The sequence below is a fragment of the Hemiscyllium ocellatum genome, chromosome 30, assembly GCF_020745735.1.
Source record: "Hemiscyllium ocellatum isolate sHemOce1 chromosome 30, sHemOce1.pat.X.cur, whole genome shotgun sequence".
Taxonomy (NCBI): domain Eukaryota; kingdom Metazoa; phylum Chordata; class Chondrichthyes; order Orectolobiformes; family Hemiscylliidae; genus Hemiscyllium; species Hemiscyllium ocellatum.
The window spans coordinates 16,909,418-16,981,506 of NC_083430.1; the positions used below are offsets into that span (position 1 = coordinate 16,909,418).

The window sequence follows — 72,089 nt, forward strand, 5'->3', positions numbered from 1 at the left end:
CTTCCATATCCTTTTCCACAGTAAATACTGATGCAAAATACTAGTTTAGTATCTCCCCCATTTTCAGCGGCTCCACACAAAGGCTGCCTTGCTGATCTTTGAGGGGCCCTATTCTCTCCCTAGTTACCCTTTTGTCCTTAATATATTTGTAAAAACCCTTTGGATTCTCCTTTATTCTATTTGCCAAAGCTATCTCATGTCCCCTTTTTGCCCTCCTGATTTCCCTCTTAAGTATACTCCTACTGCCTTTATACTCTTCTAAGGATTCACTTGATCTATCCAGTCCATACCCTACATATGTTTCTTTTTCTTTATCAAATCCTCAATTTCTTTAGTAATCCAGCATTCCCTGTACCTACTAGCCTTTCCTTTCACCCGAACAGGAATATACTTTCTCTGGATTCTCGTTATGTCATTTCTGAAGGCTTCCCATTTTCCAACCATCCCTTTAACTGCGAACATCTGCCCCCAATCAGCTTTTGAAGGTTCTTGCCTAATACCGTCAAAATTGGCCTTTCTCCAACTTAGAACTTCAACTTTTAGATCTTGACAATTTACAAGCAGCAATATGCTGTTTTTACAAATCATTCTCATTAGGTGTTGGCTGAGAGACAAGTCTGAGGCAGAGGTATTTTTAGCTTCACCTGCCACTTAAATTTGTATGATCACACCTCTTTAATTGGAACTCACAGCTATTTCACATCTAAATTACACATGTCAATGTTACTTGTTGTCCTTCTTCATACCTTGGTCTGTCTTGAGGACACCAGATCTAATGTGAGCTGTGAGTTTGCCAATACATAATTGTCTAGTGTTAATGTGGAAAGAAAAAACAGTAGTTCTTGGAAATGACCAGTACACGTCCAAACTGATCTCGTACTCCAGGTCACACCAATGTAGTCTCTCATACATTTGAGCAGTATCTTTTCTTATGGTTAACTTGGCATGGTTTTAACAAATGTAAAACCACAGTCCTCCTGCTTCAGAATTAAGCATGACGAACAAATGATACATCAGTTCCTGCACAGGAAGCTGTAAAAGGCACTTGAGTTACCAACTCTGGTTGGTTATTCCTAGAGACTTGATCCATCACATGACCTCCCATGGCTGTTGTATGAGATAATTTTCATGTTGTGTTGGCGCTACCATCACACCGTCTGTGAGTAGAGAAAGGGAGTTTGACTCTTTTGGATGGAGTTGATGTATCTATGGGTGTATCCAAAAGTCCCAGTTATAATGCCTGACCAAACATATTAGTACTTCTTGCTACAATGTCATAAACCTTCTTGTTACCTGAAAATAGTGCCTCTTCTTTAGATACTCTATGGTGGTGTGTATTCAAACAATAATCACTCAGTAGCCCCTAATAAAGCATAGGCAAAGGAGCATTGGTGGAATGATGCAAGACACATGGTCAATTTGAATGTGACTGAAGGAGCCAAAAGCTGAGTGAGTATGGGTGGGAATTTGGTTCAAAATTGGAATTCAGTGCAGAGGGGTCAGAGCTGCATTAACTAAGGATTACCTAAAGAAGTACACTCTCCAGAATAAGATCTAAGAGGAAGAAGATAAAAGTATGGATTGAGCAGTGAGACCACTGGAGGAGTGATGTTATGAACCATAGTATGTTATGATTGCAGAGAAAGAAGCTGTTTTCTTAAAATATAGATGGTCAAGTATAAGATTGATACTGGTCATTTTTTAGATAAAGAGCAGTGAATCTAGAGAAATTAATTTATAAGTTTTATCTATACAAAATAGTGATAACAGAATGCTTGATGTTTTGTTGCTGCAACATGTGGGAACTACTAGACACTAAGGTGAACCAGAGTGAACACATCCATATTAAGGGTTTGCAGCTCGAGGAACTTTGGATCAGAGTGAAGGAGCTGAAGTTCAATCTACAGACATTGCACCCCACCAGTGAAGGGAAAAGGTACTTGGATACATTGCTCCAGAGGGCAGGCACATCCCTCAGACTAGGGAATTCAAATCTGGTCTGTGATCTGGGACAGGAGGGTGTGACTGCAGGGAGGCAGGTTTGGAAATCCACAGGTTGCAGTTAAAGAGCCTTGCCCACTACAATTACCCAATACTTAGGAGGTTCCTACAAACATTGCAGATATGATTCTGCACTGCAGGGGAGATGAGCGAACTGACCATGACTGCTTTATACAGGGGGCCATTCAAGTTGAGGAAGATAATAGGAATGTAGCCATGGTAAAAAACAATATAATTCAGGGACTATCGATGCCCTACAGTGTGGAAGCAGGCCATTCAGTCCATTCAATTCACATCAATCCTTCAACGTGCATCCCAAACCATTCCACACAGCCCCTCCCCCCACCCACCCCTTCCAACCTATCCCTGTAATCCCACATTCCTCATGGCTAACCCACCTAGCCTGCAGTTCTCTAGACACTATACGCAATTTAGCATGGCCAATCCACCAAACGTGCACATCTTTGGCCTGTGAGTGGAAACTGAAGCACCCACAGGAAACAGCAGACACAGGGTGAACGTGCAAACTCCACACAGACAGTCACCCGAGACTGGAATCAAACTTGGGTTCCTGACGCTGTGAGGTAGCAGTGCAAACCACTGCACTTCCCTAAATATACACAGTTCTCTCAAGTTGTGAGTATAAATCTGGAGCTGTGTTGCCTGTCCAGTGTCAGTGTTAAAGACATTCTCGAGAGGCTAAAGAAAATCTTATCGTGAGAGTGGATGAATCCAGTTATTGTCGTTCATGTTGGTACCAACCACATTCATAAGATTTGAAAGGGAGTTCTGCTAAAAGTATGTGAACAGTTATAAGATGACGTATAAAGCAGACAGTCCAAGCTAATAATCCCTGGGTTTCTCCCTGAGTCACAAGCAAATTGCTGTAGGTAAAATAAAGTCATGGAGTTAAATGTGTGGCTTAAAGTTTGGTGTGAGTGGTATGGATTTCACTTAATGGAGGACTAACACCAGTACTGAAGAAGAAAGGAACTGTTCCAGTTGGAGGGTATCACTTGAATTCTTCTCGGAATAATACACTGTTCAACCAAATAACGAAGGCTGAACAGGGGCCTTTATTACCGCTCTTTTCTGTGTTTAATCACTCTGTTCCTTTCCACTCCACCCTGGGTATCATTACCCAAATGGCTGTCGTGAAGTACTGCCATATCATTTTGCTTTGTAAGACTACATTTCACCTGTCCCAAACCCTCCCCCCTAACAGCAGCTACACTGTAAGTCACAGAATAAACCAGGAGATAATAAGACGTGAAAAACACAGTACATTAATCATGTGCGCTTTAACCTTCATGGAGATTGGGAAAGTCAGATTGGCAGAGGTAGCCACGAGGAACAGTTCATGGTATCAAATTTCCAAGGAAAATGATGTTGTGGATCCAAACAGGGATCAGACTATTTTAGATTTGGCGATATGTAATGAGACAGGTTTAAGATCGCCTACAAAACTGTGACCATAAAATGACAAAGTTTCACAATCGATTTTAGAGGCAGAAATGTATTAGAAACAACTGTGCTAAACCTTAATGATGGGAATTACAAAGTAATGAAGGCAGAGCTAGCTGGAGTGGACTGGGAAAGGAGTTTACCAGCAAAGATGTTTATAAAAATCAGTAATTGCTCAAAGCAAAAATATATCACAGTTAGAAAGAAGGATTCATGGAAGGCAATAAGCCAACCATAGTTAGCATTATGCACCAGACTAAATCCCCTCAAAATATATTAAAAAGATAGTCTAGACCATTCATTTTTCTTATTTAAAAGTTAATCATAAGGCATTGTGTTCCAAATGCAATTCATTTGGTGAAACTACTCAACACAGTTTATTTTTACACTACAGTTAAAATACAGAACAAATAAAAATAAAAGAATTGGCTAATTGTAACTCTATCAAAATGCTTAACTATATATATATATTAACTACTACTAATTAACTGTTCCTAAGTAATAACATCCCATAAATACACCCTTGGCAAAGACAAATCCAATAAAATAAATTGTCTTACATGCAGTTCTTGCAGCAGGAAAAGGACCCCAGCTTTTAGCTTAACAGAGAGAGGATTAAGAGCTTCCACATCCAATTAAAGACCCTAACAACTGCGAGAAGCTAAAACTAAAAATACTGGTTCTGTAGAACGCATTTCGGCTGTTTCTATTGTTCCAACTAAAAAAAACCCAATGTGTCACAAGTTGTTTATTCACTGACTTTAACCAGACCACTTGATACCGCTGTCTCAATCTTTCTTCATTAAAAAAAGCACAAAATATACCTTAAAAAGCCATAGTATCATCACAGAAGTTAAGGGTAATATCAAATTGTGAAAGAAAAACCTTCAATGTCACAAAGAATAGTTGTGGCATAATCTGGTGTTGTGTGATTTTTAACAAAGAATAGTTGTAAGCCAGACGATCGGGAAGGTTTTACAGACCAACAAATGATGGAAAAAGGAATAATAAAGAGCAAGATAATAAATTTTGAGGTAATCTTGCGAGTAATATCAAGACGGACAGCTTCTTTAAATATACAGAGGGAGATGCCAAAGTGGAAATTCTTAAGAGAATGAAGCTGGGAAAATGATAATGAGGAACCAGGAAATGGCAGAGGAGCTGAATAAATACTTTGCATCAATCTTTCATAGTAGAAGACACTAACAGCACTCCAAAAATACTGAATAGTCAAGAGGCAAAAAAGGGGAGAGGAAATGAACACAATAACTTACACCACAGAAAATGTGTTGAGGGAATAATGTGGCTTAAGACCCAGCTTCCTGTTGAACAGATCGTATCCATCTTAAGATAGTAAAAGACATAGCTGCAGAGGTAATGAATGCAACTAATTATAGTCTACCAAGAATTCTCAGATCCTGTAAGAATGTGGAGGGGTTGGACAACTTCCTGTATAATACCTTTGTTCAAGTGAAGGAGACAAAAATATAGAAAATTTTAGACCAGTTAGCTTAACATCCTTTGAAGTAAAGGCAAACATTCCAATTGTCTTGAAGATAGTGAGGTCTGCTACTACCTGTTGAACTTGTGTGCCAGCTTTCTGAGATTCATGCACGAGGAATCACAAGTGTGCGACCTTCTGCAGTCTTTCTTCATTTAAGTAGTATTTAACTCTTTTGTTTTTCCCACGACATGCATGACTTCACATTTTGCAACACTGTATTCCATTTGACAAGTTTTTACCTACAACTTTCCTTAACTTATCCCTCTTCAGATTCGCTGTGTCATCCACACTAATATAAAACACTGAGCACTAGTGTTTATTGTATGAAGTAACTGTATATGCTGTACCTTATTAAACACATCTGGAAATCCAAATATATTACATCTGCTGGTACCTTTATCAACCTTGCTTGTTATTTCAAAGAATTCTAATAAATTTGTCAAGCATAAATTTCTCTTTGTGCAAACTCTGCTTGTTTCTATAATTTTTAAATGCTCTCATTATTTTCTTTATAATTAGATTTATTTATTTTGATTTGATTTATTACTGTCACATATACCAAGGTACAGTGAAATGTTTTGTTTTACGAATCTTACAGACATGTCATACTATACAGGAACATCATGGTAACAGAACAGAATGCAGGATATAGTGTTATGGCTGCTGAGAAGGTGTAGAGAGAGATCAATGTTAACATTAAAAAGATCCATTCAAAAGTCTAATAAGTGGGGAAGCAGCAGCTCTTGAATCTGTTCATACGTGTATGCAAACTTTTATATCATCTGCCCAAAGAAGAGGGTGAAATGGAAAATAATTGGGATGAGAGGGGTCTTTGACTATATTGTTTGCTTTCCCAATGTAGCACGAAGTATAGATAATGTCAATGGATGGGAGACTGATTTATGTGAGGGACTGGTCTGTTTACCACTCTGTACTTTTCTCAATAGAGTTCTTGAACATGGACCAGTCCACCAACTCTAAGTTGCCCTGTAGAAGTCCTTCCATTGCCTCAGATCAACACTGCACTAATTTCTGTGCTGGATACTCATGCTTCAATTTTTGCTTGTCAGCTGGATGGTGAAACACAGCGTTGTGAATTGATTTTCCAAAGTGTGGATAGGGGATTGAGTGGTAGGCATCATTGATGATTGTGTAGCAATGGTCAAGGATGTTCAGACCTCTGACTGGATAGGAGATGTTGTGATGGTATTTTGGTAGCACATTCTTGAGGTTGGCCTGGTGCATTCAATGGCTACAATGAACAAGGCCTTGAAGCATTCTGTCTAAAGACTGTTTGTAGTGTCGCATACTTCATCAAGTGCACTCTTCACTTCCTCATGTGGTGGAACGTAGACTGCTGCCAAGCTAGAGGAGATGGACTTAGTCAGCAGGCAGTATGGATGGCATTCACTGCTAAACATTCTACGTCATGGGAACAGTGACTTACCAGGGTAGCCACATCTGAGCACCAGGAGGAGTTGATTAGGAGGCAGACCCCACTGTCCTTCCCTTGCCTGAGGATGCTGAGGCATCTATTCAGGGAACTGAAAACTTGTTGTAAGGGACGATTGGGTGTAGCAGAAATGAGCCTTGTCTCGGTAAAACATAGCACACAGCAGTCTCTCAATTCTCTTTAGAAAGTGAAACTAGCTTCAAATTCATCCATTTTATCCTCAATGGTTTGGATGTCTGCCATGAATATACTAGGAAGGAGGGGTCTTGAAACCTTGGAGTTTCAGTCTCACCTGAAATCCAGTGCATCTCCCTAGACCCTAATATTTACCCACAAAATCAGCATTCAGAATTAAGGTTAGACTTTGACTTTGTTTTACCTGCATTTCAGGTGTGTTAAACATGGCATTCTCAAAATTGTAGCCGTAACAGAACTCTTATCCAGTATAAAACATAGAACATAGAACATTACAGCACAGTACAGACCCTTCAGCCCTCGATGTTGCGCTGAATTGTGGAACCAATCTGAAGCCTATCTATCCTACACTGCTCCATTTTCATCCATATGTTTGTCCAATGACATTTAAATGCCCTTAAAGTGGACAAGTCCACTATTGTTGCAGGCAGGGTGCTCCATCCCCTTACTACCCTCTGATTTTAGAAACTACCTCTGATTTCTGTCCTCTATCGATCACCCCTCAATTTAAAGCTATGTCCCTTCATGCTAGCCTTCACCATCCGAGGAAAAAGGCTCTTACTGTTCACCCTATCTAACCCTCTGATTATCTTATATGTCTCAATTAAATCACCTCTCAAGCTTCTTCTCTCTAATGAAAGCAGCCTCAAGTCCCTCAGCCTTTCCTCATAAGATCTTCCTTCCGTACCAGGCAACATCCTAGTAAATCTTCTCTTTTTAACCCTTTCCAAACCTTCCACATCTTTTTTATAATGCAGTGACCAGAACTGTATGCAATACTGCAAGTCCAGCTGCTCCAAAATTTTGTACAGCTGCAACATGACCTCATGGCTCTGAAACTCAATCCCTCCACCAATAAAAGCTAACACACTCTATGCCTCCTTAACAACCCTATCAAGCTGGGTGGCAATGTTCAGGGATCTACGTACATGGACACCAAGATCTCTCTGCTTATCTATACTGCCAGGAACCTTACCATTAGCTCAATACTCTTTATTCCTATTGTTCCTTCCAAAGTGAATCACCTCACACTTTTCCATATTAAACTCCATTTGCCACCTCTCAGCCCAGCTCTGCAATTTATCTATGTCCCTCTGTAACTGCAACATCCTTTGGCACTGTTCTCATCTCCACTGACCTTCGTTTCATCAGCAAATTTGCTAACCCATCCTTCGACACCCTCATCCAGGTCATTTATAAAAATGACAAATAGCAGTGGACTCAAAACATCTTTGCAGTACAGCACTAGTAACTGAACTCCAGGATGAATGTTTCCCATCAACCACCAACCTCTGTCTTCCTTCAGCTAGCCAGTTTCGGATTCTATTAAATTGGACAGATAGGAATACACTTAGACTTATGTTCCAATCAGTTTTTAACTTTTAAATTTATTCATATGTTATATATAAAATGTAAAAGTAAACTTAACAATAAATGTTTATTCTATTTTATTTCTGTTCTATACTTCGGAGGTATAACAGACATGTCTGCAAGAGGTGATATTTGCTGAGATGGGTGATAACCAGCCCCCCCATTATGTCTTATTTATATGTGTCTCCTGCATAAAGGTTCCAGATGCATGGGCTTCACAGTTGACTTTGCCCAGCAGTCACCAAATATATATTTGCAGTTTATCTTTCTACAATAATCCTCATTAAGAAAAATCACATTCTGAAATTTAAAGTTCAATAAATATTTTTAATATGAATTGTGCAGCACCTGTGTGAATCCTCTGCCCAATTACTCACATCAAACAATATCCGATTATGACATGAACCACAATTCCAAGAAGTTGACAGAGCTGGGAGCATTAGAAACCAGACAGGAAGCTCAATTGCCTAATATGGTATCAAAAACAGAAAGCACTCGAAATACTCAGCATGTCTAGCAGCATCAGAGATGAGTTAATGGCTTGAGTTGAATATAACTCTTTCTCAGAACTGAGACCTTCTTCAAAATTGAGGAGATGGTTGTCGGGGCAATAATGATGGCATGATATTGTCACTGGATTGGTAATCCAGAAGCTTAGGCTACAGTTCTGAGGATGCGGATTCAAAATTCAACTATGACAGCAGGTGGACTTTAAATTCAATTAATATATTGGAAATATGTAAACAGTCTCAGTGATAGTGACCATTGACTATTATTCATTTTTATAAAAACTCATTGAGTTCATTCATGTCTGTTAGGGACAAAAATCTGCCATTTTGACTTAAATATGTGAGTCGAGTGCATAGTGCTAGAAAAGCACAGCAGGTCAGGCAGCATCTGAAGAGCAGGAAAGTCGACGTTTCGAGTAAGAGCCTTTTATCAGGAATGAGGCTTGTGAACCGAGGGGGAGGAGAGATAAATGGGAGGGGGTGGGGCTGGGGGCAAGGTAGCTGAGAGTGCGTTAGGGAGATGGAGGTCAGGGTAATGGTGATAGGTTGGAGAGGAGGATGGAGCAGATAGGTGGGAAGGAAGATGGGCTGATAGGACAGGTTATGAGGGCTATGCCGAGTTCAGAGGTTGGATTTGGGATAAGGTGGGGGGGAGGGGAAATGAGGAAACTGATGATATCCATATTGATGCCGTGGGGTTGGAGGGTACCGAGGCAGAATATGAGGCGTTCTTCCTCTGAACGTCGGGTGGTTAGGGTGTGGTGATGGCCTGATGCCTGGAGGAAGCACGCCTCATCTTCCACATTGGGACCCTCCAATGCCATGGCATCAAATGTGGAATTCACCAGTTTCCTCATTTCCCCTCCCTCTACAATGCTCACTTTCCCCACTAGATATGTGACTCCAGACCTACAGCAATGGGGTCCTGGAATTAACTGCCCAGTGCAATGCTTGAACAGGGGCAATTAAGAATGGGCAATAAATGATGGTGTTGCCAATGGTGCCTACATTTCACGAATGAATAAAAAAAAGCACATTCAACCCAAAACATCTACTCTTGTTTCTTTCTGCACAGATGCTGCCTGGTTCCCTGAGTGTTTCTGCTCTTTCTGCAGATACGTAGTGAATTACTTAAAACTGTATAAGTAGTCTCAGCAAATTATGTGTGAAAAGTGCAGCAGGTCCGATCAGCCCCGGCAGATTTCCTAATCGCTTTCAGCTATTTGCACTGGTGAGAATCAGGAAGTACAAGCGCTTGGCGGGGAGAGGGGTGGATTCTGCATGTATTTAAGTTGTTTCCTGGCAACAAAACAATTTCATGACATCACAAGCGGAGAGATATAAGCTATGACTCCGGGCCAGCAATCAGTTGTACGCACAGACTTAGGTGTGATTGGAATGCACCTTTTGGGACTAGTAAATGGAGAACCGTGCAAACAGAGTCTGGTAAGTAGATTTCCCCTCTTGTTTTCCTCACATTCAAGGCTAGGTAACAGATCTAAAGTCCTTTGAAGGGTTCTTTCAATGCTCTGAGGAGCATTTTTGTGTATGGGAGAACGTTTTCAGAGTAAGACTGAACTTGCTGAGACTAACTCATCAGTAGCTGTTCGGCAGAATCCGGGAGTGTTCTGAACTGGACATTACTGTAAAAATGTCAATGCTTTTCTGGTGAGTATATCAGTGTGACGTTCAGATAGGAAATGATGAGACCATAATAATTCCTGGGGACGAGAAAGGGAATGTAAACTAGTTGATAATGTCACGAACATGTTTTTTGTTTGCCATGCTGTTTAAACTGTGGCAATGGTTAGAAATTAAAGAGAACGCGTGAGACATGTTAACTGAGCCGCTGATTTAAAATAAAGTTTGGTGACAACATCCCGGCTGAAAGGAAGTAAAGTTGATTTGTTTGTAGTTCCGTCTTCAGTTATACAAAGCTGTAGAGTGGCTCAGTGGCCTCTCGGTAATTGGTATGATCGTTAGCAGTGAAGCACATGCCGTGTCTTGTGCCCATAAGGGTGGGTGTTCATTCCAAGAAGAGTCAGAAATGATACAGGCGGCTTGTTGTTCTTGCACAACCGGTATGTGTAACCTTAAAAAATGAAAGAGAGCAGTGTTGGAACAAACGAATCTTCAAAATGTATCATGAGTACGGAAATGACAGAATCAAGGAAACCACCGTCCCACTAAACCCTCAAGTCGTCTCATGGTGTAGCTTTGAGAATTAATGTTCGTGTGTGTGTGTTTTCACGCCTTATTTTTATCTGCTTTTTAAAGCCAAAAGGGTGACGTACTCAATTATTTTTCTGTAGTAACCATTTTTTTGTAACATCTGGCGTGTTTGCGAATTTGACTCGGTGTCGTTATTGTGGCGAATTCATACATTGAGGGAAAAAGGAAAGGACATGGCTAGGATACAACAAGCATAAATACCAATACAGACTTTTTGGTTGAGTTTCTGCAATTGTGCTGTGGAATTCCATGATTCAGGTGATCACAAAACAGTTCTGAAGAATTTCGATGTTCTTTACCCATGGCAAAGTTTCTGGTAGCCCCTCCTGAAATAGAGGATTTAATGTGGAGGCTTGAATAAATTACTCAGAATTGAATCAAAAAAGATTTTTTTTCACGAGGATTTAATTAGTTTGAGTTGTCCCGATATATCGTAGAAATCGTTTCAGAAAATGATCAAGTTTTGCCGTGCTATCTAGTGAAGAAACTCCGACCAGCAATATCTCCCTTATCCCCACCTTCCACATTTCTTTTAGAGGAAAAATGAATGAGAATAGAAGGAGTTGGGAACCCTACAATTCAATGTGTTTTGTGAGGTCACATTAACATTCCGTGTCTAGAAACACTACAAAAATTCAGTTCAAATGTATAGGGAAGATTTTAAATATTCATCACAGCATATAGACACCCTAGGACATTCTACTATGTTAAACACTCTTTAAATGTCAGCTGTCTTCATTCATCTGACAAACCTTTGAACTGTATGTTCCAGAAAATGTAAATTTTGAGAGAAAAAATAGATTGGATGAAACAGACTCATTTTTCTCGGTTATAACCATTAGTTTCTATTAAATGGAATTCCTAATCGTTAAAGGTCGACATTAAGAACTGTGTTTTTACTTCAGGCTCTTGCATTAATTTTAAAAAATTGTCTCTAAATTTAATGGAGGACTTAACTGAAGCAGGGAATTGAAATGTTATTGACAAATAATCAGTCTTGGATCCAGGACAGAGTCAGAGATGCACCAGAAGCCCATAATAAACTAACATTATGAGATATGGATGACACTGGCAAGGCCAGCATTTGTTACCAATTCCCAACTGCCATTAAAGAGAAGAAAGGCTACATTTATGAAGTATAGGTAGACCCATAATGCTACCACGGATGGAATTTCAGGATTTAGATCCAGTGACCGTGAAGGAATAGAGATACAGTTCCAAGTGAAAATGATACGTAACTTGGAGGGGAACTGACAGTTCATTGTGTATTCATGAAGAACACTTTGCACCTCAAGGCTGTAGCCTGAGGAAGATGTTGATGAATTAACCTTGACAAACTACAGACACTGGGAGAATGTGCAAACTCCACACAGACAGTCGCCTGAAGTTGGAATCAAACCTGGGTCCCTGGTACTGTGAGGCAGCAATGCTAACCACTGAGCCACCATGCTGCCCCTAGCACAGTGATTTACCAATTGATGATTATAGTATGGCAGTCTTCTGTTTATGAATGAGACATACTGATGGGAGAGCTCCCATCTCCTGTCATCCCCTATCTCACCTTCTTTTCAATGATTGTGGGTAGGCCTCAGGCAGTCTGCAATTGAAATGATGGTGAGTTCATGATCCGAGCCAATAACTGGAAAGTAGATTTCATCGCCGTGTTGAATGGCTTTGTTTTCTCCTCTTTCTGGGAAACCGTTTACGTCCAATCTTCACATCACCATAAGGACATAAGTTAAACTGACATAAATTAAATTTCCTCGATGGTGATGGCTAGCACGAGGGGACATGGCTTTAAATTGAGGGATGATAGATATAGAACAGATTGTTAGAGGTAGGTGTTCTTTACTCAGAGAATGGTAAAGGCATGGAATGCCCTGCCTGCAACAGTCGTAGACTCGCCAACTCTTAAGGGCATTTAAATGGTTATTGGATAAACATATGGATGATAATTGCTTAGATGGGCTTAAGATTGTTTTCACAGTTTGGCACAACATTGAGGGCTGAAGGGCCTGTACTGCTCTGTAATGTTCTATGTTCTACAACCATTTCAACAGAGGGCTTTGGCTTCTAAACAATGTGAATATTTTTAAAATTTTCAGCAAGTTTGTCTCCTGTTCAAGTCTTTTTATAATTATATATTGATCCATACAGCATCAGAAATACAGCCTGACTGCCCTGTATCTTTTTTGCTGTTGTACAGGCTGCCACATTTGGCTTAGCAACAGTCACTGCACTGAAAGAAAGGACTTTGAGACATTTCAACATGTTACACAGGCGTTTATCATGCAGCACTGGGCAAAGATTGCTTTTGTAAACATGTTTTGCAGCTTGGAATAATAGGGAAGATAAGAGCACAGGGCAATCACATGGTCGATTAATGGTGAGAGAAGGTACGAAGTTTAAATCACTCAAAAGGGCAATTCCGTGAATCAGTTACAGTCATGATTAAGTTATAAATAAGATATACAGATCCATTTAAATCATACAGATATGGTCAGAGGGCCCTATTTGCATGGTCTATTAAACCACAGTTTGACAAGGGACAGATAAATTGGCATGAGTTATTAGATTAGACTTACAGTGCGGAAACAGGCCCCTCGGCCCAACAAGTCCACACCGACCCGCCGAAGCGCAACCCACCCACACCCCCACATCCACCCCTTACCTAACACTACGGGCAATTTAGCTTGGCCAATTCACCTGACCCGCACATCCTTGTGACTGTGGGAGGAAACCGGAGCACCCGGAGGAAACCCACGCAGACACGGGGAGAATGTGCAAACTCCACACAGTCAGTCGCCTGAGTCGGGAATTGAACCCGGGTCTCTGGTGCTGTGAGGCAGCAGTGCTAACCACTGTCTTTGCAATAAAAAATTATTGCAAAGAAAAGCCACTAAATCTTTTGAAAAGAATGTTGGCTAGATAGCTGCAATTATGATTATGAAAATGTTGACTATAACATGTTGATTCCTGGCTGTAGACCATAATTTAGAAATATACATGAGGTTACATCATTAGGAGCAACAAGATTTGTTTTCGCATGTTGAAAACTATAAGGAACGTTTGCATCTGTGATCCCGATGAATTGATGTTTGTAAAAATTATGGATACACCACAGATGATGAAAACTGTCAATGAGATTTAGAAGCAGATCTGAGTGCATTGTATCCAGTTATTATTTATTATTTTACGATATCCAATATAATATAAGAAAACCTTTTCAATGTAAGGTTTAATTGGAAGCACACTAGCTTTCAGAGCGACGCTCCTTCATCAGGTGATAGTGGAGGACTCGATCAAGCCCTCCACTATCACCTGATGAAGGAGCGTTGCTCCGAAAGCTAGTGTGCTTCCAATTAAACCTGTTGGACTACAACCTGGTGTTGCGTGATTTTTAACTTTGTACACCCCAGTTCAACAGTGGCATCTCCAAATTTTGCAATGTAAAATGTCTTTCAGAATCACAGGACACCCCAAACTGCTTAAGACAAAGAAGCCCCTAGAAGTGCAGTTTGGTGTAATATAGGAAATTTAATAACTAAATTACACACATCAAGGTTCCATACTATCTGAACCAGCTACATATGCAGTACATCTGTGTTATTACAGAGTTAGTAAATGCCCTCAAGTAAATGTCCGGTCACGAGTGGTGTGCCCACAAGGATCTGTTTGTTATTTTTATTAATGACTTGGATACAGGCATAAGTGGATGGGTTAGTAAGTTTGCAGATGATACTAAAGTCAGTGGAGTGATCTACAGTGTGGAAGAATGTTGCGGGTTGCAGGGGGACTTGGATAAACTGCAGAACTGGGCTGAAAGGTGGGCAAATGGAGTTCATTGCAGATAAATGTGAGGTGATTCACTTTGGGAAGAATAACAGGAAGGCAGAGTACTGGATCAATGGAAAGATTCTTGATAATATGGATGTGCAGAAGGATCTTGGTCTCTATGTAAATAGATCCCTGGAAGTTGTCACCCAGGTTGATTGTGCTTTTAAGAAGGCATTCAGTGTGTTAGGTTTTATTGGTAGAGGGATTGAGTTCTGGAACCATGATGTCATGCCGACCATGATGTCATGCCGCACCTGTATAAAACACTAATGCGACCCCACTTGGAATATTGTGTACAGTTCTGGTCGCCCCATTACAGGAAGGCTGTGGAAGCATTGGAAAAGGTGCAGAGGAGATTTACCAGGATGTTGCTTGTTTTGGAGAGAAGGACTTATGATGAAAGGCTGAAGAACTTGGGTAGGTTCTCATTGGAAAGAGGACGGTTAAGAGGCAATTTAATAGAGACATACAAGATGATCAGAGGATTACCTAGGGTGGACAATGAAAGTCTTTTTCCTAGGATAATGGCATTTGCTTGTACGAGGGGGCATAGCTGCAAATTGAGTGGTGATAAATTTAAGACAGATGTTTGAGGCAGGTTCTTTACTCAGAGAGTGGTAAGGGCGTGGAATGCCCTGCCTGCCAGTGTAGTTAACTCAGCCACATTAGGGGCATTTAAACAGTCCTTGGATAAGCATATGGATGATGATGGGAAAATCTAAGGTGATGGGCTTAGATTAGTTCACACTGCAAGATAACCTCCACAGCAAATGGACTGAAGACTGCCATTAAGGGACAAAGGGCCTATTCTGTGCTGTATTGTTCTATGTACTTCTATGCAGAGCTTACTGAAAAAAAAGTGCACATTGTGATGAAATGTCATCAGATATTATCAGCAAACCTATTATGTGCCCCCATTTTGGTTTGTTCTCCTTTCAATGATGTTGTCAAGTCCAAAAGATATGAGTAAAATGGCTGAAGTTATTCCAGCTACCCCCAACATTTGTCATTTATTTGTACTGGCTTTTGTCAGCCATTAAGAGGGACAGTGGTGAGAACAAGAACCATATTTGTGTAAAGTACATAGGTCTGCATGTGCAGCCTTCAGTCCATTTGCTGTGGATGTTTTCTTGCAGAGTAGATGAATAGCTTATACAGGCAAATATAAATGGGTCAATTAAATAATTCATTTAAATCTCTAATTTAGTCTCAATTAGGAAAAACAGAAACTATTAAACTAAGAGAAAGTGCTGAAAATACTCAGAATGTCAATCAGTTACAGTGGAGAGAGAAGCACCTTTTCTCAGAATTCCAATCCTGTTCTCCATTCTAATCCAGCACAAACCTCTCCATCAGAAATTTGAACATGCCTGGTATTTACTGCTCCCATGCACCGAACAGGACATTCTCAGGGTCCCAACAGTTAACAAGAACTTAAGTTCAACATGTCATATTTCCTGATATCTGAAGATTTTGCAAATTAACTTTGTTTCTCCTTATACAGAAACTGTCATCGCTGGTTAACATTCCCAGCAGTTATGATGTTTAGATTTCCAGCATCTACAGCTTTTCTATTATGAGTAACTTCATCATTGCCAAACATCATTGTGACTAAACACTAAAGGGGTTCATTCACACAATGTAAATTAGCTTTTTGCATGCTTCTGACATAGACTGAGACAAATATTGAAAATTTATTCGCAGTCAATGTCTGTGTATTCTGTGTACTTGCAATTTTTGAATAGTTTTGGAACAGAACCTCAGTTTCATGTTAGAACAACAGGTTAAAATTTAACCTTAATTTGCAAAAGTTTCAGGAATTTGCTATTTTCTACAACAAAGCTGCGCTTGTAATTGAAAGGTTCATTTTATAAACTCAATGCCCTCTTCCTATTTCAATTTGGATGAAGTAAGACTTTGTGCTGTGAATAATAGTTGTGACTGCTTTTAAAACATCAAGTTTTCTTGATTAGTAATGCAAATGTACTACTATTTACCTCTTCCCAGGATTTAGATTTAAAAGAACGTGGGATCTCTCTGCAAGAGAATATGAGTTTGGCGGAACATGCACAATACAGCCATAAACCTTCCTTGTATTTCCCTAACTGGACAAAGAATTTCCTGGTTGATTCCTCCCATCCATCAAGGACTAATCCTACCAAGCAGAAACTGACTTTGAGTGAAGTCCAGTCAAATGATGAATGTAAAAGTAACACTTCAAAAGAATCCAGAACGGGTAATAAACTAGAGGCAGAGTTTGGGAGAAAGCAAGAGGTTGAGGAATCCCCAGCACAGAATTCCCCTGACTCCTCTGAATTGCAGATGAAAGTGGACTTCTTTCGTAAGTTGGGTTACTCAGCAGAGCAGATTCATACGGTTTTCCAAAAAGTGGACAGTAGCGCCGATACCAACACCATACTCGGAGAACTAGTGAAGGCACAAGGCGCGATGGAAAAGGAGCACGCACCAGAGGAAGTGCCTGTACCTATGCTGGTGTCTCGTGGAGGTCCTTCAGTCAAAGTCCCAGCTGGTGGACCAGTGACCGAAGAGCTGCAGGAGCAGAAAGTCAACTTGCGAGCAATTGTTATAGATGGCAGCAATGTTGCTATGAGGTATGTTATTGTTATTGGGTTTTTAGCCTTTTCGTGCTCAGAGTGTGCAGGAACATATTGTTAACCATCAACACTCTACTGCTGCAAGAGGAAATACAGGTACATTCCCCACTATCTTCTGATCTACTGTAAGTGTTTCAATTTCAATTCACTACAAGGTCAAGAATTGAAAAACAATAGGGGATTTTTTTTTAATAGAGGAAGTCTTGTGTCTCACCATCTTGTGTCTTAACCTACACCTTTAGCTAGTATGGCCATTCTGTAATCACATCCCATTGCTGTGATACATGGTTTTTAGCTCTGATGTAAGGAAGGGGAACTGGAAGTCTTCATGGGGCCTCACATGGAAAGTTATGGCCTTTCTGTTATTGTTTTGTGCCGGTCCTCCCCACCCTTCCCTGCCTCGCCCACACCTCTCTCAACAGAACCTCAGTCACCACATGTACCTGAGTAACCAGCTGTTGGCCACGCCTGGCCCAACTTCAACAAGACAAAGGTTGTAGCCCACTCACTTCCTACCTGTCCCATGTGAAGAGTTAAACGTTAGCATGTTAATGAGGCAAATTGTCATGGCCTCATTCACTGGTGGCAATTATAATCTTCAATTGGCTGTTATATTGATTCCACACAATACTCTCCTGCCTTCCCTGTTCCCAGGAGAGAGGTTCGTATATGTGGTCAATTGTGTATGTGTTAGGAGTCATAATAGTGTATATGCTCCTGTGTCAGGATCTCTAATATCTGAAATCCAAAGTCCTTACTATGATGAGGCTGAGAATGTGGAAAGGAATTACAATGGTTGTAAAATAATTCTGCCTATAAACTTTGCGCAAACTTCAAGCTAATGAGCCAATTCCTGGAACCATTTGACATTCTGGGAATCTAGTCCTTCTTTCCTGTATTGATTTTGTACCCTTGACCCTCTGCTGACTCACCAGCTGCACATGTTTTCATGTATAAATCTTTCATTAACTATATGCAAATTAGCTGCACTTCCTGCTGAGGGGAATTTTCGGCTTGGCATGGCTAGCAGAAGTGAACTTACTGTGTCTGTTACCAGGCTGTGAATTAAACAATGAAGGATTCCAGAGACAGTCACTGCCCATGCACTGAATTATTTACCATAGTGTCACAGGATGGTGGGATCGACACATCTATAGCCAGACAGACACAGAGAGAGAGGGTCCACTGGCAGATTAGCTTGCTAAATATGCAAAATCTGACCTCAACCTGTGACAGATATGCCTGTGTTTGAGGGGATTGACTCCAGTGACTAGTTGCAGATCTCTAATTATCAAATTTAAATATGGTTCCACTCGTTATATTTTGCTTGTTTAATATTATTTAACTATTCAATTGTCCCATGTCTCATGAAAGCATGCACTTAATGAAGGGTTCTTTTAGTAGCCTTGCTTTTGGGTCAGGAGCACAACGTCTTCACATCTGTCTCCTCAAACAAATTTTCTGCTGCCCGTTCTCCAGCACCTCGATCCCTAAAAGTTCTGAGTGGTTGTGGATTTGGGAGGCTTTTCCAACAGCACCTTATTATTACTATTTTGAATGCTATGACAGGGACATCAACCATTCCGTCAGATGAGCTGTAGTCAAAGCAGCTGCTTTTAAGCATTGTTCTAATGGGTGTTGCCGTGAAGAACAGAACAAATCTGGACAGGCTGGGATTTAACTCTTCGACAAGCAAGAGTATTTTCTGTTCTGTGAGATACCGACCTAAAACAGTGTAACTCTTGGAAGTTGAGCTCAGGTTTAAGGTGTCCAATTTTAACATTGAGAGTAATCCTCGTGCTTACTAAAGTTTCACAATAAGAGCTACAAGGTAAAATTCTAAATGAAAATAAACTCACCCTATCCTTTCTTGTTCATCAAAACTAATGATGATAATTGAATATTCACAGCTCAGAAACCAATTTTGGCAAGATTGGAAAACAAATACAGAGATTAAATTGTATCTTATCCTCAACTTATGTGTTTGAAATCTGAAGGACTAATGTAATCATGTTCATTTGATCCTTTATAGGATTTGTTTCCCATTGAACAATGTCCGCATTATCAACTTAATGTTTTTAATTTAGAAAATGCAAACTTGCAAATGAACATATATCCTTAAGTTTAATTGTGTTCCTATACACCATCTATGAAACAAAGTTGTGATCTTGTAAGAACAACCTCCCGAAACACCACTCCTTGAAGAAAAATATCATAATGAAGAAAAGTTTCACAAATCTTTCAGGAAACAAATGAAGCAATGGGGTTAATTAAACTAAAAGTACCGAATTACTTCTAACATAATTCATTTGCAATTACAATATAGACACACCTTCTTGAAGCAAGAAAATTATTTGCAAAACAATGAATAATGAAGGCAGCATTAAATAATTACAAAACTATGACAAGACATTTAACAATGTAGAGTGCACAATTCATTCCAATAAATATGCAGGAAGTAATCAAAGCCAGCACTTAAGATTAACAATGGTAATAAATAGCAACAAATTTAGATGCTGCATTTATTCAGTAATACTGCACAGTTATGGTTCTGAATATGTTTTCAAACCATTAACCTGTGGTCAGTTTTGGCTTGGCTGAGCATTTGTCAAACTCACATGGGCACACTGGTTTGATAGCTATACCATATTGATAACCCAAGTTCATTAGAATGTGCAGAGTGAATCTGCTGCCTGATACCAGTGAGCAGGAATGGGAATTGAGGATCCATGGGAAGGGTCCTTGTCAGTGAGACTTGGAGTGGAACAACCTGAGGTGACCATACAGGACGTTATGGGGATGGTAGCAGGAAACACAATGCATGAGAGGCCTTGATTTCCTATTGTGAGCTCGTTGCTACTCCTGATTCACAGGGAACACAGTAACATTTTATAGAAATTAACTTCCTGTCCCTAAGCTTCACTCGGTTCTGTTCCTTTTTTTTCAGCCTAGTGCCGGAATGTGATTGAACAGGAAGATTGGTTCTGAATCCTTTCTGGGTGATAAGATACAGTCTCAGTTTTAACCCTATTACCCCATTCTCATTAGACTGAGAAGGACAAGCTTTGCACCATTCTTGATTTTCATGAATGACACAATGGGTTGCGAAGGTCTCTCCCAGTGTCTGCAGATAAACTCAAAAGTATTTGCCAATTCATTGTAGGGGCTTTCCTTCAATTAGAAAAAAACTTATTCTTATCAATGATCTTGGTGATATCATAACTGTAATCAATTGGGAAACTCATTTAAACAAAAATAAAAAAAAAGGATTAGCTGTTTCCTTGTTACTCACCTATCTGTAAGTGCATAGCTTATCAGATATGTTGGCTGTTCTTGACTCCATCCAGGACATTTTAATATAATTGCATGGTGTTTCCCTGAGGAGACATGTTACCATTCTGACATCAAATCCATTTCAGGACTGGGTGATTTGAGTATCCTTAATTCAGGGACTGCACAGTAATTACAATAGTTGGAGTTCAGGAAATTATTATGCTCGGTAAACAAGTATAACTGATGGAAGCTATTTTGACTTCTAACATGGATACTGTTTCATGTGTCATAAAACATCAGAGGAAATTGTTTGGTATCACAGAGCATCAGGTTGTTTCAGCTGTGGCTTAATGGCTTGCATCTAATTCAGGAAGTCATGGCTTTAAGTCTGCTTTCACACATTGAATACGAAATCTAGGTTAACACTCCAGCTAACGTTGAGGGAGTGCTAGACCGTCAAAGTTCTTTGACTCAATCCTGTCCAAGACATTTTAATATACTTGCACGGTTTTTCCCCTGAGGAAACATGTTACCAATCTAACATCAAATCCATTTCAGAACATGGGATTTGAGTATCCTAAAGTTGCTCACTTAGAGATGCCGGTGCTGGACTGGGGTGTACAAAGTTAAAAATCACACAACACCAGGTTATAGTCCAACAGGTTTAATCGGAAGCACACTAGCTTTTGGAGCGACGCTCCAAATTAAACCTGTTGCTTCCAATTAAACCTGTTGGACTATATCCTGGTGTTGTGTGATTTTTAACTTTGCTCACTTATGGTTGAGATATTAAAATGAGGTCCTGCCTGCCACCTCAGGTGGAGGTAAAAGATCTCATTTGTACAATTATGAAAAAGGAGTTTAGGTAACATCAGTGTTCCAAAGTCACTCATCTGACAGAAAAAAGTAGATGATCTGAGAGAAAATTATTCTTTGTGGAATCTTGTGTGCATAATGTGGTCACTATGTTTCTTATATCACAAGAGCGTACCTCCAAGAAATGTTTCATTAGCTCGAAAGATGTCTCCAGTCACCATCATCTATAAACACAAAGCTTTTTAAAATTATGCTTGACCTTGAATTGTACAAAATAATCACTCCTTTCCATATATTACACGTTGATGCTTGCATTACTTTTGATATTTACACAAGCAACAATGCTTTTGAAGTTTTATTGTAAATTAGCATGTTGAAAATATTCCAAGAAGAGATCACAAATCATCCTAGCCCTCACGAGAATTTTGAAAATGTGGCAAACTTAAATATAAAAATGTCATAATATCTGAGTGATTTAGAATATTAATCCAATTAAGTTATTATTAGTCACCTTCTGAGACCAAGTTCATAGTAATTCTCGATCAGTCAGATCTCGGTGTGAAAACTGGCTTGACAGGAGATACATTTTAGTTTTGTAATTTGGTTTCCACAGTGGTCAGTCGCTGAAATTATTTACACAAGGTTTCCAGTTTTTAACAAAAAACACAAGTTACTGCACAAAATATAAAGATATTTATATATAATTTATAAAGTTCTTAGCATAAACAGCAAAAGGAAAAATTCAACTCTTTCCCAGACAGTCACCCCGAGTGGAGTTTCAATCCTATATGAAATGGCTTATTTAACTGATGAGGGAGCAAATATTTCCTTTCGGTGACTTTCTATACAATGACCAGATGTGATTCTCTTTCCATTGCTGTGTCTCCCTGAGTGACGCAGATGCCAGCAACTTCACTGACTTTTCCTTACAGAGTTCTAAAAAAAAACTACGTAAACTGTGCGAACAGTTTGAAGACTTCTTTTTAGCTATGAAACCCCAAACTACCACAAACCAAACCTCCTGCTGGTATGAAACTGTGCTTCTCAAATGAAACCTGGTTATGTACAGAAATCAGATTAGGGAACGACATTAAAGTTCACCCACACAACCATTTCATTAATTAAATCCTCGGGTAGTTTATTTAGGCATTTAACTTCAGATGCATATTTTCTTGGAAATAACGTTTGAACTCACTGTTCAGAAACTATTTTCTGATCATTATATTAAAGAAAAGCCACTTTTTCAGAATCAAAACTAAAATCTCTTTCCTTTCACTTTCCATTCAAATTCACAAATAATAAAAAATACTACAAACCTGCAACTCAAAATCTGTTCATCATTTGACATAAGGGCAAGAGTCCTTAATGTTTGACAGGACTTCGAGAAATAACAATGTTTTCTTTGTACTGTGCAGGTTACAAACTCTCTGAGCAGTTATTATTCTGTCTACAGCCATTTTACACAATAAGGATCATGACTTATATTTCTTCCACTCATCAAGTTGTCACTGGCTTGGTTATTTTAATAAATTAAACCTTCAAAAACACATGCCTTGCAGAAAATGTTGCTTTTGGGATCAAATTTCACCAGCCTTTTGTTACCCCAACTGGATTACAAGAAATTTCTTTCATTCTGAATTGAGTCAGGGATTAGTGCAATGTACTTTCCTTCTCTATTACAGTAAGCACCTCTAATGTCAGATTTGCAACATATCTCTATGATTATTTTATTTCCTCCTTCATATGATCGCACATTGATCTCAGGTGACTCATTCAGATTGAGGGAGATAAGGCATTGATTCTTGGCCAATTCATAATTTTGCAGTTATATGGCTCAAACTTATTAAATGGCTGTGACACACAACCAGTTGGGCGGCAGAGTGGCTCAGTAGTTAGCACTGCTGCCTCACAGCACCAGGGGCCCAGGTTCAATCTCTGCCTTGGGTGACTGTGTGGAGTTTGCACATTCTCCCTGTGTCTGCGTGGGTTTTCTTTGGATGCTCCAGTTTCCTCCCACAATCCAAAGATGTGAATTGGCCATGCTAAACTGCCCGTAGTGTTAGGTGCATCAGTCAGGCGGAAATGCGTCTGGGTTGGTTACTCTTCAGAGGGTCGGTATGGACTTGTTGGGCCGAATTGTCTGTTTCCACACTGTAGGGAATCTAATCTAAACATGCATATACATCAAAATATATGCATTATGAATATATCTATAAACAACCACACATACACAGAATCTTCTACTCCAAAGGGGGAGTGCTTGGAATTAGAAATGATACTCAATTAAACAGGGTGTTAACTTTCTAACCAAAGGCCGATTGAGTGTCTAAAGGGGTGAATTAAGGCTGCAATTAATACAGTTTGAGCAGGTCTGGAATCGTACAACAAACACATCAGGTAAACCAGTCAGGACAGTTTGGCTGCTGAAGGAAAGATAATGTTCCTGATCAAGGAATGGATGTGGGGAAAGGGAGTCTGCTCATTGCCTTTGCTTCTGATTTTTCCTGCCCTCTTCTGTGATGATCAACCCAAGAATCTCTTCCACCACAAAACATTTCCTGTAGCCCTGGGTCCACCAAAATGCCAGGACTTCAAGGACGTTCTTCCAGTATCAGTCACAGCCCCTTCGAATAGACCCCTGCCATCTCTACAAAATTCTGACCTCCTCATTTGGCCTTCTGAATGGTCCCTTTCCTTGTCATCTAACCGTGTGTTTCTTTCATGTGACCGAAAGACTAATATTGTGTGAGCTCATGTCCGATTTCAACAGATAAGGATGTCAAACAGGTAATAATGTCAGAAAAATAAGATATAGAAATTCAATAATTGCATTATTGAATTCAGAAAGAACTTCCTTGTCTAAAAAATGATACTAATGTGAACTTGCTACCACAGGGAGTGGTTGAGGCAAGTCATATCGAAGTACCAAGGGGAAACGAGACAAATATATCAGGGAGAAGAGAATAGATGAAAACAATGATAAATTTAGATGAGGACAAATGGGAGGAAGCTTGAATATAGCATGAAAAACAAGCATGGACTAGTTATGCTGAATTACCTGTTCCTATCCTGTATGCCCTATACAATGTATTACGTGATTGAATTGACGAACCAAATTGTAATATGATCTCCAAGTGGCACAATCATAAACTTCAGATATTCCTATTTTAATTTGTTATGTATAATGTATTGAGACTTCGAGTTGTCATTCTACATTAGGCACCCATTCTTCACAATAATGTTGTCACACATCCCCAATTACATAACACCAGTTATATAACCCAAATTTCTTTTGAAATTTGAAGCATTCCATACCTCTCAGGACTGAGCATTGTCCGCATTAAGTGGCTAAATAAAGCCGTGATTGTGCTGTTACTGAGCACTTCGGTGCCTTTACTGCTGAGGTTGCTAGAATTTAGATGCAGTTGCATATTTCTGGTTGTGTTACTCAGCAAATTGATACGTTGGCATTTAGAGCCATAGGCTTCATGGAGACAATTTCTCAATTGTCATTTCCTGCAAGGTAAGTTTCCAAACCTCAAACCAACTATCAGACTGAGGCAACTGATCAATCGAGAAGAAAGCTCAAGATTTCATGGGAAGAAGAGGGGGAGAAAAGCTGGGTGGGGGTGTGTCATTTTTACACTGAAATTGTAGTACAACAGAAGAGTCATCAGCAGCACTGTAATGCAGTGTTAGTTAGCAGTCTGCTCAGTTTACATGGTAGTTTTATTTTGCCTGCCTTTTACACTCACCTCATGCATTTGTAGCTGACCAATGTAAAATTCAGAGTGGATTGGTTTAATGCCTTCAATTATAAGTGCTGACAGAATTTTAAGATGCAGCATGCAGTGAACACTGTTTACCTGCTCTTTTGTTTCAGTCACGGGAATAAAGAGGTATTCTCCTGTCATGGCATTCAGCTGGCTGTGAACTGGTTTCTGGAAAGAGGTCACAAAGATATCACTGTATTTGTTCCATCTTGGAGGAAGGAGCAACCAAGGCCTGATGTGCCAATCACAGGTACACAAGCATTTCAATTGATTTGCCATTAATCCCATTGTACTGAAAACTCTATCTTTATTATCATTGTTCAGGACCATTGTGAAAAGAGCAAAGTAAAGCAATAACTTTTAAGGAAATGTTGGGCTCTCCACGTCAGTGCTTGCTGCATGCTGAGTCAATAATGTTTTAAACAAGACCCCACTAAGCTCGGTTTATTTGGGGGCAATTAACTGCAGTCTATCCATCTGCACCTTGAGCTTTCCCATTACTAAAATGAAACATGTGTTTCTTTAAATGGTAAATGAAATGCTTGTGACTGCAGAAATTCACCAACGATCCTTAGACTGCACCATCTAAACCCACAACCACTCCCATCTAGAAGGACAAGGGCAGCAGGTCCAGCCCATACTTTAGGGTGTGAAACTAAATCGATAAAATCTGATTGCTTCTTGGTTGCCTTGTGATTCGGCAGTAAGTAACATACAATGATCTCGGTAATTTCTGCAGCCCGTGTTCTTGTATGATCGAGGCATGTACCTTATTGCCATTTATAGGAGCAATATAGATGCTGCATTTCAAACATAACAACAGCTCATAAAATGCTTTGGCTGTGGAGCACTTTTAAATGTCCTGAGATTGAAAAAGATATTATATAAATTTTCATTTTTGCAATATTGTGGATAGCGTATAAGTGCATATTCTACTCCAAAAGTGTGCCACTTGTCATGTTGATAGAGTCCTCTAGGACATGTGTTTTGATTCAGTTGGGGATGTGAGCATTGTTGGCTGGCCCAGCATTTATTGCTTCTCCCTAGCTGCCCTTTAGAAGGTGATGGTGAGCTGCTTTCTGATTCGCTGCAGTCTGTGTGCTATAGGTTGACCACAAATGGCCTTAGGAGGGAATGTCATTATTTTGACCCAGGGACAGTGAAGGAACAGCAATATATTTCCAAGTCAGCATGGTAAGTGGCTTAAAGGGGAACTTGCAACTGGTGGTGTTCCAATGTAGCTGCTGCCCCCGTTTTTCGATGGGAGTAGTTGTGTGTTTGGAAGGTGCAGTCTAAGGATCATTGGTGAATTTCTGCAATGCATCTTCTAAGTAGTACACAAGGATGCTACTGAGTGTCAGTGATGAAGGGAGTGGATGCTTGTGGATGTTGTGCCAATTAATCAGGTTGTTTTGTCCTCGAAGGCTTCCTGCTTATTGAATGTTGGAGTTTCACCCAACAAGGCAGGAGGGGAATATTCCATCACACTCCTGACATGTTTGAAATGGTATGAGCACATGTGAAACAGGTGGTCTGTCGCATGTCTGTGTCCCCCTTTCCAAAAAATGTGAGCAACAATCTCATGCATTCTGCAGTCAGTATTCTGTGCTGCTTTGGAGTCAAATCAGCAGTTTTATTTCGTACAATTTAGCTTCCACTACCAACCATCAAGTACTTTCTTCTCACCATCTTTGTCAACCTCCCATCCTCTCCAAATTGTAACTCCACTGATCACCTTGGGTCAATGTCCAATCTGACCCTTCTTCCTTCTCATTCTCCCTGGTAACTCGACTAATTTTAATCTTAGCTTTCACTTCCAGGTGACAGTCCTGACAACTAATCCCAGCATTCTAATTAATCGCAGTCTTGGTTGAAATCAACTATCTTGGTACAAGCCTGAAATTGACATTCTCATTGACATGGGCATTCATCTTCATCAGAGAGAATTTAACAACAAACGTCGACCTAACTTCACATTGTCTTCTTTCTGAGAGTTTAAACATGCCGAGTGTTCATTATCTATTGATGTCCAATTAGCAGTCGCAAAATAATCTACACCCTGAGAATGAGTGAAACTCAAAATACACTTTTAACAAATCATAACCAAAGTATTTAATGGAATGTTTATTGTATTTGACGCTGCATAGCTTCACAGATCCTAGCAGCTCCTCACAAATGAGTTACCTTCATGGAAGAACAAGATTAATTACACTATCATTTGATAAGTATTTCCAACTGCATAAATATTTAGAATTCTAAAGCTGTCAGCTGCTTTCTGGAGAAGCATATTCTATTAACGCAAGTCTTCATAAATAAGCATTCAATTAGAGAATTAATGGATGGATTATGGTAATTTCTGCACAGTGAATCATAGTTCTGTTAACGAAGAGTGTCAGGAAAACCACATTAGTTTATTTTTACTGTCACTTTAATTGCTAATCCATCATCAATTCCCATTTAGACCAGCACATCCTTCGAGAGCTTGAAAAGAGAAAGATACTTGTCTTCACGCCATCGCGGCGAGTTGGTGGGAAAAGGATCGTCTGTTATGATGATCGTTTTATTGTCAAGCTGGCATACGAGACGGATGGTATCATTGTTTCAAATGATACCTACCGGGACCTGCAGAATGAAAAACCTGAGTGGAAGAAGTTCATTGAAGAGCGTCTGCTGATGTACTCATTTGTGAACGACAAGTAAGTCAGAATTTAGTAGAAAGCATTCCTCTTAATGCATTTCTGCCAATTATTTCAGACCGACATCCAGATATATCAACACCCTTAACTTTTATAACCTATAGTTATAATTAACTGACCGCAACTTCCATTTTTGTTTCATCACCTTGTCTAATAATTTGAACCATGATGGTGTTTTGGATCATCACCTAACTTAATCATTTTATCAGAAGTTTATTAAGTATTAACCAAGTTTTGACATGTACCTAACCCAGACTTGGTAAGAACAGCAGGTTACTTTCTCTGAAGGAAATTCCTGAGTTTATGCAACAATCAGAGTTTTATCATTACAGCTTTTTATATTTTTTAAACTGAATCCAAATTCTCAAACCACCATAGCAAGTTTTAAGCTCCCAATCTCTATTATTAGCCAATGAGCAAAGCCACCAGACCACTCTAAATTAATTCATATAAGATTAAATATTTACATAAATATCAGTTCAAAGAAGATTAAATACATACTTAACATGATTGAAAAGTTTGCAAATGGCAAGCACGTGAATGAGATTTATAATCAGTAAGTCGAAGAGCAAACCCAATAGATTGGTGTCCATTTGCAGTGAGAACTGCTTCTCAATGAGCCACACTTTAAAACCAAAATGCGTGAATTCCACTCCTAAAAGTGAGCACTATATCTGGCAATGCAAAGCATTTTAAACCCTATAATGGGGATGTGACCTATTTGAGGTTGAGGTCACTCCAAGCTTGCAATGGAGACTTGGAACCAGTTCAACCCTCTTTGGACTTAATAACCAATCCTTCAACAATGTGACGCATAAAACCAAAGGAAAAAAAAATGCTTACTGTCGTTAATTGGTAATGACCGCAAAAACAAATCTGTGTTGAGTTAACTGTTCTCATTAAGTGGGAAAGAAGTGGGCCTGGGTAAACTGAAAGGAAAATCAAACAAAGGTATCAAGTTGGAGGTCAGACCCATTATCAGCAATCACATGGCTGCGTTAAAGAGTGATCCCAGCACATTCTGTTTGCACTCAGCAGGGTCTTGCATTGACATTGTGAGGCAACTTTGATTCCCAGCCAACATTGAACCAGTGACTGAAGTTGGTTCTCAGTCTCCATGGTGCATGTTCTGGACATTGTGCTGGCCCCAGACATGAACAAATTGGAACAAAAGAAAAAGCTTTACAGATGCAAAAAGGGCAAGCCTGCTCAGCTTACCTAATTGATTATTGCTTCTTTTTTCTCGTTACAAAGTAACATGTAATTTTTTAAAACCTTGGTAAATGTAACTGAATTCTAAGTCCACTGCACAGTGGTGAAGAACTTGTCCATGTTGTAAAATGTGGGAAAAGAGAGCAGTATTGGCATTGTGCCAGTGATCAGTTTTGGAAATGACCAGTGACTGCATAATAGTTTTGAAAATTGACCTGATCATTTCAACCAGGAAGAGAGAGCAAAGTTATCATTTAAAGTGTTGCATGTGTACAAGAGTGACTCACAGAACAGTTTTTTCTTCTACCTTTGATCTTTCTTTCAACTGTTTCTTTATTTGATGAATATTTAAGTTCGTCATGATGACATGTCACAATTACAGAATGGAAAGTACCTCCAGCTTTTGCAATTAACTCCATATGAGGCACTCCCAGGTTCATTGCTCTTTCTACAAATTATCACCAAGTTAATTTAGCCTTGAAGAACAACTAGTACATCATTTTGGCATTCCGTTTTTGATCATCTCTGCTGCCTTCATCTTGAAGCTTCACAACATTGAGAGAACTGTAAAAGAATTACTGACTGTCTTTCACCATTTGGGACTGGATTCAAAGCAATGGGCTGCGGCTAACATTGTCTGTGGGTCACAATTTCTCTCAGTAGCTCCATGACCACGAAAACCATTTGTGAAATTGGCAATACTGAATGTATTAAGTATAACGGGTGCAGTGATCTTAACCATGTTTGATCATTTCAATCTGACCTTGTCCTGTGGAACTTTCTCTTTATTGCAAAATGTTTGGATTAACTAATGTTGATGGTTACTTAGTTTCCCCTTACTAATAATGGATTTCTCCTGGTCTGCAGGTTCATGCCCCCTGATGACCCCCTTGGACGTCATGGCCCTAGTTTAGATAATTTCTTACGTATCAAGCCTGTAATACCAGAGCATAAGCGACAACACTGCCCCTACGGTGAGTACTTTGATCAGCAATATACGATGGTTTGGTCTCAGGTAATCTAATCAGCCTACCTCTCTACGAGTGAGCCACAGTGTGGTTAAATTGCTATGGGGATATGGGCAGCTCCCACTTGACTTGAAATAAAATTTCAACTGAATACTTGGATGCTGTGTGGCATAACCTGGTTAGATTTCAGCAGTTCTCTATGGGTATTTGACTTCTGTTGAATCACTGTGGACTTAGCTAACTGAAGTGCTTTACAAAGGGAAAGGTATCATCACGTTAAATTATTTAGATGAACCTTGCAATAGTTCAGTGCAGAAAAATGGAGAGGGTCTAAGACAAGCTTGGGAAGTTCTAGAAGGAAGTAGGGAGAGGTTGGAATCCTTCACCCAAGGTGGAAAACCCAGATACCAGGGGGCTAAGGTTTAAGCAGAGGGGGGAAAGTTTAAAGGAGTTTTCTCAGGAATGATTTTCACACAGAGGATGGTAGGTGCCTGGAGCGTGCTGCTAGAGGAGGTGTTAGAAATGGACATGTTAGCAAAGTTTAAGAGGCATGTACACAGATACATGAACAGGCAGGGAATAGGGGGATACCACCATGTACAAGCAGATGGGATTAGTCTAGAGTGGCATCATGGTCGGCACAGATTCAGTAGGATGAAAGGCCACCTGTAATGTTCCACATTCTATGGCCTGTTGTTTAGGTTGAACTGGAAAGCCAATGACAAAACAATGTGGCTGGCTCAATAAGGCAATTTTGGCAGATCTTTTTGGGATACTTTGGAAGGGATTTGTTTTTATCATATTACAAAATTACTAACAATTATATAGGACCTTTCACAAAAACAGGATATTGTCAGTCACAGAAGTACTGTTGCAATGTAGGAAACACATCACATGCTATGTACAACAAACTCCCACTAAACAAAATCATGACTGTGAAATTTGTTTTGGTAATATTAACTAGGGGATAATGTTTTGACTGGAGGCTGAGGATAACTCTCCTACTGATCATCATATTAATGTCTTCCAATTTCTTACAAGTTGTTTCACTGTAAGAATTAAAACCCTGCATTGTTTACACTGGAATTTAAGTCACCTAAGTCTAATGTCATTAATAAAAATAGAAACTGCTGAAGCAACTCAGCAATTATAGTGATATCTGTGGAGACAAAGAAGGATTAATTTTTTTGTGTCTAACTTCAGAACTGCAGAAGAGTCACTGAACGCAAAATGTCAATGTTTTCCCTCCACAGAGGTTCCTGCACCTGCTGCGTTTCTCCTACTATTTCTGTTTTTATTTCAGATTTCCAACATCTGCAATTCTTTCAGTTTATTTCCTTGAATGTTATTAAACTGTTCTGAAGTTAGCACCTGCTATCTGTGGGTCAAATACCGATTTCAAGAGGATAGTTTTTCCTTTTCTCAAATTTTTCAATTGGATCACTGTCAATATGTTCCAATAGTCATAGCTGGCTTGAGGGTTGTATCATGTTCATGACTATATGGCAATTGATGCATTTGGCATATTCACTTGTGACTATAGCTTCTAGGATACTTCCTCACAACAACAGCGATTGACTGTGCAGGAATACAGAGGCACAAAGCCAAGTATCGTCCAGTTATTTAAGCCAACATGGTAGTTCTTCAACAGAATTCAATTAGTTTTTGTTGTTCATCGATTGTCAGAGATTACAAATCAGGCTTATGAGTTTTCAAACTTGAATTTTATGTATCTTATTTAATGTCCAAGAAAATGAACCCAGGAACTCACTGCCATTAGCCACTTAGCCATCTGAATGAAGAAGACCAGAGATACAATCTTTTATAATTGGCTGGACTAACTCATCAGGCCTAACAATTGCTCACTGTATTACCAAGTTAAAATAAGAAGGTGTCAGCTAGGGTTCAGCCTTCTCACCCTGTCCATGCTGCCTCTTTGAAGTTTGTAATGTACGTGATGGTTTAGAATGGAATCAATTATGGACTTTTATGGTGCAACAGTACCCATGGCCAAAGGACCAGGGAGCAGTGGTTCCATTAAAGGTGCTTGTTGGCATGAATCCTCACTGCCAAGGAGGTGCAGAGCAAAAGGCAAAATATAAATACATTGTGACATTTTAATAAAATGTCTCAACAACAACATGAGATTGCATTTATATAATAGCTCTAACATTGTAAAATGCCCCAGAGTACTTTATAGATTCACCATTAAAGAAAACTTGATGCCAGCCACATAAACTGTTACTATAACCTGAAACACTTGGTCAAAGATGTAGGTATTAAACCTTACAAAATGGAGAGAACTGAAGAGATGAAGATTTAGAGAAGGAATTCCAAAGCTTAATGTCTATATTTTGATGCCACAAATGTAGCAAATTGTTTTACAAAGAATTTAAAGAAAAACTTATTTTTATTTTCATTTTCTTTACTACAGGCAAAAAGTGTACTTATGGCATCAAATGTAAATTCTACCACCCGGAGCGAATTAACCAGCCCCAACGTTCATTGGCAGATGAGCTCCGAGCTACAGCAAGGTCCTCTCCAACTAAGAGCCTCAATTCTGCAAGCCCACACAAAGAAGAGAAAAAGGCAAGTGTGCCAAAGCGGCCGACATATACCGAAAGTGGTCCAGCTACTTTTAATCAAACTGACAATATCTCAGGAAAGAGGCTCAGCCCAGAAAGACAACACGCAGCGCAGATTGTAAACCCGCCTGAGAGCAGTGCAATGTTAAAAGGAATTGCACAAACCAAGCAATCATCAAATACAAACGCTGAGTGGTTTAATCATATAGCCTTTGACAACACCTCGACCAATTCAGTATGTTCAAACTCACATAAAAGTTACGATGAAGGCTTTGTGTCATTTGAGAAAGAATTCTCTGACATCTGGCCTTCTGGATCTCAAAGTCACAGTGAGCCATACTCTATAAACAATGGACAGTATTATTTACCAACCCACAGTTTAAACCATCATCAATACAGCTATCATTCCCATGAGTCAATGCCATCAATCGGAGCTTGTGGTTACCCTCCTCATAATCCACCCAGTAGCTCGCACTGTTGCATGGCCATGGGCAGAATGTCAATCCATCCACACTTCAGTCTACCAAGTGACTTTAATTCGCCAGGCTCGCAGAGACCACGAAGCTGTTGGCCTGACCCACACCAGGTCTCATCAAACAGCAGGTCAAGCAGTCTTCCAGATCCTCATGGGTGGGCAATGAAAAGATGTGATCCACAGATCATGGATCCCTATTGGAAAAATAACCAATGGCCATCACATGACCACTGCAGAGAGGAGCGGGAGACTGTCCGCATGAAGCTATGTGCCATCTTCCAACCCCACCTCGTGGATACAGTTATGAAACAATACCCACATCTTTTAGACCCCCAAGAGTTAGCTGCCACAATTCTAGCTTATAAATCCCAAAACCCTAATATTTAAGTTACCACAGCACTAAGAGTTCACTAATTTATCCAACCAAATTGTTCACCGTTAATGTGATAATTAATCCGAATCAAATGGATTGTAATGCACAAATTTTACTTGCATTAGTATATAACATTTATAGGTGTATTCATAAAATTCCTTGGTAGTCGAATTGGTTTTATTACAGTGTCTGTAGAAAACAGTTCAAGATACTTTAAGACCAATTTCTAATCAATACAGTGTTTCAGAATATGACTCTTGCATTACAGTCTCATTTTACTGTAGGTGATATGAGAAGAGTAACTTTATGTCCACAAGCTCAAAATAGCTTTTACATAAGCAGCTGGGATTTTCTAAATTTACTTTTAATGATTTTTACTGTAATCTGTACATATTGTACATTAATCACCTTTAACTGTACATATTGTAATCTGTGCTTGCTGTAATTGGTTTGCATATATATGTGTGTGTGTACTGCAATCAATATGCAATGTCTAATATGTTAAACTGTATATACTGTACATAATGAATTCCATACATTTCATGTCACAGTTTTGACTCCTGTATAGTGCTGTTCTCACAGCTGATACCTTTAGTTTTGTGGGATGGGAGTTTATGCCTATTTTGGAAGCACTGCTCTACTTGAGGAGTGCAGAACATGTAAACTTTTCTGCACATGTCAAAAAAGAATTGTCTTGTGGGCTTTGTATAAAGCTACAGTTTTGTTATCAATGTGAAACAAAAGCATCACTCAGCCCACAAGCTGGATGTGTTGATACATATTGTATCTTTACTAAGTTGTCGCTTTGATTGTGTCTTAGAAATGTCTCAGAGAAAGATTTGTTTCAGTGGTGAATGCAGTTGGCTCATTTCGATCTTGGAAAATTAACTTCATGTCACTGCTTGAAGTAACATCAGCCATTAAATTTGTTACACGTTCAGGAGCAGCTTGTTAGCTAAGTGAAACTGTCAATTAAGTTAGTCCTCACAAAGTGGGATATGCACCTAGGAAGAAGAATGGTGCTTTAATAATGCTTTCTTAATTGGCTGTCTTAATCTGCAGAAAACACAAAGGTGTTTGTTGCAGCAAATGAAGAGTCAAAAAGAGGTTGCAAACTTGCATCTAAACTATGCTTTAATCTATTTGTAAATATTTGACAATGTCAGTAGGCCTGACATCATTCATTTTGATGAATACAAATTCAATCATCTTACCAAATATGAAACTTAGTAGGTATGTAAGTTAGCTCGCTAAGCTGGAAGGTTTGATTTCAGACATTTTGTCACCATGACTAGGTAACATCATCAGCGAGAGTCTCCAGTGAAGCGTTAGTGATATGTCCCACCTCTCTATTTATAGGTCTTGCTTTCTTAAGGTGGGTGATGTCGTTTCCAGTTCTTTTTTTTTCAAGGGAAGGTAGATGAAATCGAAATCAATTTGTTAATTAATGAAGTTCTAGTTAGAATGCCGAAACATCTGAAAACCTCCTTCCAGCTCAGCAAGATAACTTACATACTTATCATCAACCTGAACTATAAATCTTCACAAACATTGCAGTAAAACTTAGTCATTTGGATTTTAGTTTAAATTGGTTTGCCCGAATGACATCCTTTGCAACTGATTTGAACTTAGTGTACGCTGTCAGACTGGCTGTTTTTGATTGAATAGTTATTCATGAAGTCAATTCTGCAGTCACCACTGAAGGGCAATTGAAATTGGCTGCATTGGCACCATGTGCCAGTCTACAGATTGTAGGGATTGCTAATCTGGTGTACTTGACTCCTATGCAAGAGACACCTGAAAAAATCAGAACTACAAAATCATTTGTAATGGTTTTGTTATAGTTAAGCAAACTGCTTACATTAAAAACATTATGTTAAGACGTTGTATTTTTGACTTTTTATAAACAGTTTATCTTTGTGCTAAGTAAACTATAAGATATGAGCTTGTGTTTGAAGCTGAACTATTTGGCATGACTGCTTGATACCAAAAGTGATGGATCTTAAAAGGGCTAAGTGTCCGGGTGAAGTATTTTGCGACTTATTGGGCTTTAATTGCAAAGGTACAACAGTGTGAGGTGAGATTTCATTTCTCTGCATGTTGGACACAATCTTCCAAGTTTTCTGGTATTGAGGTCACATTATTATCTCACCTATGAACATTGCTAACTTTGTTTATACAGTGACAAGTACAATTGTGCTATTATGAACAGTAATGTGGATTTTGGAAATTTTCCGCGCCCAGAATGGAACACCTCTGGACCTGAGCCCCAACCTTATATTTCACTTTCATTTATCCTGCTACTGCACAGGCAGCAACTTCCAGAGCGGTGTGTTTGCCTGCCAATTACCATGTACAGACCCTTCTGTGCAGCTTAGAGGGAACGTTGGTCCCAACCGTTCCAATCCTCCAATATAAGAAGGACTTTCTTATATTCTGTTTATAATCATATGTTGTCTAACATCATAAGGTGCTCATATAAATTAGGACACGTCCATGACAGTACATTTTATTGGTGAGTTGTTGACAGGAATAAAACTAGGGGAGAATCAACTGACCGTTTTGTAAGTTTTGAAACATCGCAAAGTATCTTGCAAAAGAACTATATTTTTAGCATTAATCATATTAGATAATCAATTATTCCATAATTATTAAAGCAAGAAAATCTGTAGCTGAAATGTTTCAGTACACTGGAGGTCAAGGAAGATCCATGAAGAGTATTACATGTTTCTTATGCTCATTTTTTTCTTTCTGGTTACTAAAATGCTTTCCTGTATTTCCTGAGTTGTGACATTATTTTGCAGACTATGGTTAGTGTTTTTCCTGTTCAGAAAAGAACTGTAAATGACAAAAAAAGCGTAAATCTATCAAAAAGCAATAAAGTACTAGCATGATGCAAAGACATCCTGTGACGTAGTGTTGTTTCTCTCAGTTATTTTCCTATTTACAAACGTATATCTCAATGAAGGTGTTAGTTGTGAAGTAGTGCTTTTATCACTGTGTCTAAAGGTTTTTGGGTCTAGTGCTGTTGTTGTTGTGTCACCATACTCTTACCAGACCGTAGGGGCTGCTCTCTCATGAAAGAGAAAAGCAATTGGTGCTGATTTAACCTGAGGACCCGCAGACCTCAAACGAAGAGTCCTTCATGGTAACTTCAAACCAGCGATGGGAATTGAATCCATGCTGTTGGCATCACACTGTTCTGTAAACCAACAATCTAGCCAACTGGGCTAAACTGATTCCCCAGGTCTAGTGCTATACTGTTGAGATTTGAGCATAAAATCAAAGCTGACACTTCGGCGCAGTTCTGAAGGAGTCCTGCACAGTGGAGGGTGCAGGCTGTTGGATGGGATGTGGAAGTTTCCATCTGCTCTCCAATCATAGAAACTCTACAGTGTAGAATCAGGCCCTTCAGCCCGCAAGTCCAAGCTGACCCTCCATAGAGTAACTGACCCAGAACCATTGCTGTAATCCTATATTTAGCCCTGACTAATACACCTAACCTGCAAATCCCTGAACACTATGGGCAATTTAGCACAGCTAGTTCACCTAACCTGCACACTTCAATTGTGGGAGGAAACCCACACAGATGGGGCCAGGGTGGGGGGGAGCAAATACTCCATACAGCCAGTCACCCAAGGCTGAAATTGTACCCAGGTCCTTGGTGCTGTGAAGTAGTAGTGCTAGCCACTGTGCCACCCCAAAAGATCATAGGAAGTTGCAAGACAATACAAGTATGATGATCAGGAGGAGAGTTATCATCCACATCCAGACTACTAATAATCCTTTAATTAACATTACCAAAACAAATTTCATGGTCAAAATCACAATGCTGTTTGTAGGAGCTTGTTGTACACAGCATGCTATTGTGTTTCCAACCCTTGCAACAGTGAATACACTTCAATTATACTTCAGTGGTTGACAACTGTTCTGAAACATCCTGTATTTGGGAAAAGTGTCATATTATTGTTACAAAGACAAATCCATCTGTTGATTGGCAAGGCTTTTCTGGATGATGGGTAATAATTGGCTAGTTAAGGCATTCAGATGATGATCAAACAATGGTCTCAGAAAGTAGTAAAAGGCTAGTCAATGTAGTTGAGCAAATAACTGTGGATTGGGTTGCAATACTTCCTTTGCAGCACTCCTTCATCTAATGATATTAACCTGCCCACACGGGTATGGAAGTCCAAAGGTGATTGCTATTTACCAAGGAATGATGACTTCGGAAAATGTTAACCCACATTAAATTTACTCTAATCTACTCTAAAATGACTACTCTCAATGAGAACATTGCTGCAAATGTATTCATTTGTGAAATGCAAATTAGGTTGCAAAATACTGAATGACAAAGCAATGGGAGTATCCCATGTGTTACGTGTCCCAGCTTGTGGTGTCAGAATTTCATACTCTGCCTCCAAGTACCTAACCAGTTCCAGTTAAGGCAAAACATGGCAGCCAGGAGTGAAATATGCTGGATTGAAGGCAGAAACACTTGACCTTATAAAGAAGGAGATATAGAAAATGTTGAAAATACTCAGTGGCTCACGCAGCATCAGATAAACAGGTTTAGTATTTCAGGCCCTAATGATGTGAAATTTTCAGCAACAACTTTTTTGACATAGGATTTTTAACATAGCCATAGGTCCCAAGACGCAGATTGTAAAAGTGACACTGAGTTGCTAATATTTGACCAGATAAGCAAAAGCTTGGTCAAAGAGGTTAGATTGAAGGAAATGTTTTATGAAGGAAAGAAATAAGGCAGATAGGCGTTCGGAGGGAGTATTCCAGAACAACTGAAGATAGGCACTCGACAACTGAAGACAGTTGCAAATGGTGGAGAACATACAGTTTAGATTGAACAAGGGACCAGAAGTAGAGGGATACAGGTATCTCAGAGGGTTGTCAGTTGAAGGAGGTTACAGAGATAGTGTGGGCTGAGACCTTGAGGAATTTGAAAACAAGGACAAAAATTTTAAAATCTGGAAACAAATTTGGGTCAGCAAACATAGGGATGATAGGGAAAAGTGGCATGCTCGGAGTTAATTCATAGAATCCCTGTAGTATGGATAGAGCCTTTCAGCCCAATAAGCCTTTCAGCATCGACACTCCAAAGAGTAATCCACCCAGACCTATTCCCCCTACTGGATTACTGCACATTTACCCTGACAAATGCACGCACCTAACCTACACATCCCAGAACACTATGGGCAAACTAACATAGCCAATTCACCTGACCTGCACTTCTTTGGATTGTGGGTGGAAACCGGAGCATCCGAAGGGAACCCATGCCGACACAGGAGAATGTGCCAACTCCCACAGTCACCCGTGGCTGGAATCAAACCCCAGCCCCAGGAACTTTGAAGCAGCAGTGCTAATCACTGAGCCACTGTGAGGCTAAAATGGCAGAGTTTTAGAGAACCATTTTACCTGGAGTAGGTAACCAGCCATGAGAGTGTAGGAATAGCTGAGTTTTGCAATCACAAGGTAAAGAAGGCATGGATAAATGTTTCAGCAGCAGATGAGCTGAGGAAGAGCCAAAATCAACTAGGCAAAAGTGAGGACTGCAGATGTTGGAGATTAGAATCGAGAGTGTGGTGCTGGAAAAGCACAGCAGGTCAGGCAGCATCCGAGGAGCAGGAGAATTGGTTTCAGGCAAAAAAACTTTATCAGGAATGAGGTTTTGAGCTGAGGAGTTAGAGAGATAAATGGGAGGGGTTTACGACTGGGGGTTTAGTGGCTGAGAGTGCGATAGGTGGATGGAGATAGGGGTAAGGGTGATAGGTCAGAGAGGAGGGTGGAGCAGATAGGTGGGAAGGAAGATGGACAGGTAGGACAGGTCATGAGGGTGATACTGAATTGAAAGGTTGGAACTAGGATAAGGTAGGGGGAGGGGAAATTAGGAAACTGGTGAAATCCACATTGATGCCGTGTGGCTGGAGGGTCCTGAGGCGGAAAATGACATTCTTCCTCCAGGCATCGGGTGGTTAGGGAGTGGCGATGGAGGAGACGCAGGACCTACATGTCCTTGGCAGAGTGGGGGAGTGAGTTGAAGTGTTCGGCAACGGGGTGGTGGGGTTGGTTGGTGCAGGTGTCCCGGAGATGTTCTCTGAAGCACTCTGCGAGTAGCTGAGGAAGGGCCAACGTTCAGTAATGCTACAAAGGTGGAAAATTGTGAATTGGAAATTTTCATTGACCCAAATATGAAGTTGGCAGAATCACATGCACCACCAAGATTACAAACAGAATCACAGAATTGTTCTGGTGCAGAAGGAAATCATTCAGCTCATCTTGTCCATACCAGCTCTTCAAACAAGCATCATTACTCAGTACAAAACTCCTATTCCTGTTTACCAACCCCTTGTATATTATTTCCACACAAATAATCATCCAATGCCCTCTTGAATACCTCAATTCAACCTGCCTTCAGTGCGTTGAGTACACTGAGTGAAAAGTATTTTCTTTACACCACACATTCTTCTTTTGTATATCCCTTTAAATCTATGCCCTCATATTCTTGCTCCATTTATGAGTGGGAACAACAACTCCTCATCTGCTCTATCCAGGCCCATTCATGACTTTGAAAACCTCGATCGAATCTCCTCTCAGCCTTCTCCCCAAAGAGGACAGTTCCAATTTCGTCATCCCATACTCATCACTGAAGTGTCTCAGTCCTGGAGCCATTCTTGTTAATTGCTTCCGCAGTCTCTACAATGCATTCGCCACATTTCCATAATAGAACATAGAACAATACAGTGCAGAACAGGCCCTTTGGCCCTTGATGTTGCGCCAACGTGTGAACTATTCTCAGCTCGTCCTCCTACACTATCCCAAAATCATCCATGTGCTTATCTAAGGATTGTTTAAATCTCCCTAATGTGGCTGAGTTGACTACATCAGCAGGTAGGGCATTCCAGCTCTTACCATTCTCTGCGTAAAGAACTTTCCTCTGACATCTGTCTTAAATCTATCACTCCTCAATTTGTACTTATGCCCTCTTGTACAAGCTGATGTCATCATCCTAGGAAAAAGAATTTCATTGTCTACCCTATCTAATCCTCTGATCATCTTGTATGTATCTATCAAATCCCCCCTTAGCCTTCTTCTTTCCAATAAGAACAACCCCAAGTCTCTCAGCCTTTCCTCATAAGACCTTCCCTCCAGAGCATGCAGCATCCTGGTAAATCTCCTCTGCGCCTTTTCCAATTCTTCCACATCCTTCTTGTAATGGGGCAACCAGAACTGTACACAATATTCCAAGTGTGGCTGCACCAGCGTTTTATATAGTTTCAGCATGATATTGTGGTTCCAGAACTCAATTCCTCTACTAATGAAACCTAACACACCGTATGCCTTCTTCACAGCACTATCCACCTGGGTGGCAACTTTCAGGGATCTATGTACATGGACTCCAACATCCCTCTGCACATCCATGCTACCAAGAATCTTTCCATTGACTCAGTACTCTGCCTTCTGTTATTCTTCCCAAAGTGCATCACCTCACATTTATCTGCATTGAACTCCATTTTGCCACCTCTCAGCCCAATTCTGCAGTTTACCAAAGTCCACCTGCAACCTGTAACATTCTTCCAAACTGTCCACTACTCCACCGACTTTAGTGTCGTCTGCAAATTTACTAATCCATCTACCTATGTCTGCGTCTAAGTTATTTATAAAAATGACAAACAGCAGTGGTCCCAAAACAGATCCTTGTGGCACACCACTAGTAACTGGACTCCAGACTGAATATTTTCCATCAACCACCACTCACTGCCTTCTTCCAGAAAGCCAGTTTCTAATCCAAACTGCTAAATCACCCTCAAGTCCATGCCTCTGCATTTTCTACATCAGCCTACCATGTGGAACCTTATCAAAGGCTTTACTGAAGTCCATGTATACCACGTCAACTGCCCTACCCTCATCTACGTGCTTGGTCACCTTCTCAAAAACCTCAATGAGGTTTGTGAGACACGACCTGCCCTTGACGAAACCATGTTGACTATCTGAAATCAAATTGTTGCTTGCTAGATGATTATAAATGTTGCACACATAAATGAACACAATACTCCAGCAGCAATCTAGCAAGTGTCTTGTACAAGTTCAACAGCAATATACTGTATGCCCCTGCGAATAAAGCCAAGGACACTGTATGCTTTATTAATTGCTCTATCCACCTGTCTTGGAACCTTCAATGATCTGTTCACATATACAGCCAGATACCTCTATTTTTGCATCTCTTTTAGAATTGTAGCCCCTATTTTATACTGTCTTTCAATGTCATCCCAATCAAAGTAAATGAATATGTATTTAAACAAATTAATCTTTAAATGTTACTAGGTAGAGAAGTGGCGTTATAAATTTAGGAACAGAGTTCAAACGTTCAAACAATGGTTTTGATCTTTCCTCTGTTTATTTGGAGAAGGTTTTTGCTCATCCAAATGGAATGGTGGATAAGCAGTCAGATAATTCACTAATAACACAGGAGTCAAATGACAGGGTGGTGAGGTAAGTGTCATCAGCATCAATGCTTGGGAACATCGGAAATAGGAGCAGGTGTCAACAATTTTGCCCCTTGCCCCTCCATTCAACTATGTCCAATATTTTCCCTCAATGCCATTTTCACGCAGTGAAGAAATTGCTCCACATCTCCACGTAAACCAGACTTACTGATTCTGGATAACATCACCAGTGTCAGATATTTCTGTCTCCACAGGGGCTGTCAGACATGGTGGGTATTCCCCACAACTTTTGTTTCAGATTTCTAGCATCTATAGTATTTTAGTTTATAAATGTAGCATTTTTTATGACCTTAAGTTATCCCAAAGTGCTTTTCAGCCACTTTTGAAATATTTTTAAATTCCTAATTAGAAAATTAACTTATTGATATTTTCACAATCATCAAGTCTCTTCATTATGCAGAGTATAGTGCAATATTGCTTCCTTCCAATTCTTTTGTTTCATTATGAATGATTGAATGCACTGATTTTGTTATGTTATAATCTGTGACTTTGATCATTAATAGTACCACAGAAATTTTCTCTCTGCTATTCCTGGAGCTACATTTATTGTAAACACCATCACGGGCTGGTGAAGCCACTGTGCACAAGCTCGAATACAGCTTTACAGGCAAGCTCCTGACTGTCAGCTCCCTAAAATCAAAGGTCATTACATTCTGGTAGAATTGACTTGCCAAGTTGTGCTTTTATTACCTCATCACACTGTGTTGCTAAAACATCCATCCAAGAGGTGCCCCTAAAATGACTTTGAAAACTACTGACCCAGAGGCATGCCCAGAAAGTGCCCTCCGTACCTCACCCACCACCCCACCCATTGCAGCGAGGGTGGGAGGGAGAGGTGGAATTAACAGCCTGCAGTAAGGGAGTGAGGGGGTGTGGGGTGTGGTGATAAGCAGCCAGTAGTGAGGGGGTGAGGTGTGAGGGTGATGAGCAGCCACTAGTGAGGGGGTGGGGTGAGGTGTGGGGGTGTTGGTAGGGGTGATGAGCAGCCAGAAGTGAGGGGGTGGAGTGGGAATTAGGGTATTGGTAGGGGTGATGAGCAGCCAGTAGTGGGGGGATGGGATGGGGTGGGGTGGGGGTGATGTGCAGCCACTAGTGGCCAGCAGGTTTGTAGCTGAAAGACTCTGTCATGGTGGGATGATGCCATCTGTGCATTCGCAGGAAGATGGCAGCCATCTTTGCTGGCTGTCTAGGGGTTGGTGAAACACACTCCGTTCACCTGTCACATCCAACAGGAGCTAAAAGATCCGTGGCAATCAATTCGCAAGGTCACACATACAATAATGTGACCACGACCAAATAAAATGTTCTAGTGGTGAGTCAGGTGAAAGACAAATTATGAACAATACTCTGATCTGAACTACTCAACCTCGGCCAAATAGTGGACCTTCGACAATTCACCGAGAAAAGCTAACAGAGCCTTGTTTTAGTCATTCAGAAGGTGGCACCTTGAGTGTTACGAAGTTTCATCGGTACTGCCCTTGATGTTGTGCAAAAAGCTACGCAATGGGATTTGGATTCATTCTCTACAGACTGGGAGCTGAGGGGATGCAAACAGAGCCATGGCTGATAGCAATCAAATTTTCATTTGCACAGAACTTGAATGGAGTGATTGCAATACCAGTTAGGAATGAATGTGAGTACAGCCATCACCTTCATAAGATGAATCCAAATTGAAATTTATAACCAGTAGCCAGTTCACACAAGCCAATTAGGAAGGGCCATATTCTTGTTGCATCAATTTGAACCAGTCATGATACAAAACCCAACCTGGTACTTCAGCATAGTGCTAAGTGGTGTTATCTTACCTTTGAAATGTTACACTAAGGCTTTGTCTATCCTTTCAAAGTGGACATAAAGGATCCTGCTGGAGCCTTATTGGCTGCCCGGCTGTTCTTGTTGCTGGCTACGGAGAGTGAGGTGGTCAGTGAGACATGAAGGGTCTTTCAAGACATGTCTCTGTGTAAATGGGTTTTAAATTCATTTTGTGGCCTACTCTTACAGGAGGATTTTAGCAGTACAGCGCTGCAAGGTTAATAAAACCACAAAGGGAGGTCCTCCTTTTGTCAAAGAAATATTCATCAGTCAATTGCTGAAACAGATTTGCTGATCATTTATTGCATTGCTGTTTATGGGAGTTTGCCGTGAGCAATTTGGTTGCCGTAAGTCTTACATCACAACTGTTTTAAAATACATTGTATTGCTGTAAAGTGTTATGTGGCTCACTGAGATTTTGAGATGTGTTTTACATATAAATGTTTAATTTGTGTATATTGAGCATCTCACAGATCCATTGTGCTTAACAAGGATCCTTCATGCATTGCTGTCGAGAATGTAGTGCTGGAAAAGCACAGCAGGTGAGGCAGTGTTCGAGGAGCAGGAGAGTCAACGTTTCAGGCATAAGCACTTCATCAGGAATGAGGCTTGTAGGCCAGAGGACTGAGAGATACATGGGAGGAGGGCAGGGTTGGGGGAAAAGGTAGCTGAGAATGCGATACGTAGATGAAGGTGGGGGAGAAGATGATAGGTTGGAGAGGAGAGTGGAGCATATAGACGGGAAAGGTGATGGACAGGCCAAGAGGACAGTGCTGAGTTGGAGGCTTGGGACTGGGATAAGGTGAGGGGTGGGGAAATGAGGAACCTGGTAAAATTCACAATGTCTGATCCTGTGGGGTTGCAGGGCCCCAAGGCAGAAGATGAAGCGTTCTTCCTCCAGATGTTGGGTGGTTAGGGAGTGGCAATGGAGGAGGCCCAGGACCTGCATGTTCTTGGCAGACTGGGAGGGAGAGTTGAAGTGTTCAGCCACAAAACAGTGGGGTTAGTTGGTGTGGGTGTCCAAGAGATGTTCTTTGAAATGATCGGCAAGTTGGCGTCCAGTCTCCTCAATGTTGAGGAAACCACATCGGATGCAACAGATACACTAGATGACATTCGTGGAGGTACAGGTAAATTTCTGTCAGATTGGAAGAACCTTTGGGGCCTTGGACGGAGGTGAGGGGGCAAGTGTAGGTGCAGATTTTGCACTTCTTGCAGTGGCAGAGGAATATATCAGGAGTGGGGTGTGGACAGGTGGGGGTCATGGATTTGACGAGGGAGTCACAGAGGGAATGATCTCTCCAGAATGCTAATAGGGGTGGGGCAGGAAATATGTCCTTAGTGGTGGGGTCTATTTGTAGGTGGCGGAAGTGGTGAAGTGATGCAATATATACGGAGGTTGGTTGGGTGCAAGGTGAGGACAAGGGAGGGTTCTGTCCTTGTTGCATTGGGAGGGTTGGGGTTCAAGGGCTGTGGCGCGGGAAGTGGAGGAGATGCACTTAGAGGGCATCGCCTACCATGTGGGAGGGGAAATTGTGGTCTTTGATAAAGGAGTCCATCTGGGATTTGCTGAGGTGGAATTGGTCATCTTGGGAACAGATGCTGCAGAGCGGAGGAATTGTGAATAAGTGATGGCGTTTTTACAGGAGATAAGGTGGGAAGTGGTGTAGTCCAGGCAGCTGTGGGAATCTGTGGCTTGTAGTAGATGTCCGTGGTTAGTCAGTCGCCAGAGATGGAGATGGAGAGGCCCAGGAAATGGAGGGAGGTGTCCGAGATGGTGCAGGTGATTTTGAGGTTGGGGTGCAAGGTGTTAGTGAAGTTGTTGAACTCCTTGTGGGAGCACGAATTAGCGTGATACAGTCATCGATGTAATGGAGGAAAAGATGGGGAATGGTGCCGGTGTAGCTGCGGAAGCTGAGCTGTTCCACCTGCCTGACAAAGAGGCAGACACAGCTCTGGCCCATGTGGGTGCCCATGGCTACCCTTTTGGCTTGGAGGAAATGGGAGGAATGGAAGGAGACGTTGTTGAGTGTGAGGACCAGTTCGGCCAGGCTGATGAGGGTGTCGGTGGAAGGGTACTAGTTGAGATGACGTGAAAGATGGAAACAGAGGGCTTGGAGGACTTTGTCATAGTCGATAGATGTGTACAGCGACTGAATGTCCACTGGGAAGATAAGACGTTGGGGGCTCGGGGAACGAAAGACGTGGAGGAGGTGAAGGGCATGAACGTAGGTGTCCTGAACGTAGGTGGGGAGTTCCTCGACTAAAGGAGACAGGACTGTGTCGAGGTATGAAGAGATGAGTTCAGTGGGACAGGAACAGGCTGAGACAATGGGTCAACCAGGAAAGTCAGGTTTGTGAATCTTTGGTAGATTTGGCCAGTGCGGTGTTCACGGACAATGAAGTTGGAGGCTGTGGATGGGACACCACCTGAGGTGATGAGGTTGTGGCTGGTCTGGGAGATGACAGCTTGGTGATGGGAGGTGAGGTTGTGGTCGAGAGTGCTTGTGAGTTGGCACCAGGTGTCAGCAGTGTAGAGGTCGATGTGCCAAATTACTACTGCACCCCCAACCCCCCACGCGCGTCTGCTGTTTTAATGATGAGGTTGGGGTTGGAGAGGAGGGCGTGGAGGGCTGCACGTTGCGAGGGCAGGAGGTTGGGATAGGTGAGGGGTGAACAGGTTGAAGTGGTCTGAGTCACGGTGGCAGTTAAAAATGAAGAGGTCAAGTGTGGGTAACAGGCCAGTATGGGGTGTCCAGGTGGATGGGGTATGTTGGAGGTGAGAGAAGGGGTCCTCGATGGAGCATGTGGGGCGGGGGTAGTTTTGATTGAAAAAGTGGGCCTAAAGGCAGATGTGGCGGAAGAACTGTTCAAGGTCGCAACGTGTCAAACTCATTAATCTGGGAACGTAGAGGGATGAATGCGAGGCCTTTGCTGAGGACTAAATGTTCATTCTCAGTGAAGGGGAGGTCTAGGGGAATAGTGAAAACATGGCAGGGCTGGGAAATAGGACCTGGAGCAGGGCTGAAGCTGGGTGTTGGGGCAGAGATAGTCACTTGAGTGGGCATGGTTATGGGGTCAGGAGTAATGTCACCAATGGAAGTGACGCTCATCATGGGGCGGAAGTGGGACCTACAGCAGTGCCCATGGGGGTGGAACTCCCTTGAACCCCCATGCAACAAGGACAGAACCACTGCCCGGTCCTCACCTTGCATCCCACCAACCTCCGTTTACCTCGCATCATCCTCTGCCACTTCCGGCACCTACAAAGAGACCCCACCACGAAGGACATATTTCCTGCCCCATCGCAACGGATCCTTCCACATCGGACAAAATGTACCTGTACCTCCACCAATGTAATCTATTGTATCCATTGCACCCAATGTGGTCTCCTCTTCAATGGGGAGACAGGATGCCAACTTGCGGATCATTTCAGAGAACATCTCTGGGACACCCGCAACAACCAACCCCACTGCTCTGTGGCTGAACGCTTCAACTCCCACTCTGCCAAGGACATGCTGGGCCTGGGCCTCCTCCATCGCCAAACCTTCCAATTCTACAGATGAAAAGAAGGAATACTAAATGACTTCTAGCCGATGCCTGAAGGAAGAACGCATCATCTTCCGCCTTGGGACCCTGCAACCACACGGGATCAATGTGGAGTTCACCAGTTTCTTCATTTCACCTCCCCTCACATTATCCCAATCCCAACCCTCCAACTCGGCACCACCCTCTCGGTCTGTCCATCACCTTTCCTGTCTATCTACTCCACTCTCCACTCAGACCTATCGTCTTCTCCCCCACCTTCATCAATGTATCACATTCTCAGCCACCTCCCACCCCCCCCATCCCCCACCCCCATTTATCTCTCAAGCCCCAGCCCACAAGCCTTATTATGTCCAAAATATCAATTCTCCTGCTCCTCGGATGCTGCCTGACCTGCTGTGCTTTTCCAGCACCACACTCTCGACTCTGATCTCCAGCATCTGCAGTCCTCACTTTCTCCTCCATGCATTGTTGTTCCTGTGTTACTAAGGAAGAAAAATACATTCATTCCGAGTTAAAATTAGCATAGCTGCAGTCCCATGACTTTCTGAAGCAGCCAGCTGGTGTCTTGCCAGGAAATGAACAATGTTTTTGTGAAGAACTTAAACAGCCCAGCAATTGGAAAACAAAACAGTTCATATCTTTCCTGTGATTGAATGATATCAGTGTTTTTATAAGTATTAAATAGAAGGAGAACACCAAACAAACAGCTCATGTAAGGTTCTGAGCAAATATTTATGAGGAAAGCTAAGAATATTCACACTGAGGATCTGCTTGCTATGGAGGGAAGGGCTGTTTGGCAAAATACGTTATTTTCTCTAAATTTGAATGGATCATCATGACCGGATAAAAACTACTTATTTCGCTGAAAAATGATGCAAGTGTTTTCACTGTGTTCTCCTTCCAACTATTTGTAACCTTGTGCCCAAAGGTGAAAATTTGGAGAAGAAGGAAAATTATTTGTTCTCAAAAGAGTGAAAAATTCAGTTGGAAAAATATCAAATATGAACGTGAAGAAGAATCTATCTGGTACTTTTGGCATAAGTTTAGCAATTTGGTGTCATTAAAATTTTTAACTCCTTGACAACAGAACGGCTACAAGTCATTTAATATTCCTTCTTTTCATCTATAGAATTTCAACTATACCTCAAAGTTTCACATGCTTTTTCACACGTGCAATAACACAACTGCCAAATCCCAAGTAGGATATATTAAAATCATGGATAGGATGAATAACCAAGGTCTTTTACCCAGGGTAGGGGAGCATAAAACTGGATGGCATAGATTTAAGGTGAGAGGGGAAAGATGGAAAAGGGACCTAAAGGGGAATGTTTTCACACAGAGGGTGGTGTATGCATAGAATGAGCTGCCAGAGGAAATGGTGGAGGCTGGTACTATTACAACATTTAAAAGGCATATGAATAGGAAGGGTTTAGAGGGATATGGCCAAGTGCTGGCAAATGGGACTATATTAGGTTGGGATATCTGATCAGGACCGGTGAGTTGGACTGGTGGGTCTGTGGCTCAATATGCACTGAGACCTAGGGGTGGAGAGGAGACAAACAACTCTGTTTCCTGCATTGGCCCATTGAATTAATACGTAGTGAGAGTTATGAAGCACATCACCAGGGTCAGTTGGTCATGGAGATTCCTGAAGAAGTGGTCTCAGATTCTTTAGAGAACAGCACCAAGATATTATTGCTCTGGCATTCCTCAGCAGTATTTGCCACTGGTTCACCACATCTCCTCTTATCAGTGAAATGTTCTTATTTGTTAAATACATTCTTGCCATCACTCCTGCTTTCCCATTGTTTCATTGGTAGAATATCCTTCAGTTCAGTCCTGTGCTAAAACATTACAACATATTTCACTTCAGTAGCTTTTAACAATTATGTATGACTTGAATAAGTTGATTAAGTCAGTGAATTCTTTCCTATAGACTATAATGATGATCTATCAGATAATTAGCTGCACATTTTCCATTGCTATATAATTACTCGACAGCACGTTAAGACAAACTATTCTTTCCTGACACTGTGACACTGCATTAATCTGTCAGCCTGTTGGGTATCTGAGGGAGTTTGGCTTTCGAACATTGGCTTTCCACCAACTTTATTTTGTTCTCTATTGCACAGGATTCATATTGTCATTTGACCTGACTTCCTGCCCTGTCTGGTGAGTCCAACAAAAATTAAGAGTGTCCTGATTGTCTAGACATTGGTTTACTTCACACGCATTGATTATTTTCCCACATTCCAATCTTTAGGTTAGTACGTTATGAAGTGATTTGTTGCCCTTGTGGCCTAAGCATTGGATAGAAATGGGTCCCTTTTAATAGCAGCTTACTCCTAGGAGATGACTGCTTCTGATTGTACCTCTGCAACTCGGATCAGGTTATTTTTCCACCAGCACCTACCTATCTTTTATTTAGAGCAGTGAAAAAGGAAGATTAGATGATTGGCATTGGCTAGCATCTTGAGAATGGCCAAGTGCCTTCACTTTCCCTTCAGTTATTCTACTGGTCCCTGGATCAGTCTCTCTACTGATCAATGCGCCTAGCTGTTCTGAAAGCCTGAGAGTTTGAGATGGCTGGGATAGAGGGCCTACAACAGGATATTGCTCCTAAGGCTCCAATGTGTGAACATCATCAATCACTCGGGAGCATTTGTTATGAACTAGGCCAGATCACTTAAAACATTCTTAAGCAGGCAGCCCCAGATCATAACTTTGCAATTCGTTTTGGTAAGTGTACAGAGAAAATTACCTGGAGTAAGGTAGCTAGGTTGACCACTAAATTTTCAAACAGACAAAAATTTATTCACAAAATTATACAATGAAACACAAAGAACAGAATAAAGAACCCCTACAGAGCTCTTCCTATCCAATTAGACTTAATTATGCTGTTCCGAATATACACAACAGTCCCAATAAGCAAACTCCCTTTAAAACCCAGTATAAATGGAACACACGCTTACACTTTGAAGTTGAAGGGCAGAAAGAGAGTGAAAGAGAGTTTCCACACAGCTCCCTGTTGAACTTCTTACCAGGTAAAGACTGACCTAAAACTGCTCAGCTCAGCTAGAAAGCTGACCACTCCCCTTTCTTTATACAAGCCCCTTCTAAGGCATGACTACTTTGGCCTGAAGTCTCATCTGTTTACATATAAACAAAAGGCCTCTCAAAATCCTTTTCATCTCTGGACCAAACCAGACTGATCGGAGCTCAGCTCGGTTTCTTGCACCACTGAAAAAAATCAAAGACAGAGTCTCCTTGAGCCAAGGAACAGCTTTTAGAAATAAAAAGGGACTAGCTTTGTGACACATTTTCTTTCCTTCCTCAGCTGTTCCTTGTCATTATCAGCATCATTCTCTAGCCATCCCCACACTCCTTAATTAACTGTTGGGAAGGAGCCATTGTTTTAGGATGGGTAGGCCTAACCTCACCTTGAGACTAATGAGACAGATGTGTCGAAGCCTATAATTATGACAGGGTTTAAAACTGACTATGAAATTTATGTTGTGGGATCACCAGACACTGCCCACCAAACCCGTTGTATGGTTAGGGGTGAGTTTCCTTTTATTCATTTGCAGAATGAGGGCATTTCTGGCTAGGCCAACATTTATTGTCCATCCCTAATTGCCCAGAGGACAGTTAAGAGTCAACCACATTGCAGTGGATCTGCAGTCACATGTAGACCAGATCAGGTAAGGATGGCAATTTTCTTCCCTAAAGGACATTGGTGATTCAGATGGGTATTTCCGACAATCAAGAATGGTTTCATGGTCATCATTAGACTTTTAATTCCAGGTTTTTCAAAACTGAATTCAAATTCCAACGTCTGTCATGGTGGGATTCAAACCCGGTCCCCGGAACATTACCCGAGTCCCAGGATTAACAGTCCAGCAGTAATACGGTTAATATCACTAATTCAACAAAATGGCCTGTTCATCATTGTGGACCAACTCACTAATAATCAAAATGCCTTATCTGGGCCTTGCTTTTCATGGATAATTTCTACAAGCATACAAACATATGAGCAAGGAACAGGAGTACATAATTTGGCCCCTGCTGCTTGCTCCTCTACTGAATACAAATACAGCCTCTCTGATTGTAACTACAAATCCATCATCCCCGATTGCTTTTCACCTCTTTGCTTACTAAGAAACAGCTCTGCCTTTAAAAATACTCTACATGCACCATGCCAAGGATTCATGACCCTCTGTGGAGAAAAAAAAAGACTGCGTAACTCCACTGCTACCTCCTTGTATATCACAGTACCTGGTTATCTTTAGAAATTACAATTACAATGTAGCCCTATCCAGTCTGCCATTCTTCATCCTACAGAAACCTGAGCTTCTCTAATGCTCTCGCTGCACCCTGACTAGTCCCATTCACCTGCAAATCCTGCATTGGTTCCAAATGTGGCAAGGCCTTAGCTTCCTGTTTTATGGCCTTCTCACTCTCCTCCAGTACCTCCTCCAGTTTGACATTCCTCTGAGATCATTGCACAACTCCAATATTGAACGCAGTTCCTGATTATAAGTGCTTGAACATTAGCAGTGATACCTCCTGGGTGCTAAGCTGTGGAAATCCCCCCTCCTCCATCCCTCGAGATCTCTCTTGACTCCTTTTAAGTCATGCCTTTAGTTTATTCATTTGTGGGTTGAGAGCATTGCTGGCAGGCCAGCATTTATTGCTCATCTCTTGTTGCCCTTAAGCAGGTGGTGATGAACTGCTTTCTTGAACAGCTGCAGAACATATGCCATAGGTTGACCCACAATGACCTTAGGGAGAGAATTCCAAGATTTTGATCAAATGACACTCAAATAATGATGATATATTTCCTAGTCAGAATGGTGAGTGCCTTGGAGGGGAACTTGCAGGTGGTGGTATTCCCACCAAATACCTGCTGCCTTTGACCTCCTAGATGGAAGTCGTCATAGGCTTGAATAGTACAACTCTGACAAAGATTTTAAAATTTTACTATCCAAAAACTTTCCTTATGTGGCTTGATATTAAAATTTGTTTGATAATGTTCATGTCAAATGCCTAATGCTGTTTTACAGTGTCAGAAGTTCCATGTAAATGAAAGTTGTGGCTGTTGTAAAGGATTCTTCCTCAGCACGAATAAATCATTTTGTTTTCTACTTGACCACTTTTGGACACAAACAATCCTTTCTCAAATGCCCCAATCTCTGGTAATTTTTCTCTCTTTCCTCTTCCTTACAAATTTGACATGAAACATCCCTTCTTTCATCTTACTCCTGCCTCATGGCAAGCTAGTTTTTCTTTCTTTTCATCATTTTTTGAATGTGAGTGTCACTCGTAATCCATAGCCTAATGTCCAATTGCCCCTGAGAGGTTGGTGATGAGCCACTGTCTTGTACTGCTGCAGTCCATGTGTTGAAGCTGTGCCCTCACTGCTAATAGAAAGGTCAATCCAGCACTTTGCCCTAGCTGAAAGAATGGTGATATTGTTCCATATCAGAATGGTACATAATGCAGAAAAGAACTTGAATTGGTAGTTGTACCATACATCTATAGCCTTTCTCCTTCTAGAGGGTATACTTTGTTGGTTTGGAAGGTGCTTTTAAAGGAGGCAATGTAAATTCCTGCATGCATATTATAGATGGTAAGTTCTGCCCCAATGGAATGATTCAAGAGTGTGGTGCTGGACAAGCACAGCAGGTAAGGCAGCATCCGAGGAGCAGGAGAATCGATGTTTCAGGCAAAATGCAGATTCTCCTGCTCCTCGGATGCTGCCTTACCTGCTGTGCTTGTCCAGCACCACGTTCTCGACTCTGATCTCCAGCATCGGCAGTCCCCACTTTCACTGAATGGAATGAATGGTGAAGGTGGTGGAAAGTCTATTGGTCAAGTGGGCTGCTTTGCCTTGAATATTGTTGGAACTGCATACAGCTAGGTAAGTGGACAGCATTCTATCCACTGCTCAACTATGATTGTGGACAAGCTCTGGGGAGTCAAGAAGTGAGTTAACTCAACACAAAATTCCCTACTGATGTCAAACATTGACTTACATGGCCAATCCAATTAAGTTTCTGGTTGATGATAATCCTCATGATGTTGATAGTAAGGGACTCAATGATGACAGTGCATATGGTGATCACATTATAGACTTGTAAAGCAATATCTTCGATCATGTGAAGACTAGTCAGGCAGGTGTTGCACCTATCTAAAAACATTTAGAGTCAGAAAGTGTGGCATTGGAAAAACACAGCAGGTTAGGCAGCATCTGAGGAGCAGGAGAGTCAACGCTTCATTGGGAATGGCGGAAGGTTGTGTGGGGGGAAGGGGGCAGAGGGGTAAATAAGGGGCCAGGGCTAGGGCCAGGAAAGCTGGCTGGGAAGGTGGTTGGGAAGGTGATAGGTGGATGCAGGTGGGGAGGGGGGCGTGGTAATCGCGATAGGTCAGTGGGGAGAGTGGAGCAAATAGGTGGGAATGAAGATGGGCAGGTAGGACTGTTCAAGAGGGTGGTGCCGAGTTGGAAGGTTGTATCTGGGATGAGGTGGGGGTAGGGAAGATTTAGAAACTGGTGCAGTCAATGTTGATGCCATGTGGTTGAACGGTCCCAAGGCGGAAGATGAGGCATTCTTCCTCCAGTTGTCAGGTGGCTTGGATTTGGTGGTGGAGGCCCAGGACTTGCTTGTACATGGGAGAATGGGAGGGGGAGTTGAAGTGGTCAGCCACAAGGTTGTAGGGTTAATTGGTACCTGTGTCCCAGAGATGTGTGTTTCAGAGATGTTTCCTGGGACATTTCTGGAACACACACACCAAATAACCACACTGACCTCTGGGTGACCACTTCAACTCCCCCTCCCATTCTCCCATGGACATGTAAGTCCTGGGCCACCTTCACCACCAAATCTAAGCCACCTGACAACTGGAGGAAGAATACCTCATCTTCTGCCTTAGGACTTTTCAACCACATGGAAACAACATCAACTTCATTAGTTTCCAAATATCCCCTCCACCCATCTCCCAGATTCAACCCTCCAACTTTGCACCACCCTCTTGAACTGTCCTACCTGTTCATCTTCCTTCCCACCAATCCTCTCCACCCTCCCCACCGTCCGATCACTATTACCCCTACCTACATGTACCTATTGCCTTCCTAACCACCTCACCCTACCCCATCCCCATCCCCCTATTTATCTCTCAGGCCTCTCAATTCCCCACATTCCTGATGAAAGGCTTATGCCTGACACATCAACTCTCCTGCTCCTTGGATGCTGCCTGACCTGCTATGCTTTTCCAGCACCACATTTTTCGACTCTGACTCTCTGACTCTGCAGTCTTTACTTTCTTCTAAAAACATTTAGGACCTAGTTAAAATCTCAAGGAGAGAAAGTGCAAGTCCTTAAATTCATGTTTCAAGTGTCTTAAAATAACCAGCTCCACGTCCCTATCTCTCACCTCCGTCACTCAGTACTAACTGTTTTAAGTGCGTAAATGCACATTGATACATCAATGATAAATTGACTAGTTCCTGTTTCCTTTCCTCATTTTCTTTAACCGCAGATATTTCAGTTTGCCAATCACTGACTGCCTTTTTGCGAAATTCGGAGGAACAAAAATGAATGGAAATAGACATATGACACAGAAACAAGGCTTCAATCAACTCATCTGCGCCGACCTTATGGAGGTTTATAAAATCGTGAGGGGCATGGATTGGGTGAACAGCTAAAGTCTTTAAAATTGATAAGTTAATACTTGCAATTAAATAGTAAGTTTATTAACATTGGGTCATCCCAAAGTTGTTTACAACCAATGCCCAAATTGTTTTTGAAATGTATGCACTGATGTTTTATAGAAAGCTTGGCAGCTGATTTACACATACACAGCAATCTGATAATGAGTTGATCACATATTGATTGATGGATGAATATTGGCAATAAACACAAGGTACATCTTCTCCGTTCATCCTCACCAAGTGCCATGGGATAGTTTATGAGTGTCTGAGATGGAAGTCATGGCCTTGGTTTAACACCTCATCCAGCAGACAGCACAGCATTCACTCACACTGAACATACTCAACTCTCCAGAACAGGACTATAAGCCCATTATAGCCTGACTCTAAGGCAAATATTGCCATTCATTGAGCCACAGCTAACACACTCAGTTCTTACCAAATATTGATTTAGCCTGAGCACTTTTGGCATTTGTCAAATACATGACAGTAAAGAAAAATATAGTTATTGTAGTGAAGGTAGCATTCTCACTAACTTTCTCATCAGGAAACTATAGGTTGAATATTTTAGTTCCTTGTAGGTCACAAAATCCATTCCTGTACAGCACAATGTTTATGCTAGTTACATGAGCACACCTTTCTTAAAACCTCAAGTTCCAATGTCCATTCTCAGCAGGTACGGCATGGTTTTTGGATTTTGAATTCTACTCCTGCACCTTGTTGGTTATTTCCTTCATAGTACTTTAAAAATAATGTGTTATCTATGGTCAACTTGAGCAGCAGTACCTCTTTGTACCCATATAGATATTGCGAGCTACATATCTTTTTTTTTGTGAGCTATCCAATACAATAAACCTACTTTTGGTTTTATTCAGTTCTTTACGGATAATTAGTAGCTTTACAACCTCTTATCTCCCTGACCTATAAACATATAAACTGAATAGCTTTATGTTTTATCACAAACAAATGAGATATGACAGGACGTGGCACAGGGGAATTCCAGAATGCACAGATCAACAGTCCACATTTGGATCAGTAAAGAAATACTTCAAATACATTCAAGAAACGAGTGATTTTTCTATGAATGTCATTCTCCGGGTTAATTTAACCCATTTCTTGCTTATTTTGGTTGTTTGGATATTTCTTTCCATACTCTGTGGATTCAGGAAGTTTGGCACTATTCAGGGCAAACAGCCCAATTGAGTTGGCACCACAGTCACAAACATCCACTCGTCCCACCACCAACACTCAGTGGCAGCAGTATGTGCTACCAACTAGATACGTTGCAGAATTTCATCAAAGATCCTCAGACTGAACCTTCCAAACCAATGACCACTTCTGTCTAGAAGAAGAGCAAGGGCAGCAGATATATAGGAACACCGCCATCTGCAAGTTCCTCTCCAAGCCATTCACTGACTTGGAAATATATCACTGTTCCTTCACTGTCACTGGGTCAAAATCCTGGAATTCCCTCCCAAACGGCATTGTGGATCCAACTACAACATTTGGACAGCAATGAGTCAAACAAGTAGATCACTGCTACTTTCTCAAGGACAACTGGGAATGGGCAACAAATACTGGCCAGCCAGCGACACTCACACTACTCGAATTAACAAAAAGAAAGTAACAAGCAGACTATGCTGACAGACTGCAAATATTTTAAAATACAGGTTCCTGCCTGTCATTCCTTTCAGCGCCTGTCACAGAAAAGTATTTCCTCGTGTGTTTTTAAAAAGAAGACGTTCTGTAGACACTCAGCTGGGCAGGCAACAGCAGAGTTGAGAAAATTAGAATTAGTGGGTGAAAGTTTGATGAGGTCTCACTAGCTGGCATGAGATCTGGCAAGAGATCCAGGCTGACTCTTCTGGGCGAAATACACTGAACCACACAATCAGTCAGTGGTGAGGCCATCTGTAGACTTTCACTGGAATCAATTCATCAGGAAGTCCTGCCTGCCAAGAGCTGCTGGCAAATCAGAGGCTGATAGCTCTTGTGTTTAGTAACCACAATGGAGTAAGCTGAGAGTGCTGCAGGAAGAGCATGCTCAGAGGTCCACTGGTGCTGAAAGTGAATTGTGGTGGGGAGATGAGGAGAAATTATTTCTTAGGTTAGACACCATGGATAGAAAAGGGTAGAGGTTCAGAAGCTAGGGCAGGGAGGAGCTTGACTCCCATCTGGGACCCTCCTGCATTCTGTTCAGTCCCTTGATCGGGCACTGGGTGCCTTCAACTGGGGTAGTCCCCCTACCCCACTTTAGGAGCACACAGTGTGACAATGAGACATTGTGCTGCATTGTGACAGGATTGCTTGATCCCAATGGCATTGGAGTGGGGTTCCTTAATTGGTACCTAATTGGCCAGTTCACTCTGCTCCTTCAAAACGTATGAGTGCTATTTAAAATAATTTGGTCTCCTTAGGTTAAACAACCACTAGCTGTCTCCATGTGTTGAGGAAGTTGGACTATGATGGCTTTGCTTTTTTGAGGAGTCCTTTTTGTGGCTCAATGGTAGTGTCCCTACCTTCTGGACTGAGGTTCAAGTCCCACTTGCTCTGGAGGTGTCTAATAACTTCTCTGACAGGTTGGTTAGAAAGATAAGTTAATTTCTTTCCAAATTTGGCCCAATCAAATCAACAAAGCATGGTCACAAAAATCACCCATGTCTGAAAATAGTGAGTGGGTGTCTTCAGTCTGTTTTTGATTTTACATATAAATAACTTGTCATGATAACAGTTACTTGATGTCTGATTGAATGTTACAAAATTATCACATAGAATAATGTACATAAATTTTACTTTGAAAGATTAGGTGCGTATGAAATTTTATCAGATATTTTAATCTTGTTCAGGATGTTATATCAATGCGAATTGTTGTTATAGGCACAGTTTATTTAAAAGACATGGAGGAATAGCGTTCTTGTGACTGGACTATTAACTAGAATTTTGTGGTTCTTCAAGCTAATGTGAGCTTAGTTTAGGCTGGGGCTGTTTTCCCCAGAGCGTCAGAGGTTGAGGAATGACCTTATAGAGATTTATAAAATCCTGAGGGGCATGGATAGGGTAAATAGACAAGGTACTTTCCCCAGAGTGGGGGAGTCCAAAATTTGAGGGCATAGATTAAAGGTGAGGGAAAAGATTTAAAAGGGACCTAAGGGGCAACTTTTATGCACAGAGGGTGGGTATGTATGGCACGAGACGCCAGAGGAGATAGCGGAGGCTGGCACAATTAAAACATTTAAAAGACATCTGGATGGGTATATTTAGAGGGATATGGGCCAAATGCTGGCAAATGGGACTAGAAATATTTTGGATACCTGGTTGGCATGGATGGGTTGGACCAAAGTGTCTGCTTCCATGCTATATATCTCTATGACTCTATGACCTGAACTTTGCAGTAGTAAAAACGGTAGATCTATAAACTATTTTTTTCTCTATTCATTCACATGTGACAGCATCTAGCCAGGCCATCATTTATTGCCCATCCCTAATTGCCCAGAAAACAGTTAAGAGTCAACTACACTGTTGTGAGTCTGGAGTCATATGCAAGGAAGGCAGTTTCCTTCTCTAAAGGGCAATAGTACCCAATCAGCAACTGATTCATGGTCATCATTAGACTCTTAATTCCAGTTTTTTAAAAAAATTAAACTCCAAGTCCACTCTCTGTCATGGCAGAATTCAAACCGAGGTCCCCAGAACATTATCTGAAGTCTCAGGGTTAACAGTCCAGCATAAAGCCACTAGGCCATCACCTCACCCACTCATAGTTTGTCATCATTAATGCTAAAAAGGCATTGGAGACCATAGCAAGGCCATAATTTACAGTAGCAATGATATGGATTCATAAGCATTTGCCATCATTATTCTGAAAATACATTATAGACCTTAGCAATGGTTGACAATGTCCTAGTGTGGTTCTGAATTGACCATTAAGAGGCCAATATTGGCAACAAGGATGAGACTGAAGATTCCGTCGAATATTCAGGTCTGTGACTTCTCATCTTCTACTTAATGTAACTGTTCAGGTGTATGGTTCTCTGAAAGTGGACTTACGGGTAGACAGGACAGTAAAGAAGGCTTTTAGCACGCTGGCCTTCATCTGTCAGGGCACTGAATATAGAAGTTGGGAAGTCATGTTACAGTTGTACAGGATGTTGGTGAGGCCACACTTTGAGTATTGTGTTCAGTTTTGGTCACCTTGATATTGCAAGGATGTTATTAAACTGAAAAAAGTGCAGAAGAAATTTACAAGGAAGTTGCCAGGACTCGGCGGTCTGAGTTATTGGGAGAGGTTGAACAAGCTAGGACATTTTTATTTAGAGCTGAAAATGTGTTGCTGGAAAAGCACAGCAGGTCAGGCAGCATCCAAGGAGCAGGAGAATCGACGTTTCGGGCATGAGCCTTTCTTCAGGAATGAGGAAGGTGTGCCAAGCAGGCTAAGATAAAAGGTAGGGAGGACGGACTTGGGGGAGGGGTGTTGGAATTGTGATAGGTGGAAGGAGGTTAAGGTGAGGGTGATAGGCCGGAGTGGGGGTGAAGGTGGAGAGGTCAGGAAGAAGATTGCAGGTTAGGAAGGTGGTGCTGAGTTCGAGGGTTGGGACTGAGATGAGGTGGGGGGGGTGGGAAATGAGGAAACTGGAGAAATCTGAGTTCATCCTTTGTGGTTGGAGGGTTCCTAGGCGGAAGATGAGGTGCTCTTCCTCCAGCCGTCATGTTGCTATGGCAACCCTCTTACAGACATTGCACCATGACAATAATAATCATTGTTTAGCTGCAACTTTGAACTAAAATGACTATTCCTTGGATATAGCAATCAAGGTTGCTTCATTTCATCTCTTCCCAGAATTGAAAACTCTCCTTTGGTATTTCAAAAGTTATGATAACTATTTAAACCCATTTGGTTTCATCAGACCAGCAAAGCAAAGTCACAACACTTGCCCCCACACCCAAAAATAGTGAGTGGGTATCTTCAATCTGCTTTTAATTATCATCTTTCTGCCTTTTAATGATAAATTTTCTTGCTATGACAAAAGATTTATGAAGTCTATTTGAATGTTGCAAGGTTATCACATGGAAAAATGAATATAAATATTTATATTCATTAAAAGGTTGTGCAATGCCTGGATTTTTCTGTAACAATGATGGCAAAACCAGAAGCATTTGTTATATTTGGCCAATGAAATTGGCATTTGAGAAATCTGCAATTTGTTATGTACAATTCAATTCTGCCCAGAAGGGGCACCATTGAGGCACACCCAACATCGCTCCCTTCAGTGACCATGCCCTGAAAAAGTATTGGGGCCAATAGACAGCATTGTTGGTCCATGGGTACACTTAGCAAGCACTCCTGTGGTTTGCTGTTACCTTCTGCAGATGGTATTGGCATTAGTTAGGAGGATTTACAAGGTGAAAGTCAACTTGTTTGGGCATGTTATTAACACTTATTCCTTGGCCATCAGTTTCTGGAGTGGGACTTGAAACGGGAGCTTCTAGCTCAGAGATAGGGTATGATGCACTACACCGCAAGACCATCAGGTTGTAATCAGTAGAAATTATAGATTGACGAAGAACCTTCTCTTTATGCTGCTTGCCATAGTGTAATGCTAGTTGAAAAGTGTGGTGCTGGAAAAACACAGCAGGCCAGGCAGCATCCAAGGAGCAGGAGAATCAGCATTTCGGGCATAAGCCCTTTTTCAGGAATGAGGCTGGTGTGCCAAGCGGGCTGAGATAAAAGGTGGTGGGGGGGGGGGAGGGGGAGGGGAGTTTGGGGAATTTTCCCCAAATTCCACCCCCGCCCATCTTTTATCTCAGCCCGCTTGGCACACCAGCCTCATTCCTGAAGAAGGGCTTATGCCCGAAATGTCGATTCTCCTGCTCCTCGGATGCTGCCTGGCCTGCTGTGCTTTTCCAGCACCACACTTTTCAACTCTGGTCTCCAGCATCTGCAGTCCTCACTTTCTCATAGTGTAATGTTACACTTTGTTTAATGAGGTGTGAGTTGATTTTTTAAAAGTTTACCAAGTTCATGATTATTGCTAAATGGGTTAGCTAATGCTGAAATGCAGTCCATGATTTTGCAGTTGTTAAAGTGCGTTTGTAATCTTTAAAAGTTATGAAAAGTTATTCTGTGATCTGAACATTAAAATTAAAGGTGAATGTATTCTAACTTCCTGCTTTGCTGCCTTTAGGATTGTAACTAAAGTTGCCGAATACAAATAAGTCAGAATCGTTATTTGGCTCTGCTTAGACCCTGCTTAGCTTCGAGCATTGCATTCAGTCTGGTCATGAGAGGAGACATGAAAATCTTTGAAGCAGCAGACAAGATTGACCAGAATGGATTCAGGGACAAGAGATGTTTACTTTGAGGTGAGATTGGAAACACTGGAGTTGTCCTCCTTGGGGCAAAACAGATTGAGGGCAAATTTGCTCGAGGTGTGAAGGTTATGACAAGTTTAAGAAAAACTGTTTCCATTTGTGATCGCGCACACAGGCTAGGGATATGAGGAATCCAAAAAGGAGCTCTGAAGTTCTGAAAAAAAGGCATATCAGACTTGGAATGTTAACTCTGTGCCTCTCTTCACAGATGTCACCTGCTGGATTTTCCTGTTTTCTTTTCAGGTTTCAGTAGTATTTTGCTTCTTTTACAGATTTAAAATTTGGGACAAGAAGCGTAGGATGTGTGAGGAAGAAATTTGCGACACAGAAAGAGGCAATGTAGCTGAAGCTGACTGCAGAGACAATGACTGATTTCCAAATGAAATTCAATGACCATTTAAGTGAGACAAATACAGAGTGCTCCAGCAATAGAGTTGGAGACTGGAAACTCTGCAGGAAGCAGGCATGGGTAGCATGGGTGCCTCAGTGGTTAGTACAACTGCCTCACAGTGCCAGTGACCTGGGTTCAATTATATGCCATTCTCTCCATGTCTGCATGGGTTTCCTCCCACAATCTGATATGGGCCGGGTGCTGGCAGGTGGGATTAGATTGGGTTGGGATATCTGGTCGGCATGGACGGGTTGAACCAAAGTTACCATGTGCAGTTTAGGTGGATTGGCCATGTTAAATTGCTTTTCATGTCCAGGGATGTGCAGGCCAGGTAGGTGAGCCATGGGAAATGTAAGGTTACAGTGCAGGGATGTGACTCTGGGTGGATGCTCCTCAGAGGGTCAGTATGGACTCGATGGGCCAAATAGCTTGCTTCCATACTGTAGGGATTGGATACTCTACTCAGTGGACTGAAAGGCCTGCTTATTTTCCCTAATAATTTTGTGAATATAACTTTAATGTGATTGGCTGCTTACAGCTTTGTGACATCACTGCTGCTGGACACCTGGCAAGATTCCTTTATTGTGATGCCATAATGAAACCGTTGGCAGGAAATTCAAAAGCTACTCCTCAGAAACCTTTAGATCCTTGTTAGCAGCTTTCTTCAAAATCAGAAGCAAATGCCATGGTTTCACTGCTGAGTGCATAATCTCTGCCAACTTTCAGACTGTAATGATTTGAGTTATGACTGGTGTGTATTCCTCTCCCTTGTGATTGCGATGATTATTCTTTAGTTCTGGTGAAACCCTTGAGATTTGATCATTTGGCCAGTGTGATTTTGCTGGTTGGTACTCTGATTTTATTGAAAATATAATCACTTCCAAAATAATCATCTCTACTTCACAAAGACCTCTAAACTATACATTACAGATAGTTTAGAATGGTACTGGAAGACAATTGTGGCTGGTAATTATAATTCAGTGAGGCAAATATATCTTGTTGCAATACTTTCTTTTGCACAGAGTGCAAAAGTAGGGAATGGATAAACCTGTTCAAAAAAACTTTCAGCAGTTAAGAACTGGAATATTTAGGGAAATAATCTAAAGCTAGTTATGTCTGATCCCATTTTGCACTTTTACTTAGAACTATAATAAATCGAAGGACCTTTCTGAACCAAAGGTTTTAAAACACGGTTGATACTATTCACTATGTGGTATTTTAATATTCTCATTGTACACATTGGGCAGAGCAGCAATGACAGTGCTACAAAAAACACTCTCCCATGAAATAAAAATACTACTGCTCTCTCATGGCCTTTGCTCAGTTGATTCCGCATTAGTTTAAAATATAGTCAGTGCTTTGTATAACCTACAGCATTGTGCAACTTAAAGATGATTAGGTTTAAGTTCCCGAAACGGTTATCCAATGAAATGTTATTTACTTTTCTACTTGGTTGTATTCATTCCGCATTCCATAGATGTTAATGAGGACAAATTTGGCAAAGGATTGAAAGACTTGAAAGAATTGAATTGAAAAAAACTTAAAGGTTTCTTACCAGCGATGTTTCTCAGGAATTGGTGCTGGGTCATCTGTTGTTTACTATTTATATAAAAGATTTAGGTGAGAATATAGAAAGCATAGTTAGTAATTTTGCAGATGACACCAAAATTGGTGGTATAGTGGTGAGTGAAGAAGGTTATCCAAGATTACAAAGCAATCTTGATCAATTGGGTCAATTGGCTGAGTAGTGGTAGATGGAGTTTAATTTGGTTAAACGTGAAGTATTGCATTTTGGTAAAATAAACTTATTCAATTAAAAGTAAGGCCTTTGGCAGTGTTGTGGAACAGAGAGATCTAGGGGTTCATGTACATAATTTTTTGAAGTTTGCATCACATGTAGAAAGTGTGGTTAAGAAGACATGTAATGCACTATGTCTTTATTGCTTAGACCTTTAAGAGTATGAGTTGGGACATCATATTAGATTATAAAGTCATAGAGATGCACAGCATGAAAACAGACCCTTCGGTTCAATTCGTCCATGCCAACCAGATATCCCAACCCAATCAAGTCCCACCTGCCAGCACCTAGTCAATATTCCTCCAAATCCTTCCTATTCATATACTCATCCAGCTGCCTTTTAAATGTTGTAATTGTACTAGCCTCCACCACTTTCTCTGATAGCTCATTCCATACATGCAGCAACCTTTGTGTGAAAAAGTTGCCCCTTAGGTCTCTTTTATATCTTTCCCCTCTCACACTCAACCTATGCTGTGGTTCTGTTCGCCAAGCTGGAAGTTCTTGTTGCAAACGTTTCGTCCCCTGGCTAGGCGACATCAACAGTGCTCTGATGTTGCCTAGCCAGGGGACGAAACGTTTGCAACAAGAACTTCCAGCTCGGCGAACAGAACCACAACGAGCACCCGAGCTACAAATCTTCGCACAAACCTTGAACTCAACCTATGCCCTCTAGTTTTGGACTCCCCCACCCAGGGAAAAGACTTTGTCTATTTATCCTATCCATGCCCCTCATGATTTTATGGTCACCCTTCAGCCTCCGATGCTCCAGGGAAAACAGCCACAGTCTAATCAGCCCCTCCCTATAGCTCAATTCCTCCAACCCTGGCAACATCCTTGTCAATCCTTTCTGAACCCTTTCAAGTTTCATAATATCTTACTGTTAGGAAGGAGACCAGAATTGCATACAGTATTCTAACAGTGGCCTAACCAATGTCCTGTACAGCTACAACATGACCTCCCAACTCCTGTACTCAATACTCTGACCAATAAAGGAAAGCATACCAAATGCCACCTTCACTATCCTATCTACCTGCGACTCCACTTTCAAGAAGCTATGAACCTACACTCCAAGGTCTCTTTGTTCAGCAACACACCGGAGGACCTTACTATTAAGTGTACAAGTCCTGCTAAGATTTGATTTCCAAAATGCAGCACTTCACATTTATCTAAATTAAATGCCATCTGCTACTTCTCAACACATTGGTCCATCTGGTCAAGATCCCGTTGTAATCTGAGGTAACCTTCTTAGCTGTCCACTACACCTCCAATTTTGGTGTCAACTGCAAACTTACTAACTATATCACTTATGCTCGCATTCAAATCATTTATATAAATGATGAAACATAGTGGACCCAGCTCCTATCCTTGTGGCACTCCTCTGACCACAAGCCTCCAGTCTGTAAAGCAACCTTCCACCACCACCCTCTGACTTCTACCTTTGAGCTAGTTCTGTATCCAAATGGCTAGCTCTTCCTGTATTCTATGAGATCTAACCTTGCTCAGCAGTCTCCCATGGTGAAACTTGTCGAACACCTTACTGAAGTCCATATATCTCCCGTGGTGAAACTTGTCGAACACCTTACTAAAGTCGACATAGATCACATCTATCACTCTGCCCTCATCAATCTTCTTTGTTACTTCTTCAAAAAACTCAATCAAGTTTGTGAGACATGATTTCCCATGCACAAAGCCATGCTGACTATCCGTAATCAGTCCTTGCCTTTCCAAATACATGTACATCCTGCCCCTCAGGATTCCCTCCAACAACTTGCCCATGACCAATGCCAGGCTCACTGGTCTATATTTCCCTGGCTTGTCCTTACCAATATCCTTAAACCGTGGCACCACGTCAGCTAACCTCCAGTCTTCCAGCACCTCACCTGTGACTATCAATGATTCAAATATCTCAGTAAGATGCCCAGCAATCATTTCCCTAGCTTCCCACAGAGTTCTAGGGTACACCTGATCAGGTCTTGGGGATTTATCCACTTTTATGCATTTCAAGACATTCATCACTTCCTCCTCTGTAACGTGGACATTTTTCAAAATGTCACCATCTACTTCCCTACATTCTATATCTTCCATGTCCTTTTCCACAGCAAATTGATGTTGTATGGGATGTTAATGAGGCCTCTTTTGGAATACTGTGTCTAGTTCTAGTCACTCTGCTCTATGAAGGATATTATTAAACTCAAGGCTATTCAAAGAAGATTTACCAGGATGTTGCTGGGAATGGAGGGTTTGAGTTATAAGGAGAGGCTGGATTGGTTTGGGACATTTTCCACTGGTGTGTAGGAAGTTGAAGGGTGATCTGACAGATGTGTATAGAATCATGAGGGGTATAGATAAGGTGAATAGCAGGTGTCTCTTCCCTGGGATTGGGGATTTCAAGACTAGAAGGCATGTTTTTAAGGTGTGAGGAGAAAAATTTAAAAAAGGCATGAGGACCAACTCTTTTACACATTGAGTAGTTCATATCTGGAACAAACTTCCCTAGGCATTTATGGATGCAGATACAGTTACAACATTTAAAAGACATTTGGATAAATACATAAAGAAGAAATGTTTGCAGGGATATGGGCCAAATGGGACGAGTATAGTTTGGAAACATGGTCGGCATGGACTAGTTGGACCGACGGGTCTGTTTCCATGCTGTATGGCTCTGACTCTAAGACTCTAAGTGGGACTAGTTTAGTTTGGGATTATGGTCAGCATGGACTGGTTGGACAAAAGGGCCTGTTTCCAAGCAGTATGACTCCACAAATCTGTGACTTGCATTGATAGAGCATTTTTTACTATCTCAGCATGTCCCAAATACTTTACAAGTAATGCAGCGAACTTTTGAAGGGTCAAGCAAGAATTGCACCCACCAATTTGCACAAACATTTCTGAAAGACAGCGCCTCCTACAGTGTAGCACACCCTCAGGATTTCACTGCAGTGTGAAGCCTTATTTTTTGTGCTCAGGTCCCTAAAATATTGCACAATTTGGACTCTCAGAATTCAGGAAGCCACCACTTCCCCTTGCATCTCCATAACCACAAGTCTGCTAAAGAACCCTGACAGCTCCAAAGAGCCAACTCTGTAATTTCCAGAGAGGTTCAGCACTTCCTTAAGACAGCGGATTGAAACTCTGCTCACAGACCTGCTGCGTCAGCCACACAGCCGCTTACAAGCACTCACCAAACTGAAATGCATTTTATTTCCTATTGAACATTGCAGGCGGGACAGCAAAGGGGATTTCCCGAGTGCCTCCACTGGATATAAGTCAGACACCTATTTGTAAAGATCAGGTTTCTAAGGGATAAATCTCACGACAATCAGCATGCAATAGAAACATGATCACTATCAGAATAACAACGATATACTTTAGAAAGTACACTTTTCAGAAAGAGAATACAAACACCAATATAAACGAGCTGCTGCTGATTTCACACAACAGATGTTCCAACATCAGCTCCTGGGTATTTACAAGTACTAACTTGTTTGTTACATTTGAAACTGGATTGTTTGAGAAATGAGTCTTTGGGAATACGACAAACACATTTTGTTTGAAAGATTTTACAAGTTATTTTCTAGTTTCATTGGAGAGAAACCAGCTCTCCCTCTTGTGAACGCTATCGGGACATAGTTAGACTAGCCAACAGATATTTTTTTGGGTCCAGAGAGGTCTCTAAAGGTAACTGGTTTCTGTCAATCAGAAATACTCATCAAGTGCAATGTACAGTAGATCATATGCTAATAAAGATAATAACCTTGCACTTAAACATGCTGGCAGAACGCAGAACTGACAGAGTCATGAGATCAATTGATTTGATGCCTGCACTGCCATTTTAAAGTTCCATACTCCAGTTAAATCCTTACTTTAACCTACCATAGTTAGATTAGATAAGTTACAATGTGGAAACAGGCCCTTCAGCCCAACAAGTCCACACCGACCTGCTGAAGTGCAACCCACCCAGACCCAATCAACTACATTTACCCTTTCACCTAACACTACAGGCAATTTAGCATGGCCAATTCACCTAACCTGCACATTTTTGGACTGTGGGAGGAAATTGGAGCATCTGGAGAAAACTGACGCAGACTTGGGGAGATTGTGCAAACTCCACACAGTCAGTAGCCTGAGGCAGGAATTGAACCCGGGTCTCTGGCGTTATGAGGCAGCAGTGCTAGCCACCGTGCCACCCTATACAGGCAGTATTTGATTTGATTTGATTTATTATTGTCACATGTACCTAACTACAGTGAAAAGTTTTATTTTGAGTGCTGTGCAGGCAGGTCATATCATACATTAGATAATAGAATAGAGCGATGAATACAATGTCATTGCTGCAGAGAAGATTCATGAAGAATGAGATCAACATTAAATTTAAAATTAGAGAGATCCATTCAGAAGTCTAATAAAAGCGGTGGAAAAGCTAATCTTGAATCTGTTAGTATGTGTGTATCACCTCCACCCCACAGGGAGAATGTGCAAATTCCACACAGACAGTCACCTGGGAGTGGAATCAAATCCATGGCCCTGGCGCTGTGAGGCAGCTGTGGTAACCACCGAGTCACCATCGAGGGATTCAATTGTCACCATCCACATTGGTACTAACGATATTGATAGGAGTAGAAAAGAGGTTCTGTTGGAAGATTTTGAACAGCTGTGTGCTAAACTACAAAGCAAGACCTTTCAGGTAATAACCTCTGTTGTGCTATCTGAGTCATGGGCAAACTGGTCAAAGAACATCGGAACACCAGTAGGCCATTCAGCCCATCGAGCCTGTTCTGCCATTAAACACTATCATACCTGATCGAACACTTCAATACTTTTTACTCATCCCCATTTTATCAGCCACCTGACATCAAAAGTTATCAATCTCTCTTTTAAACATACTCAAGATTGTGCTTCCATATCTCTCTGGGCAAGAGGATTCTACAAACTCATAATCTATGAGTAAAAACATTTCTTCTCTTCTCAGTCCTAAATAGCATTGGCTTTATATTTTAAATTTTGTTCCCCAGTTCCAGGCTTCCCAGTCAGGGAGAACATCTTACCTGCATATATCTCTCTACCCCTTTGAACAGTTTGTAGGCTTGAATGAGATCACTTCTCATTCTTTTAAAGTCAATAGATAATGGACAATCAGTAGATATAATATATTTGGATTTCCAGAAGTTATTTGATACCATGGATTAGATTACTAAATAAGATAAGAACATCATCAGAATATAAGAGTGTATCTTACTGTGGCTACACGTTTGGCTAATGAATAGAAGACAGAGGGTTGTGGTAAGGGAGCATTTTCAGGATTGCAACCTAATGGAGTGCCACAGGGGCCAGTGCAAGGACCACAATGGTTTACAATATATTCGTAACTTGGAAGAAGGAAGTAAATGTATTATCACTATGTATTATCACTAAGTTTGCAGTTGACACAAAAATAGGTAGCAACCAAAGCAAACAATCTGCAGAGTAGTGTAGACAAGTGAGTGGGCAAAAAACTGAGAGCTGGAATGTAATGTGAGGAAATGTGTTGTTTTAAATTTTGGCACAAAGCGTGGAGGAGCTAAATAATATTTAAATGGAGAGAAATTGGAGAAAGTTGCAGCACTGAAAGATTTGGGATCCTCATGCGTAAAATTGTAAAAAGCTAATATCCAAGTTCAGCAGGTGAAAGGAAAGGCAAACAGAATGTTGGCCTTTTCTTCAGAGGGCATGGAGTATAAAAATAGAGAAGTCTTGTGAAAACAAACAAGGCACTAATTAGATCACACCTAAAATATTGTACACTATTTTGGTCCCTTCTGTAAGGAAAATACATAACATTGGAGGCAGTCCAGAGAAGATTATTTAGGTTGATCTTAGGTATGGAAGGATATTCCTATCAGGAGAAGTTGAGTAGGTTGGGTTTGAGTCTGGTTGATTGAAAGTCAACCTCATTGAAACATACACATTCTCAGGGGGCTTGATGGGGTAGGTTGGCAGTGAGATTGGCTAGAACCTTGGACTACTGAGCACGTGGGCTATGGCTAGAATTATGGCAGAATTGGATGAAATATCCAGTGAGGCTTTTCTCAATGTCAGGAGAATATCAAGCCGATTTAAAGCTTTTCAATATTGAAGTGGCAACTTCCTCACGAGGCAGCGACAAGCTAGACTAATGTTAGGTTTTATTTTGGTTATGTGTCAGTTGTGTCATGTTTCATGGAGGGTTTCTCTCAGCAAGGCCTAATGGGGTCCTTGGCGAAATCTTTCCAAAGTTGACTCAGTAAGTACCTATGGCACCTATCTCATCTGATTCCTGCCCCATTCTGCCACTCGCCATAACTGGAACAAGCTGGCTCTGTTGGGACTCATAAAATGGACCAGCTTTAAAAGGGTGCACCCAGGCAAGTAATGTTAATCTGAAGTGCTCTGCATGATTTGTAACAATCTCCAGGATGCAGCAGAGAAGGGAAAGTTGATACCTTGCTTTGTGTCTTGAAGTTCCTGATGGCCAGAAGTAGGATGTCCTCTTCCCCCAGGGAATTGGTACTTGAAGCCATGTCACCAGACAATACTAATCTGGTCTGAGATTGCCACCAAGATCAGTGGAGTCTCAGACATCTGCAGGAAAGCAGAGCAATGTAGAAAGATGGTCAATGACATGCTTCACTCAGCCAGTGTAAGGGGTCACCATCTTCTCTACGATACTTCATGTTCACTCTCTCTACACTGTACCCACCTCTTCTGAAGACTTGGACTCTAATACTCTCAGTATTGCTTGCAAAAGCTTCCCTCACTTGCTCTCAGCCATCCCGATTCCTGACCTCACCAGCTGTGCACACCCTCTGCGCTGCCTACTCACTCACTGAGGACACCTCCCCACATAAACCAACAATAGTAGCACTGCCACCCTCTTTCTTATTCCATTGTCTCACTTATTCCAGGAGGAAAGCAGCGTCAATAGGGCAGAAGGAATAAAATCTTCGAGGAGAAAGTGAGGACTGCAGGTGCTGGAGATCAGAGCTGAAAATGTGTTGCTGGAAAAGCACAGCAGGTCAGGCAGCATCCAAAGTGCAGGAGAATAGACATTTCTGGCATGAAGGCCTCATGCCCGAAACGTCGATTCTCCTGCTCTTTGGATGCTGCCTGACCTGCTGCGCTTTTCCAGCAACACATTTTCAGCTCAGAAAGAATAAAAGCCAACATAGAGCTATTGTTACAAGGAGAGGATCTTGATTCTAACACTGAGCGACTGACCAACATTGTCCAAGCATCCGGACTGATGCTGGGGACTACCTTTCGATTATTGTGCCTGGACTCCAGGCCAAAGGCTGTCTACATTGATGTGACTGAGGACTTCCTGCGACCATAAGAGGTTTCCTGGCTTTGTCCCTGCTCTAACTGGCATAGCAATATGGTAGAACTATGAGTCTGTATCTCTGACTGAGACAGAGAGGCAATGGAAGAAAAGCAATGGAAGATAAGGCAATGGAGGACAAGGATGCTGTGAGCACCGAGGAAGGGTCAGAGTGAGTGATCACTATGACAGGGAGTGCTTGGGCAGGTGGGTGTGTCCCTGAGTGCAAAGACTCTCTGCTGCAGCATTACAATGATACATGCCATTGCACCCAGAGGTGAAGAATCGAAGTGTATTTAGATGTTCAGTAAGTAGTTCGATGACATACCATGAATATTCTAAGAGGCTGGCACATGTCAGATGCTGATGTCCACAGATGTAGGGTACACGTGGCCGGTGCCCATTCAGTGTGCCTCAAAATGTTAATCCTTGAAATCCCACCTGGAGGTCCTTTATAACAAGCGGTGAGCTGGTTACTGGGTGCCCGCTCTGACCTCCAAATTAAGACTTCTTATTGTCTAATTTGTTTGCAGTAGATGGTACAATGGAAAGCTGTGTATTAATGAGGTCGGACCTTCTGTCATAGAGTCATAGAGATATACAGCATGGAAACAATTCCCCTTTAAAAGGCAACCCATCACTGAGTAGCAAGAAACTTGCCTCAACACCCAGAACATAGTTAAACAATGCAACAAATTGTTCCTGATATATTGGACTGTACACATTGCGTAATTCTGCCATGTTTTCCACCATAGCCTACGTCATTAAGGCCCTACAAGATTCTGCTCATTCCAAGGAGAAAGCAGCCACATCATATTTGTGGATGGAGAGAAAAGAACAGGTACTATTGAAAACTTATAATTCCATAGAATTATAAAATTGTCTATTAAACATTGTGGAGGATGGATAGTCCATGCACAATTTGATTAGCCATGTTGCCAACAAATAAAATGATTTCATCCTTAATTATTTTGCCAAGGGAAATACATTAATCTTACAGATTGTTTCAACTCTACAATCTCCTGCCTCACATTACAAGGTCGCAGCAATTGGGTCGCAGCAGACACTAAGCAGCCTGGCATACCACATCACAGCTGTTGATTGCATGTTTACTGCTTGAATTACAAACTGGCACACCTATTCTGTCATGATCTTAAAGGCTTTCCCTGTCTACCACAAACCATCTTCCTTTGAACAGGTCACTAACCAAGTCTGCTTTGAGCTCTCAGATGGTCAGCAGAGTCAAAACCCAATGAGATTT

General features: G+C 41.3%; 1 protein-coding gene across 1 annotated transcript; it reads left to right on the top strand.

Moving 5' to 3' along the window:
* Positions 1-9,864: 9,864 nt before the first annotated feature.
* On the top strand, positions 9,865-36,256 carry LOC132830019 (ribonuclease ZC3H12A). Its single transcript, XM_060847482.1, has 6 exons — positions 9,865-9,943; positions 16,574-17,178; positions 25,154-25,293; positions 27,505-27,739; positions 29,819-29,925; positions 32,354-36,256. Exons 1-6 carry the CDS (start codon positions 9,896-9,898, stop codon positions 33,364-33,366), a joined length of 2,148 nt encoding a protein of 715 aa, XP_060703465.1. The 5' UTR covers positions 9,865-9,895; the 3' UTR covers positions 33,367-36,256.
* The last annotated feature ends 35,833 nt before the right edge of the window (positions 36,257-72,089 follow it).

What these genes read in the sequence shown, in the direction of transcription:
- LOC132830019 (XM_060847482.1), top strand. Translation starts at nt 9,896, where the DNA reads ATGCACCTTTTGGGACTAGTAAATGGAGAACCGTGCAAACAGAGTCTG. An exon ending in TACTCATTTGTGAACGACAA is followed by an intron (nt 27,740 to 29,818) that starts GTAAGTCAGAAT and finishes CCTGGTCTGCAG; the next exon opens with GTTCATGCCCCCTGATGACC. An exon ending in GCGACAACACTGCCCCTACG is followed by an intron (nt 29,926 to 32,353) that starts GTGAGTACTTTG and finishes TCTTTACTACAG; the next exon opens with GCAAAAAGTGTACTTATGGC.